The sequence below is a fragment of the Somniosus microcephalus genome, unplaced genomic scaffold (genome assembly GCF_052327205.1).
Source record: "Somniosus microcephalus isolate GS21.2 unplaced genomic scaffold, FLI_Smic_1.0 unresolved_chr1, whole genome shotgun sequence".
In the NCBI taxonomy this organism is placed as follows: Eukaryota; Metazoa; Chordata; class Chondrichthyes; order Squaliformes; family Somniosidae; genus Somniosus; species Somniosus microcephalus.
The window spans coordinates 24679962-24752050 of record NW_028225179.1 but is presented as its reverse complement, the minus strand read 5'-3'; the positions used below and the strand labels follow the sequence as shown (position 1 = coordinate 24752050).

The window sequence follows — 72089 nt, the reverse complement described above, 5'->3', positions numbered from 1 at the left end:
GGGTGGGCCCCAGGCCCCTTATTAAAACACTCAACATTATCCGATTCACACACACCTGGGGTGGGCCCCAGGCCCAATTATTAAAACACTCAACATTATCCGCTTCACACACACCCCGAGTGTGGCCCCAGGCCCCATTATTAAAACACTCAACATTATCCGCTTCACACACACCCGGGGTGGGCCTCAGGCCCCATTATTAAAACACTCATCATCATTCGCTTCACACACACCCGGGGTGGCCCCAGGCCCCATTATTAGAACACTCAACATTATCCGCTTCACACACAACCGGGGTGGCCCCAGGCCCCATTATTAAAACACTCAACATTATCCGCTTCACACACACCCGGGGTGGGCCCCAGGTCCCATTATTAAAACACTCAACATAATCCGCTTCACACACACCCGGGGTGGGCCTCAGGCCCCATAATTAAAACACTCAACATTATTCGCTTCACACACACCCGGGGTGGGCCTCAGGCCCCCTTATTAAAACACTCAACATTATCCGCTTCACACACACCCGGGGTGGGCCTCAGGCCCCATTATTAAAACACTCAATATTATCCACTTTACACACACCCAGGGTGGGCCCCAGGCCGCATTATTAAAACACTCAACATTATCCACTTCACAAACACCCCGAGTGTGGCCCCAGGCCCCATTTTTAAACACTCAACATTATCCGCTTCACATACACCCGGGGTGGGCCCCAGGCCCCATTATTAAAACACTCAACATTATCCGCTTCACACACACCCGGGGTGGGCCTCAGGCCCCATTATTAAAACACTCAACGTTATCCGCTTCACACACACCCGGGGTGGGCCTCAGGCCCCATTATTAAAACACTCAATATTATCCACTTCACACACACCCAGGGTGGGCCCCAGGCCGCATTATTAAAACACTCAACATTATCCACTTCACAAACACCCCGAGTGTGGCCCCAGGCCCCATTATTAAAACACTCAACATTATCCGCTTCACATACACCCGGGATGGGCCCCAGGCCCCATTATTAAAACACTCAACATCATCCGCTTCACACACACCCCGAGTGTTGCCCCAGGCCCCATTTTTAAACACTCAACATTATCCGCTTCACATACACCCGGGGTGGGCCCCAGGCCCCATTATTAAAATACTCAACATTATCCGCTTCACACACACCCGGGGTGGGCCTCAGGCCCCATTATAAAAACACTCAACATTATTCGCTTCACACACACCCGGGGTGTGGCCCCAGGCCCCATTATTAAAACACACAACATTATCCGCTTCACACACACCCAGGGTGGGCCCCAGGCCCCATTATTAAAATACTCAACATTATCCGCTTCACACACACCACGAGTGTGGCACCAGGCCCCATTTTTAAACATTCAACATTATCCGCTTCACACACACCCGGGGTGGGCCCCAGGCCCCATTATTAAAACACTCAACATTATCCGCTTCACATACACCCGGGGTGGCCCCAGGCCCCATTATTAAAACACACAACATTATCCGCTTCACATACACCCAGGTTGGGCCTCAGGCCCCATTATTATAACACACAACATTATCCGCTTCACACACCTGGGGTGGGCCCCAGGCCCCATTATTAAAACACTCAACATTATCGGCTTCACACACACCCAGGGTTGGCCTCAGGCCCCATTATTATAACACACAACATTATCCGCTTCACACACCTGGGGTGGGCCCCAGGCCCCATTATTAAAACACTCAACATTATCGGCTTCACACACACCCAGGGTGGGCCTCAGGCCCCATTATTAAAACACTCAACATTATCCGCTTCACACACACCCGGGGTGGGCCTCAGGCTCCATTATTAAAACACTCAACATTATCCGCTTCACACACACCCGGGGTGGGCCTCAGGCTCCATTATTAAAACACTCAACATAATCCACTTCACACACACCCGGGGTGGCCCCAGGCCCCATTATTAAAACACTCAACTCTATCCGCTTCACACACACCCGGGGTGGGCCTCAGGCTCCATTATTAAAACACTCAACATTATCCGCTTCACACACACCTGGGGTGGGCCCCAGGCCCCATTATTAAAACACTCAACTTTATCCGCTGCACACACACCCGGGGTGGGCCCCATTATTAAAACACTCAACATTATCCGTTTCACATACACCCGGGGACGGCCCCAGGCCCCATTATTAAAACACTCAACATTATTCGCTTCACACACACCCGGGGTGGGCCCCAAGCCCCATTATTAAAACACACAACATTATCCGCTTCACACACACCCTGGGTGGGCCCCAGGCCCCATTATTAAAACACTCAACATTATCCGCTTCACACACACCCGGGGTGGGCCCCAGGCCCCATTATTAAAACACTCAACATTATCCGCTTCACACACACTCAAAGTGTGGCCCCAGGTCCCATTATTAAAACACTCAACATTATCCGATTCACACACACCCGGGGTGGGCCTCATGCCCCATTATTAAAAAACTCAACATTATCCGCTTCACACACACCCGGAGTGGCCCCCAGGCCCCATTATTAAAAAACTCAACATTATCCACTTCACACACGCCCGGGGTGGGCCTCAGGCCCCATTATTAAAACACTCAACATTATCCGCTTCACACACACCCGGGGTGGGCCCCAGGCCCCATTATTAAAATAGTCAACATTATCCGCTTCACACACACCCCGAGTGTGGCACCAGGCCCCATTTTTAAACACTCAACATTATCCGCTTCACACACACCCGGGGTGGGCCCCAGGCCCCATTATTAAAACACTCAACATTATCCGCTTCACACACACCCGGGGTGGGCCCCAGGCCCCATTATTAAAACACTCAACATTATCCGCTACACACACACCCGGGGTGGGCCTCAGGCCCCATTATTAAAACACTCAACATTATCCGCTTCACATACACCCGGGGTGGGCCCCAGGCCCCTTATTAAAACATTCAATATTATCCGATTCACACACACCCAGGGTGGGCCTCAGGCCCCATTATTAAAACATTCAACATTATCCGATTCACACACACCTCGGGTGCGCCCCAGGCCCCATTATTAAAACACTCAACATTATCTGCTTCACACACACCCCGAGTGTGGCCTCAGGCCCCATTATTAAAACAGTCAACTTTATCCGCTTCACACACACCCGGGGTGGGCCTCAGCCCCATTATTAAAACACTCAACATTATCCGCTTCACACACACCCCGAGTGTGGCCTCAGGCCCCATTATTAAAACACTCAACATTATCGCCTTCACACACACCCGGGGTGGGCCTCAGGCCCCATTATTAAAACACTCAACATTATCCGCTTCACACACACCCGGGGTGGGCCTCAGGCCCCATTATTAAAACACTCAACATTATCGCCTTCACACACACCCGGGGTGGGCCTCAGGCCCCATTATTAAAACACTCAACATTATCCGCTTCACACACACCCCGAGTGTGGCCTCAGGCCCCATTATTAAAACAGTCAACATTATCCGCTTCACATACACCCGGGGTGGGCCCCAGGCCCCATTATTAAAACAGTCAACATTATCCGCTTCACACACACCCGGGGTGGGCCCCAGGCCCCATTATTTAAACATTCAACATTATCCGCTTCACACACACCCGGGGTGGGCCTCAGGCCCCATTATTAAAACACTCAACATTATCCACTTCACACACACCCGGGGTGGGCCTCAGGCCCCATTATTAAAACACTCAACGTTATCGGCTTCACACACACCCGGGGTGGGCCTCAGCCCCATTATTAAAACACTCAACATTATCCGATTCACATACACCTGGGGTGGGCCCCAGGCCCCATTATTAAAACACTCAACATTATCTGCTTCACACACACCCCGAGTGTGGCCTCAGGCCCCATTATTAAAACAGTCAACTTTATCCGCTGCACACACACCCGGGGTGGGCCCCAGGCCCCATTATTAAAACACTCAACATTATCTGCTTCACACACACCCCGAGTGTGGCCTCAGGCCCCATTATTAAAACAGTCAACATTATCCGCTTCACACACACCCGGGGTGGGCCCCATTATTAAAACACTCAACATTATCCGCTTCACACACACCCGGGGTGGGCCCCATTATTAAAACACTCAACATTATCCGCTTCACACACACCCGGGGTGGGCCTCAGCCCCATTATTAAAACACTCAACATTATCCGCTTAACACACACCCGGGGTGGGCCTCAGGCCCCATTATTAAAACACTCAACATTATCCGCTTCACACACACCCGGGGAGGGCCCCAGGCCCCATTATTAAAACACTCAACATTATCCGCTTCACACACACCCGGGGAGGGCCCCAGGCCCCATTATTAAAACACTCAACATTATCGGCTTCACACACACCCGGGGTGGCCCCAGGCCCCATTATTAAAACACTCAACATTATCCGCTTCACAAACACCCGGGGTGGGCCTCAGCCCCATTATTAAAACACTCAACATTATCCGCTTAACACACACCCGGGGTGGGCCTCAGGCCCCATTATTAAAACACTCAACATTATCCGCTTCACACACACCCGGGGAGGGCCCCAGGCCCCATTATCAAAACACTCAACATTATCCGCTTCACACACACCCGGGGTGGGCCCCAGGCCCCATTATTAAAACACTCAACATTATCGGCTTCACACACACCCGGGGTGGGCCTCAGCCCCATTATTAAAACACTCAACATTATCCGCTTCACACACACCCGGGGTGGGCCTCAGGCCCCATTATTAAAACACTCAACATTATCCGCTTCACACACACCCGGGGAGGGCCCCAGGCCCCATTATTAAAACACTCAACATTATCCGCTTCACACACACCCGGGGTGGGCCTCAGGCCCCATTATTAAAACACTCAACATTATCCGCTTCACACACACCCAGGGTGGGCCTCAGGCCCCCTTATTAAAACACTCAACATTATCCGCTTCACACACACCCGGGGTGGGCCTCAGGCCCCATTATTAAAACACTCAACATTATTCGCTTCACACACACCCGGGGTGTGGCCCCAGGCCCCATTATTAAAGCACACAACATTATCCGCATCACACACACCCAGGGTGGGCCCCAGGCCCCATTATTAAAATACTCAACATTATCCGCTTCACACACACCCCGAGTGTGGCACCAGGCCCCATTTTTAAACATTCAACATTATCCGCTTCACACACACCCGGGGTGGGCCCCAGGCCCCATTATTAAAACACTCAACATTATCCGCTTCACACACACCCCGAGTGTGGCCCCAGGCCCCTTATTAAAACACTCAACATTATCCGCATCACACACACCCAGGGTGGGCCCCAGGCCCCATTATTAAAATACTCAACATTATCCGCTTCACACACACCCCGAGTGTGGCCCCAGGCCCCATTTTTAAACACTCAACATTATCCGCTTCACATACACCCGGGGTGGGCCTCAGGCCCCATTATTAAAACACTCAACATTATTCGCTTCACACACACCCGGGGTGTGGCCCCAGGCCCCATTATTAAAATACTCAACATTATCCGCTTCACACACACCCCGAGTGTGGCACCAGGCCCCATTTTTAAACATTCAACATTATCCGCTTCACACACACCCGGGGTGGGCCTCAGGCCCCATTATTAAAACACTCAACATTATCCGCTTCACACACACCCGGGGTGGGCCCCAGGCCCCATTATGAAAACACTCAACATTATCCGCTTCACACACACCCGGGGTGGGCCCCAGGCCCCATTATTAAAACACTCAACATTATCCGCTTCACACACACCCGGGGTGGCCCCAGGCCCCATTATTAAAACACACAACATTATCCACTTCACACACACCCAGGGTGGGCCTCAGGCCCCATTATTATAACACACAACATTATCCGCTTCACACACACCCGGGGTGGCCCCAGGCCCCATTATTAAAACACTCAACATTATCCGCTTCACACACACCCGGGGTGGGCCACATTATTAAAACACTCAACATTATCCGTTTCACATACACCCGGGGATGGCCCCACGCCCCATTATTAAAACACTCAACATTATCCGCTTCACACACACCCGGGGTGGGCCTCAGGCCCCATTATTAAGACACTCAACATTATCCGCTTCACACACACCCGGGGTGGGCCTCAGGCCCCATTATTAAAACACTCGACATTATCCGCTTCACACACACCCGGGGTGGGCCCCAAGCCCCATTATTAAAACACACTACATTATCCGCTTCACACACACCCTGGGTGGGCCCCAGGCCCCATTATTAAAACACTCAACATTATCCGCTTCACACACACCCGGGGTGGGCCTCAGGCCCCATTATTAAAACACTCAACATTTTCCGCTTCACACACACCCGGGGTGGGCCTCAGGCCCCATTATTAAAACACTCAACATTATCCGCTTCACACACATCCGGGGTGGGCCTCAGGCCCCATTATTAAAACACTCAACATTATCCGCTTCACACACACCCCGAGTGTGGCCCCAGGCCCCATTATTAAAACACTCAACATTATCCGCTTCACACACACCCGGGGTGGGCCCCAGGCCCCATTATTAAAACACTCAACATTATCCGCTTCACACACACCCTGAGTGTGGCCCCAGGCCCCATTATTAAAACGCTCAACATTATCCGCTTCACACACACCCGGGGTGGGCCTCAGGCCCCATTATTAAAACACTCAACATTATCCGCTTCACACACACCCGGGGTGGGCCTCAGGCCCCATTATTAAAGCACTCAACATTATCCGCTTCACACACACCCAGGGTGGGCCCCAGGCACCATTATTAAAGCACTCAACATTATCCGCTTCACACACACCCGGGGTGGCCTCAGGCCCCATTATTAAAACACTCAACATTATCCGCTTCACACACACCCAGGGTGGGCCTCAGGCCCCATTATTAAAACACTCAACATTATCCGCTTCACACACACCCGGGGTGGGCCTCAGGCCCCATTATTAAAACACGCAACATTATCCGCTTCACACACACCCCGAGAGTGTCCCCAGGCCCCATTATTAAAACACTCAACATTATCCGCTTCACACACACTCCAAGTGTGGCCCCAGGCCCCATTATTAAAACACTCAAAATTATCCACTTCACAAACATCCGGGGTGGGCCTCTGGCCCCATTATTAAAAAACTCAACATTATCCGCTTCACACACACCCGGGGTGGGCCTCAGGCCCCATTATTAAAACACACAACATTATCCACTTCACACACACCCGGGGTGGCCCCAGGCCCGATTATTAAAACACTCAACATTATCCGCTTCACACATACCCCGAGTGTGGCCCCAGGCCCCATTATTAAAATACTCAACATTATCTGCTTCACACACACCCGGGGTGGGCCCCAGGCACCATTATTAAAACACTCAACATTATCCGCTTCACACACACCCGGGGTGTGGCCCCAGGCCCCATTATTAAAACACTCAACATTATCCGCTTCACACACACCCAGGGTGGGCCCCAGGCCCCATTTTAACATACTCAACATTATCCGCTTCACACACACCCCGAGTGTGGCACCAGGCCCCATTATTAAAACACTCAACATTATCCGCTTCACACACACCCGGGGTGGGCCCCAGGCCCCATTATTAAAACACGCAACATTATCCGCTTCACACACACCCCGAGAGTGTCCCCAGGCCACATTATTAAAACACTCAACATTATCCGCTTCACACACACTCCAAGTGTGGCCCCAGGCCCCACTATTAAAACACTCAAAATTATCCGCTTCACAAACATCCGGGGTGGGCCTGTGGCCCCATTATTAAAAAACTCAACATTATCCGCTTCACACACACCCAGGGTGGGCCTCAGGCCCCATTATTAAAACACACAACATTATCCGCTTCACACTAACCCGGGGTGGGCCTCAGGCCCCATTATTAAAACACTCAACATTATCCGCTTCACACACACCCCGAGTGTGACCCCAGGCCCCTTATTAAAACACTCAACATTATCCGATTCACACACCCCTGTGGTGGGCCCCAGGCCCCATTATTAAAACACTCAACATTATTCGCTTCACACACACCCGGGGTGGGCCTCAGGCCCCATTATTAAAACACTCAACATTATCCGCTTCACACACACCCGGGGTGGGCCCCAGGCCCCATTATTAAAACACTCAACATTATCCGCTTCACACACAACCAGGGTGGCCCCAGGCCCCATTATTAACACACTCAACATTATCCGCTTCACACACACCCGGGGTGGGCCCCAGGCCCCATTATTAAAACACTCAACATTATCCGCTTCACACACACCCGGGGTGGGCCTCAGGCCCCATTATTATAACACTCAACATTATCCGCTTCACACACACCCGGGGTGGGCCTCAGGCCCCATTATTAAAACACTCAACATTATCCGCTTCACACACACCCAGGGTGGGCCTCAGGCCCCGAATAAGAGCCTCCGGGCTGGGTGTTTGCCCCGAGCGGGGCGGCAGCGGCGGGGCTTTCTCCCGGTGACAGTCCCGGGCTAACGGCTGCCATCTTGAGAGGCTCAGGGGGCAGCAGGGCCCATGCGCGGCCCCCTTGGCCAGGAACCAGGAGGAGAGAATCTTGTCAATTTCTATCCTGGACTCACAGTGATGGCTTTTGTAAACTCCTTTTACAGGATGTGAGAAGGGCAGCATTTACACTCTGCAAACTCAGACCAACAACAACTTACCTTTATATAGCACCTTTGAAATGTCACAGTAGCGCAGTCAGACAATAATTGACACCATACTTTGTTTGTGGTCCAGTGCACTTACACAAAGTTCCTTCACAACTGTAACAATTTTATTACGGTTGCTGTGAAGGCTGTGCTCACTCTACTCGTACACCTGGTCTCCAAAGGAGGCAAAACCGGACTAATGCTGCCGAGCTCAGCTCTCCATGTCTCTCCAGTGGCTGAAGGGTCTGTAACGCTGTCAGGGGTGCCCCGGCCACAGGACTCAATATCCACCCCCTCCACCACTGGTGCACTGTGTCTGCAGTATGTACGGTCTACAAGATGACCATGGTCAGGCCGTGTGGAGTCAAGGGCTAGGCAACAGAATGGATGGAAAGATCACAACAAACTTCCCTTAACTCCAACCCTCTGATTTCTGTTTTGTAGCCATCTTTCCATCCATTCTGCTGCCTGGCCCTTCACTCCACACGGCCTGACCGTGGTATTCTTGTCGATCTTACATACTGTTTATGGATAGCAAGCTGGTCACAAAAGAGAAAACAGAGAGTAGGGGTTGGGAGCAGCTACTCAGACTGGCAAAAGGTGGGAAGTGGTGTTCCACAGGGATTGGTGCTGGGATCACTGTTGTTCATAAACGATTTGGACTCGGGAAACAGAAGAACAATTTCAAAGTTTGTCGATAACACCAAATTGGGAGGTAGAGTTAATATTGAGGAAGACAAAATGCAAGAAGACATTAATAAATTTCAGAATGGGCATGTAATTGGCAAATGAATTTCACTATAGATCAGTGTGAGGTGGTGTGTTAATGAATTTCACTGCAGATCAGTGTGAGGTGGTGTGTTAATGAATTTCACTAGAAGTCAGTTTGAGGTGGTGTGTTAATGAATTTCACTGTAGGTCAGTGTGAGGTGGCGTGTTGATGAATTTCACTGTAGGTCAGTGTGAGGTGGCGTGTTGATGAATTTCACTATAGATCAGTGTGAGGTGGTGTGTTGATGAATTTCACTATAGATCAGTGTGAGGTGGTGTGTTAATGAATTTCACTAGATCAGTTTGAGGGGGTGTGTTGATGAATTTCACTATAGATCAGTGTGAGGCGGTGTGTTAATGAATTTCACTATAAGTCAGTGTGAGGTGGTGTGTTTTGGTGGGAAGAATAAGGAGGCCACACTCTACTTGGACAAGGGGGTGAAATTGGGTTGTTTTGCGCCTCCCGCGATATTCAGTGTGAGGTTAGCGGCGGCGGTAACCGGTAGCACCCCGCGGCACTGCACCGCCGGCAATGACGTCATCGCCACACGCAGCACCCCGGCTGCAACCTTGGGTTGTGACCCCTGACCTATCAACAGACGATATGTCCAATGGTCAGGGGTCGTTCTTGCAGCTGCGGCGACGCCACTTAAAGAGCAGGTGTCAGGCGGCAACTTTTTATTTTGGCTGACTGCCAGCACCTGCCCCCTTCCCCATTCTTCAGGGTGCCGGCCACGATCGCTCAGCCCGGCGCTCCTCTTGATCCGACACCCCGCTCCCCGGTGGACCAGCAGGGCCCCGGTGTGCACAGTGCTAGGCCCCTCCCCTTTAATCAGGGAGGGAGGTCTGCTATGACACGGTGCTATGTGCCGACGGGCGTGGCGCTGTTACATGAAGCACTGTGAAATTCACTGGTAGCGCCTCAAGAGGGAGGGGAGCGCTTCCAGTAGCACCCCGCCTCCTGCTTGGGGCGCTACCACTGAATTTAATGCGCAGGGTCGCTAACTTTTTCAGGGGGCTAAAATTAGCCCCGGTGACGTTAGCGACCCAAAGGAGGCGCCACCGAATTTCTCCCTAAGAATCTAAATGGGCTGGAGGAGCAGAGGGATCCAGGGATACAGATACACAAATCACTAAAAGTAACAACACAGGTTAATAAGGCCATTAAAAAAAAAGCACTGGGCTACATTCCTAAAGGAGCCTTCTGTACCGTGCCTCGGAGCTCTGAACCATGGCAGAGAGCGGCTGGGACATGTTTCTCACACGCCTCGAGATTAACCCGCACGGCAACTTTGCTGTCAGTGAAGAGAGACGAGAAAGACCAAAGTGCCGTTTGCCCCTCTCAGTGTGGCCCTGAAGGACTGTGTCCAGGCTGGAGTTCTGTTCCCGCCGTACGATCCTCCCCCAGATTGTCCTTTCTGAGCTCCAGCCAGGTGATGCTAAACACTCAGGTGGGAAAGACAAAAATCTACAACAATGTGTTTAAAACAAAGTTGATTTATTTGACATAGATCCAGAATATTAAACTCCAGCCCAGTTCCTGGAGTTATTAACATCAGCAGAAACAATCCCCACCTGTCAGAATGAACATGGTTCAGTCCTGGATGTGATTAACAGCAGCAACAACAACAGAATCCGACCCCTGCAGTCACTTGTGAACTCGTTGGTGTGTCAGGAGGTGGGATGACTGAGTGAATCCCTTCCCACACTCAGGGCAGGTGAACGTCCTCTCCCCAGTGTGAACTCGCTGGTGTGTCAGCAGGTTGGATGACTGAGTGAATCCCTTCCCACACTCAGGGCAGGTGAACGGCCTCTCCCCAGTGTGAACACGCTGGTGTCTCAGCAGGTGGGATGACTGAGTGAATCCCTTCCCACACTCAGGGCAGGTGAACGGCCTCTCCCCACTGTGACTGCGCAGGTGCACAGTGAGGTCAGATGACTGCCTAAACCCAGTCCCGCAGTGAGAGCACCTGAACGGTCTCTCATCAGTGTGAACACGTTGATGGTGTATTAGTTCCCCGGAACCTTTAAAGCACTTCCCACAGTCCGAGCATTTAAAAGGTCTCTCATCAGTGTGAACTCGCTGGTGTGTCAGCAGGGTGGATGAGCGAGTGAATCCCTTCCCACACACGGAGCAGGTGAACGGTCTCTCCCCAGTGTGAATGCGCTGGTGGACAGTGAGGTCAGATGACTGCCTGAACCCAGTCGCACAGTGAGAGCACCTGAACGGTCTCTCATCAGTGTGAACACGTTGATGGTGTATTAGTTCCCCGGAACTTTTAAAGCACTTCCCACAGTCCGAGCAGTTAAAAGGTTTCTCATCAGTGTGAACTCGCTGGTGATTCAGCAGGTGGGATGAATGAGTGAATCCCTTCCCACACTCAGAGCAGGTGAACGGCCTCTCCCCAGAGTGAACTCGCTGGTGTGTCAGCAGGGTGGATGACTGAGTGAATCCCTTCCCACACTCAGAGCAGGTGAACGGCCTCTCCCCGGTGTGAACGGTGCTTTTTGCTTCCATATTCAAAGGCCGATGATATTCAGTTCCTGATGAATCGAGTGACTGTCAGATCTTGACGTGATGTGTGGTTTGAGTTTCCCGTCTGCAAATCCTTCCCTTCTAATACCCTGTAAAATGAATTTAAAACAGGGAGCGTGAGAGAGAACCCACTAAAGAGGCAGGTTGTGAAATTGAGCTCAATGAATCTGGTTATTTGTGGGGCCGGCACTAGAAAAAAGTGACCATGAAAGCTGCCGGATTGTCATAAAATCCCACTGGTTCACTAATGTCCCTCAGTGAAGGGAATCTGCCACCTGGTCTGGGCCTCTGGCCCCTATGGGAGGAGAGAGAGAGAGAGAGAGAGAGGTGGGAGTGGGAGGGGGCGAAGGAGATGGACTTTATACATCTGCAACTCGACCAGAACTTTGACAGAACCTCCAAAACCCGCAACCTCCAGCACCTAGAAGGACAAAGGCAGAAGGTGCATGGGAGCACCATCACCTCCAAGTTCCCCTCCCAGTCACACACCATCCTGACTTGGACATATATCGCCGTTGCTACATCATCACTGGGTGAAAATCCTGGAACTCCTTACACAACAGCATTGTGGGAGTACCTTCACCACACGGACTGCAGCAGTTCAAGAAGGTGACTCACCACCACCTTCTCAACGGGCAACTGGGGATTGGCAATATTTGCTGCTCTTGCGAGCGACGCCCACATCCCAAGAATGAATTAAAACAAATCTGTATATGTAAACTGGATTAAAAGCCTGTACAGAAATATTTGTTCCTAAAACAATACTCTTTTACATTGTAGGGACAGTGTCTAACAACCTAATCTCCCCTAGAATCCACCTCCCTTGACAGTCTCACATTGGAAATTGTTGGGTCCTCCTGGGCTCAGAAGTACTGGGGGTTAAACCCAGCAGCTTCTCCTCCATCTCCACTCCAGCTCAAACTGAAGCAACAAAAAGACCTACACAGGCGGCCAGGGACTGACTTCTGCATTCAGCGCCCGCCCTGATACAAGCCGGCTCTGGATTGGCGGCTCTGCTGTGTCGATCCAGTTGTGGTTTCTCCTGTCTGGGGGAGGCGCTGCACCCTGGGTTTCCTGGTGCTGGGACCCTGGCCGCACGTCCGCCGGGCCCAGCCGCTCTGATTCTGATTGAGTTTTTTGATGAGGTAACAGAGAGGGTTGATGAGGGCAATGCGGTTAACGTGGTGTACATGGATTTCCAAAAGGCGTTCAACAAAGTGCCACATAATAGGCTTGCCAGCAAAGTTGAAGCTCGTGGAATAAAAGGGACAGTGGCAGCATGGATACAAAATTGGCTAAGTGACAGAAAACAGAGAGTAGTGGTGAACGGTTGTTTTTTGGACTGGAGGAAGGTGCACAGTGGTGTTCCCCAGGGGTCGGTACTAGGACCACTGCTTTACTTGATATATATATATATTTTAATGACTTGGACTTGTGTGTACAGGGCACAGTTTCAAAATATGCAGATGACAAAAAACTTGGAAGTATAGTGAACAGTGAGGAGGATAGTGACAGACTTCAAGAGGACATAGACAGGCTGGTGGAATGGGCGGACACGTGGGAGATGAAATTTAATGCAGAAAAGTGCGAACTGATACATTTTGGTAGGAAGAACGAGGAGAGGCAATATAAACTAAAGGGTACAATTCTAAAATGTGTGCATGAACAGAGAGACCTGGGGGTATGTGTACACAAATCATTGAAGGTGGCAGGGCAGGTTGAGAAAGTGGTTAAAAAAGCTTACGGGAACCTGGGCTTTAGAGGCATAGAGTCCAAAAGCAAGGAGGTTATGATGAACCTTTATAAAACACTGGTTTGGCCACAACTGGTGAATTGTGTCCAATTCTGGGCACCGCACTTTATGAAGGATGTGAAGGCCTTAGAGAGGGTGCAGAAAAGATTTACAAGAATAGTTCCAGGGATAAGGGATGAGGGACTTCAGTTATGTGGATAGACTGGAGAAACTGGGGTGGTTCTCCTCAGAGCAGAGAAGGTTGAGAGGAGATTTGATAGAGGTGTTCAAAATCATGAGGGGACTGGACAGAGTAGAGAGAGAGAAACTGTTCCCATTGACAGAAGGGTCGAGAACCAGAGGACACAAATTTAAGGTGATTGGCAGAAGAACCAAAGGCGACATGAGGAAAAACTTTTTTATGCAGCGAGTGGTTAGGATCTGGAATGCACTGCCTGAAAGGGTGGTGGAGGCAGATTCAATCGCTGCTTTCAATTAGGAATTGGATAAGTACCTGAAGGAAAGAAATGTGCAGGGTTACGGGGAAAGGGCGGGGAGTGGGACTCGCTGAAGTGGTCTTGCAGAGAGCTGGCACGGGCTCGACGGGCCGAATGGCCTCCTTCTGTGCTGTAACCATTCTATGATTCTATAAAATATTAGAAAGTTTGTTCCACAGAAGCACGAGGTTTATCTGCTTTTATTGATGAATTTAAAAAGTCTCTATTAAAACCTGAGCCAGTGTGTTGTGAGACAAAGAGCCTTGTGTCCAATGGGGGAATAAAGGCCCACAGCCTCCCCGGGCCCCGGGCCCTGAACAAAGGACTGGAGAAACTCGCTGCCCCGCGGATCAGACAATCAGCCGCCGCTGGCCCCGCCCCTCAGGCTTCCCGATTGGTTGGAGGACCCGCCGCCGGCTCGCTCCTCCAGCGCCACCCACTGGGTGCCGCTAGTCCCGCCCCTCGGGCTCCCCGATTGATTGGAGGACCCGCCGCCGGCTCGCTCCTCTAGCCCCGCCAACTGGGTGCCGCTAGTCCCGCCCCTCGGGCTCCCCGATTGGTTGGAGGACCCGCCGCCGGCCCGCTCCTCCAGCCCCGCCCACTGGGTGCCGCTAGTCCCGCCCCACGGGCTCTCCGATTGGTTGGAGGACCCGCCGCCGGCTCGCTCCTGCAGCCCCGCCCCGCCCCGCTCGCTCCCTATTGGTGGGAAGCTGCCGTCAATCAGGCCGCGGGCCCGGGTGACGTGTCCCCGAGGATATCACGTGCACCGTCCAAGTGCCGCCGCTCGGTCCGGGGCCTCGCGGACTCTGAGGTTTTTCTATTTCTCTCGATTCTCTCCCGATCCACCCCGCGCCATTCTCCACCCAATCGGAGCGGAGAAAACTCACTTCCCGTCACCGATTACGACTCTGGAACCGACACCAAGGCCTTTCCCCGGAATGGCCCCGCGCCGACTCCGTCCGGCAGGATCCGAGTGCGCATGCGCAGCTCCGAGTGGGGGAGGGGGGTTGGTCTCCTCTGGGCATGCGCGGTCATTACTCTTGGTGACCGGGAGGGGTCGCTGTGCCGGACTCGGCCCAAACCGCCGCTGCCTGTGCGCATGCGCGGACTCTCGGCTGTCAATCAACCAACCGCCAGAAGAGGTCGCTGGTGAGACCAGTGAAGGAAGAAAGACTTGCATTTATATAGCGCCTTTCACCACCACCGGACGTCCTGCGCATGCGCACCTCCCTGGCGGCTGAGGCGAAACACCGACTCGCCCCCACCTGAGCCACGCACGCGTACCAGATGTTGCAGCTCCGCATGCACGCCCGATGTTCCAACCGCGGCGTTTTGTGTGCTGAGCATGGGTGTTGCGGACTGATCGGGACGGGCGATTGTAGAGCAGGAGGGAGAGCGCGGGGCCCATGAGCACATGCATGGGACTCAGAGTCAACAGAGCACTTTCTGCAGAGCCGGGGGCTTGTTGGTATTACAGCCGCCATTACTGCTGATCCTTTCAACCAACCTGTGCAGCAGCTGGGGCCTGAAAATCAGCTTCACTGCCCCTAGGTTCGGAAAGGGGAAAATTAAACAACAGTTTGCCTCTGATCCTTTTCTGATCTCAATTTACAGGGTTATAGAAGTGGAGCAGTTACAGGCGAGAAGCTCAGACCAAACATCACGTCAAGATCTGACAGAGTCGCTGGATTCATCAGGACCTGAATATCATCGGCCTTTGCACATGGAAGGAGAGAGCAGTGATCGCAGCGCAGACAAACCGCACACGTGTTCGGTGTGTGGACTCGGATTCAGCCGATCGCCTGACCTGGTGAGACACGTGCACCGTCACACCGAGGAGAAACCGGGTAAAGGTGGGGACGGCGGGAAGGGCTTCAGTTCCCCGTCTGCATTGAAAGTTCAACGGCGCTGTCACACCAGGGACAGTCTGTTCACCTGCTCCGTGTGTGGAAAGGGATTTGTTTGTTCATCCCACCTGCAAACACACCAGGGAGTTCACACTGGGGAGAGACCATTTCAATGTTCTGACTGTGGGAAGAGCTTTAAAAGCCCCAGGGAACTAAAGCAACACCAACTTGTCCACACTGATGAGAGACCATTTCAATGTTCTGACTGTGGTAAGAGCTTTAAAAGCGCTCAGTATCTGAAGGGACACCAGCTTGTTCACACTGATGAGAGACCATTTCAATGTTCTGACTGTGGTAAGAGCTTTAAAAGCCCCCGGGAGCTGAAGGGACACTGGCTCCTACACACTGGGGAGAGGCCGTTCATCTGCTCCGTGTGTGAGAAGGGATTCGCTCAGTCATCCTACCTGCTGGTACACCAGCGAGTTCACACTGACGAGAGGCCCTTTAAATGTCCTGACTGTGGGAAGAGCTTTAAAAGCTCCGGGGAGCTGAAGGGACACCAATACCTACACACTGGGGAGACGCTGTTCACCTGCTCCGTGTGTGGGAAGGGATTCGCTCGGACCTCCAACCTGCTGGTACATCAGCGAGTTCACACTGGGGAGAGACAGTTCACCTGCTCCGTGTGTGGGAAGGGATTCGCTCAGTCATCCAACCTGCTGACACATCAGCGAGTTCACACTGACGAGAGGCCCTTTAAATGTTCTGACTGTGGGAAGAGCTTTAAAAGCTCCGGGGTGCTGAAGGGACACCAATACCTACACAGTGGGGAGAGGCTGTTCACCTGCTCCGTGTGTGGGAAGGGATTCGCTCGGCCCTCCAACCTGCTGGTACACCAGCGAGTTCACACTGACGAGAGGCCTTTTAAATGTTCTGACTGTGGGAAGAGCTTTATAAGCTCCGGGGAGCTGAAGGTACACCAGCGAGTTCACACTGACGAGAGGCCCTTTAAATGTTCTGACTGTGGGAAGAGCTTTAAAAGCTCCCAGGAGCTCAAGAGACACCAACACCTACACACTGGGGAGAGACCGTTCACCTGCTCCGTGTGTGGGAAGGGATTCACTCAGTCATCCGACCTGCTGGTACATCAGCGAGTTCACACTGGGGAGTGACTGTTCACCTGCTCCGTGTGTGGGAAGGGATTCACTCAGTCATCCCGCCTGTTGGTACATCAGCGAGTTCACACTGGGGAGAGGCCGTTCACCTGCTCCGTGTGTGGGAAGGGATTCACTCAGTCATCCCGCCTGCTGGTACATCAGCGAGTTCACACTGGGGAGGGTCCGTTCACCTGCTCCGTGTGTGGGAAGGGATTCACACAGTCATCCAACCTGCTGACACACCAGCGACTTCACACTGATCATAGAATCTAACAGCACAGAAGGAGGTGATTCGGCCCATCGTGTCTGTGCCCATCGTGTCTTTGAAAGAGCTGTCCAATTTAGTCCCAAACCCCAGCTTTATCCCCAGAACTCTGCAAACTAGTCCCCTTCAAGGACTCGTCCAATTACTGTTTGAAAGTTCCTGTGGAACCTGATTCCAGCATCCCTTCAGATGGTGCGTTCCAGATCTGAACAACCCTCTGTATGAAAACAATTCTCCTCATTTCACCTATAGTTCTTTTAGTAACTATTTTAAATCTGTGACCTTTGGTTACCAACCCACTTGCCAGAGTGAACAGTTTCTCCCTACTTGCTCGATCAAAACCCCTCATCATTTTGAACACCTCTATTAGGTCTCCTCTTAACCTTCTCTGCTCTAAGGGGAACAATCCCAGCTTCTCCAGTCTCTCCACATAACTGAAGTCCCTCATCCCTGGTACCATCCTGGTCAACCTCCTCTGCACCCTCTCCAAGGCCTTGACATCCTTCCTAAAGTGTGGTGCCCAGAACTGTACACAAGACTCCAGCTGAGGCCAAAACCCTGCAGCTGTACAAAACCCTGGTTAGACCACACCTGGAGCACTGTGAGCAGTTCTGGGCACCACACCTTAGGAAGGATATATTGGCCTTGGAGGGAGTGCAGCGTAGGTTTACCAGAATGATACCTGGACTTCAAGGGTTAAGTTACGAGGAGGGATTACACAAATTAGGGTTGTATTCCCTGGAATTTAGAAAGTTAAGGGGCGGTCTGATCGAAGTTTTCAGGATATTAAGGGGAACAGATAGAGTAGATAGAGAGAAACTATTTCCGCTGGTTGGGGATTCTAGGACTGGGGGCATAGTCTAAAAATTAGAGCCAGACCTTTCAGGAGTGAAATTAGGAAACACTTCTACACACAAAGGGTGGTAGAAGTTTGGAACTCTCTTCCGCAAACAGCAATTGATGCTCGATCAATTGTTAATTTTCAATCTGAGATTGATAGGTTTTTGTTAACCAAAGGTATTAAGGGATTTGGGCCAAAGGCGGGTGTATGGAGTTAGGTCGCAGATCAGCCATGATCTCATTGAATGGCGGAACAGGCTCGAGGGGCTGAATGGCCTCCTTCTGTCCTATGTTACTAACTAGTGATTTGTAAAGGTTTAGTGTAACTTCCATGTTTTTGTATTCAATGGCACTATTTACAAAGCCAAGTATCCCATACGCTTTCTGAACCGCCTCACCAACTTGCCGTGGCACTTTCAAAGACTTGTGAATATGGACCCCAGGTCCCTCTGCTCTTGCACCCCCTCAAAATAGTCCCATTTAGATTATACGGCCTCTCCCTGTTGTTTCTCCCAAAGTGCATCACTTCACACTTATCCTCATTTAATTTCATCTGCCTTGTGTCTGCTCATTTCACAGTCTGTCTCTGTCCTTCTGAAGTCTGCTACTACTACACTCACAAAACTTGGCAACACAGTAAATAGTATCATCCGTAAACTTTGAAATTGTTCACCTATACCCAAGTCCAGGTCATTTATATATAACAAGAAAAGCAATGGTCCTAATTCTGACCCCTGGGGGAGCCCACTGCATACCTCCCTCCAGTCAGAAAAACATCCCTCAGCACTGCTCACTGCCTCCTCTCCCTTAGCCAATTATATAACTAAATTACCATCAGCCCTTTAATTCCCTCTGCTTCTATTTTCAGAGTAAGTCTCTTATGTGGTACTTTATCAAATGCCTTTTGAAAGTCCATATATACAACATCTGCTGCACTACCTTCATCAACCCTCTGTTACTTCATCAGAGAACTCAATCAGTTTAATCAGACACGATTTACCTTTAACAAATCCATACTGGCTGCCCCTTATTAATCCATGCTTCTCCAAGTGAGAATTAATTTTGTCCTTGACAATGGTCTCCAGTCGTTCACCCACCACTGTAGGGGTCGCAAAATCCCCTCAGCCCCCGAAGATCGGGAAATATTAATCCACATCGTAGACGAAGACTTGTGTGATTTAAATTGTCTCTGGGTTGGACAATGTTTTAAAACATACCCAGAACCGCAAAAGGCTGCGTTAAAAAGCTCGTAAGCTAGGCAGCACTTGGACACTGGAATCAAAGAACTTTGTGAAAATCGCACACTTCAAGATTGTACATTTTATTAAAATATGTACTCTTGAGTTTTGGACTGTTTCAATTGCCCAGGGCATAAAAATGGCTGAACAGACCTCATGGAAACAGAATTTTAAAAGGCAGCAGAAAAGGACAGACAGGCTGTTAGCATATGAAAAGCTCAGCGCTGCCCTGTAGTAAGTTTGAATGGAGCCCGAGCTGTCAGTCACCCTGTGGTATTGGGCGGATCCGGTAACCTACAAGCTGCTTGTTTACACTGGGGAGTAGCCCATTTGAATCAGCCAATCATCGGACAGCAAGCACAATGGGTTGTTTACACACATCCATTCACTGAAATTGACTCTACTACGTGATGTCTCCATGTATGAATGGAGGAAGTTAAAAGCCCTTCTCTTGTGTATTTGGACTTTTCGGCGCGAAATTGCGCATGGACCTTTTCGGCGTGAGAACAGCAGGGACTCCCAGGGTATAAAGATTAAGCCCAGGAAGTCCTCTGCCCCCTTTTTTGTCTCTTTTACTCTTTGGACTGCAGGTGAGCAAGGCTTCTGATCCACTAGCAAGACAATCTAGGGAGAAGTAAAGGGGTGGTAATTTAAGGGAAATGTTGCTTAGATTGTAAGGTTAACATTGTAGCTATTTATCCCTCATTTTTGCCATCTGCCTTCCCCTGTTAAGCAATTTTACCATGATTACTTTGATTGTGTGGTGTAGTTTCTTTAGTTTTAATAAAATTTGACTTCCTTGCATCCAGACTATTTGTCCGTTTTTAATATATCATTCATTATAAGTTCCTCCAGTCAGAACTGGAGTTTTTTTTTTAGCAATTTGAAACCGCTGATTGAAATTGGTCACAGTGCAGTGGCAAAGGCTGCCTGACCAGGTAAATTACCGTAAACCAGGTAAAGGATGCCCACCTACAAATTGGCGACCGCGGCAGGACTGGAGGAAGTTTTTGATAGGATAAGTGGTCTGGATCTGGAGAAAGCATCAGCTCTTGCTTTTCTTTCTTTCAGTCTGTGGGTAGCCCTGCAGAAGTTAGCGGCAGCGTGTAAGCTGACCTATTATAGTATAGGTGGCTGGGTTAAGAAGGGTGAGATGAGGGTGCAGGAAGAGGTTACAGAGGCCAAGAATCGGGAGTCAGAGTTTGAAAAATGCCAGGCGGAGGTAGAATGCCTCATAAGAGAGGTGAATGAGGCTAGAGATAGTGGGATGAGGGTGTGGGAACAAAATGCACGCCTCACACTAGAGGTCACAAAATGCCAGGCAGAGATAGAGCGCCTTGTGCAGGAACTCACAGAGGCTAGGGACAGTGAGATGAGGCTACAGGAGGAAAACGCACATCTCACCCAAGAAGCTAGTGAGGGCAAAAGCCACACAAGGCACAAGATAGAGTTCCTAAAGTGCCAAATTACAGAAGCAAAGAGTAACGAGATGAGACTGCGGGAAGAGAATGCCCGCCTCACCTCAGAAGTAACAGAGCAGGAGGAAAAGGTTAGGGAGGTAAAGGCAGCTTATAAGCTGGCCTGCGACCAAAGATTTAGTGGAGCAGATCATACCCCATGTAACAGACAGATAGAGAGTTTGGGTATGCAGTTATTAGGGATGAAAGGGATGGTATGTCACATAAGTCCGAAGGGAAGTCCGTCGGACAGTACCAGCAGCCCAAATCAAACCACCCCACAGGCAGCACACAGAACAGAGCTGGCTAGGGAATTAGAGATCCCAAGACCGCAGCCCACAGCTCCGAGTTTCCAGGAGCTCTGGCAGCAAGAAGGGGTGGACAATGGGGTGGTAGGAGAACGCAAGCAAGTCCCACTAGGCAGGCTGGGACCAGGACCAGTGTACCCCCTCCGACAACGGAGGTACGGTCCGCCCGTGAACGATAATGACCATGGGGCTGTTCAGCATACCTATCTGGTACCCTATGATACCCAACAGCTCAGAGGCCTGGTGAAACATATTCCCCTGCTCTCCGAAAAGGGAAACCCTCAATGCACTTCCAAGAGATAGAACAGGCAGCCTGTGTTAACGGCTGTGATGACGAAGAGAAAGCCAAAATGTTGCTTTTCTCTGTAGATAGTAAGCTCTATCAGACCCTTTCAGATGAGGCTAAGAGAGGGCAGAAGGGTTTTGAGGACCTAAAGGAGGAAACACTGGAGGCCATGGGTGCAAACGACGGCAGTCCGTTCGATCGCATAGGGAAAACTCTGCAGAAGGAAGGGGAGACCCCACAGGCATTTGCAGACAGGCTGTGGCCAGTCTACAACAGCGCGTGTACAGGGGGACAAGATAGGGCACACCTGAACCCGCAGCAGCGGACCCAATGGCTTTGTTGCCTGGTGTCCAATTGCCTGCCCCAGATAAAAGCAAAGGCTGATACTTGGTTTGACCATCGAGGCCCCCTAGCAACTGAAGAGACTGTAATCCGGCAGCTCACAGTAGCATATAGGAACGGTAGGAATAGTGGGACCCCCCAGCAAAAGGGTAAGGTCCACGAGGTTAAACGTGGGGCTCAATACAAGAAAGAGTGGCACCAGGAGGGGAGCCGTCCCTCCCAGAACAAGGTCACTTGTTACAGGTGCGGGGAGGATGGCCACTGGCGCAGGGATTGTGAAAAGCCTGGGAGAGATGATCAAGCCAGGACCCCCGAGGCCCAACTCAGAAGGCAGAGACAGAAACTTCTCCCGATACAGTTGAGTCCGTCATGGAGTCGATAAAATCTTTCCTCAGGGCCAATCAGGGAATGGTAGCAGCCATCAGTGGTGCTGCAGCCCCTTCGCCCACCTCTGCCTCCCCACAATGACTGGAGCCCACGCAGCCCGTCTGTCTGTGTAATCTCCGGTACGATGAATGGAAGAGACCGCTCGTACAGATGGAGGTAGAGAAGGTTACAGGGACTTATCTATTGGATACGGGGGCATCATGCACCGTGATCCATACGGATAATCCCACCACCTCACCTCTGTCTAACGGGGTTCCATACATACTATCGGGATTCACCGGTCAGGAGCAGGCGGGGGTAATTTATGGGCAGGCAGCAGACAGCATGGGGAAGCAGCATCGGAATAACCTGCTGCTGCTCGAGCCTAGCAAGAGCCACCAGTGGGAGATAGGAGACCTAGTGATGGTAAGAAACTGTGCCCAGGTGGGAAGTTTGGAGCCACTCTACATGGGACCCCATAGTATAGTTGATAGGGCAGCCCCATGGTCTGTGCAGTAAAACTACCCCGGTGCACAAAGTGGTTCCACGCCAACCAATGTAAATTGTATAAATCTGACCATACAAGTTCAAGTTCACAGGCTGTAAAGACAGGCGCTGTGGCTTGTTTCAAGGGAAAAGTTGTCCGGCCCACCAATTGGGACACTTCCCCGCCCCAGTGGGACCTAAGTTTTGGCCAAAGTTTAAATTTGAACCAGTTATTTAGTTCAGAAACAGAGAAACCGCAGCCTGAGAGTAGAAATCTGCAGGCTGCTGCGAGTTCATTCACAGAAAATCGCTTGGGGGGCTCCAGGGAGGAGCCGCCTTTTGAAGAGACTGCCTGCTCATGCGTAGTCGCCGGTCTGGAGACAGGAATTCCCCAGTCTTTTGAATGGCCTGTTCACACAGGTGCAGTTCCCCCTGCCCGTGACCACAGCGGCTCCTCTTCAGTTTTCTCGCGCAGGCGCAGTCGCCTGTTTAAAGGGACAAGCTTCCCAGCCCGCTTCTAGAGTGGTTCCCCCTATGGTGTGGGACTCTGGGAGGAAGGGATAGCAATTCCTCTTGCAGGGGACATATGGAAGGAGCTGGTAACATGTTTTGGACCTGGAGAGGAAGATTTTCAGCCACCAGCAGCGGGTTGTGAGGGGATACCTGCCCCCAGTACAGGAGTGGGTAGGGAAAAGGAGACAAACCCGGATTACTGGCAGGCTGCCAGGTATATTAAACAGTGCGGGCTGTTTGCATCAGGGGGAGAAGTTTCCCAGCCAGCTAGGGCTGTGACCCAGGCTCAGGGTCCGTCAGCCAAAGTTTCCCCCACAGAGACGCCCCTCAGAAGGTCTCAGCGGGTCCACAAGCCCAAGATAAGATGGTCAGCAGAGTACCCACCACAAAGAGCAATCTCCCGAGCCGGGGAGGAAACATCACAGAGGTCCCCAACTAGCAGCCATAAGCTGCCAGGGACCCGAAGCAGGAGGCAGTCCAGCTTTGCTGCAGGCAGCAGTAATCTGCGACAGTGACACCAGAGATTAACCTGGCCATCCGGAGATGGGCGGCATTTGTATTATAGCTTTGTGTTAAGTTACCAATGTTTATAGCTTGCTTTTAAGGTGTTTAAATTTTAAGTTTAGAATGTAACTAGTAGTTTTAAGTTTAAGTTCAAGGTTTAAGTTTATTAGTGTGCCAAATGCTTGTATTTTGGTCCGAAGTTGAGGGACCTGACCATGTCTCCACCTAAGACAGCAGGTCAGTGAGAGACCTGGCTGCATGTCCTTTTAAGTTCTTTTGCAGGAGAGTGGACAAAGGAGCAGCCCTGTTCGCCCAGCCCGAGCTGAGCATTGAATGAAGATATGGTTATGCAGAATGTTGGGGATCACCTCGCCACTGGACGAATCCAGGAGGAGACCCCGCAGCGACCTTCGGGAGAAACTGGACAGGGTCCGGAGGAACCTGCCTATTCATCCTACGTGGAAGAGATGGCCCCAGCTGGGTGGGGCACGGCCCCAACCCAGCACTATCCTGACCGAATTTCACTTGCGGGAGACCTCGCTATTGAGGAGTCATGGTGGGGAAGTGCAGGCGTCTTGTCAGATAGGGACGCGTTCCCCGGGAGTGGGTGGTGGTGGCCAGGGAAAGATTGTAAAGGGGAGGGGTAGACCTAAGAATCGCGTGGGTGCGTTCGGGGAAAGGAGGCGCTCACCCGGGGCCAACGGGTAAAGTTAGAGTGTAAGTGTGGCTGGGAAGGATGAGTGGGTGGCCGGATCTGGGATCCAAGTTTGAGTGTGGGGCCAGTGAGAGCCGCCACACAGGCACCCATCATTTTCTGCAGCCAGTCGAGGGAAGATGGGAGGGGGAGGGACTGGGAGTCACAATCCCATACTCCCTGGTCTCGGTCTGTGAAACATGAGGGTTACCCAGCCTCCACAAAGGGACAAGGGAACGGCTCGGGGCTGGCGGCTCAGACTGTTCTGTAAAATCAATTCTGTATGTTTTAAAAGTTTAAGACCATTAAAGGGGGGGTGGAAGGAACATTTACTGCCCAGGTGGGAGGAGCAATACCCACTCGAATTTCGTGACCCATCATTGGCACGTGATGGTTGGGGTTTATTTCAGCGTTTTGTTTCAAATGTTTAATGAAGATATTTGTATTTTGTTTTACAGTTCCAAGTGGTGCAGAGGCATAGGACCCTCCCCATGCTTGGGGTCATTTTGATTACATTGTATAGCCAAGATTGCAACATTTTGTAATATGTTATAATATAACAAGTGGTGCAGGGGTATGACACCCCTTATTGTAACATTTTGTAATTGATGTATCTGTAGATGCCTACTGTACCATGGTTTTTCTCGGATTTGAGGGGAATAGACGGGTCGGGGAATCAGTGATAGGTAGCTATAGGTAAATACAGGGGATGATTGTTTGTGGGTGGTCAGAAAATTTTGCTCACTTCTTCAAGAGGATACTACAAGCAAGTTGGAAGTATCCAACGGGGGAATGTAGGGGTCACAAAATCCCCGCAGCCCCCGAAGATTGGGAAATATTAATCCACATCGTGGACGAAGACTTGTGTGATTTAAATTGTCTCTGGGTTGGACAATGTTTTAAAACATACCCAGAACCGCAAAAGGCTGCGTTAAAAAGCTCGTAAGCTAGGCAGCACTTGGACACTGGAATCAAAGAACTTTGTGAAAATCGCACACTTTAAGATTGTACATTTTATTAAAAGATGTACTCTTGAGTTTTGGACTGTTTAAATTGCCCAGGGCATAAAAATGGCTGAACAGACCTCATGGAAACAGAATTATAAAAGGCAGCAGAAAAGGACAGACAGGCTGTTAGCATATGAAAAGCTCAGCACTGCCCTGTAGTAAGTTTGAATGGAGCCCAAGCTGTCAGTCACCCTGTGGTATTGGGCGGGTCCGGTAACCTACAAGCTGCTTGTTTACACTGGGGAATGGCCCATTTGAATCAGCCAATCATCGGACGGCAAGCACAATGGGTTGTTTACACACATCCATTCACTGAAATTGACTCTACTACGTGATGTCTCCATGTATGAATGGAGGAAGTTAAAAGCCCTTCTCTTGTGCATTTGGACTTCTCGGTGTGAAATTGCGCACGGACCTTTTCGGCGTGAAAACAGCAGGGCCTCCCAGGGTATAAAGATTAAGCCCAGGAAGTCCTCTGCCCCCTTTTTTGTCTCTTTTACTCTTTGGACTGCAGGTGAGCAAGGCTTCTGACCCACTAGCAAGACAATCTAGGGAGAAGTAAAGGGGTGGTAATTTAAGGGAAATGTTGCTAAGATTGTAAGGTTAACATTGTAGCCACTTATCCCTCGTTTTTGCTGTCTGCCTTCCCCTGTTAAGCAATTTTACCATGATTACTTTGATCGTGTGGTGTAGTTTCTTTAGTTTCAATAAAATTTGACTTTCTTGCATCCAGACCATTTGTCCGTTTTTAATATATCATTAATTATAAGTTCCTCCAGTCAGAACTGGAGGGGGGGGGGTTAGCGATTCGAAACCGTTGATTGGAATTGGCCACAGTGCAGTGGCAAAGGCTGCCTGACCAGGTAAATTACTGCAAACCAGGTAAAGGATGCTCACCTACACCACTGACATTAGACTGATTGGCCTGTAGTTACCAGGTTTATCCCTCTTCCCCTTTTTTTAAACAGGGTGTAACATTTGCAATCCTCCAGTCCTCTGGCACCACTCCCATATATCTGAGGGAGATTGAAAGATTGTGGTCGGAGCTTCTGCTATCTCCACCCTAGCTTCCCTCTGGAATCTAGGATGCATCCACCTGGACTGGATGACTTGCTAACTTTGAGTGATGACAACCTATTTAGCACCTCCTTTCTATCCAGTTTTATCCAATTTCTCTACTCCCCTCGCCTCTAATGCGACATTAACTTCATCCTCTTCTTTTGTGAAGACAGATGCTAAGTACTCATTCAGTACCTCAGCCAAGCCCTCTGCCTCCGTATGATGAGCTCTTATTTGGTCCCTAATCGGCCCCACCATTCCTTTAACTATCCTTTTACTATTCATACGTTTGTAAAAGATTTTTGGGTTCCCTTTTACATTACCCACTAATCATTTCTTGTACTCTCTCCCTTGTGCCAGCTGTGGCTCAGTGGGTAGCACACTTGCTCTCTGCGTCAGAAGGTAGTGGGTTTTAGTCCCACTCCAGGGACTTGAGCACATAAAGCAAGGTTAACACTCCAGTGCAGTGCTGAGGGAGTACTCCACTGTTTCTGATGAGACTTTAAACTGAGGCCCCGTCTGCTCTCTCAGGTGGATGTAAAAGATCCCATGGCACTCTTTTGAAGAAGAGTAGGGGAGTTATCCCCGGTGTCCTGGCCAGTATTTATCCCTCAACCAACATAACAAAAACAGATTACCTGGTTATTATCACAATGCTGTTTGTGGGAGCTTGCTGAGCACAAATTGGCTGCCGTGTTTCCCACATTACAACAATGACTCCACTTCAAACGTACTTCATTGGCTGTAAAGAGCTTTGAGATGTCTGGTGGTCGTGAAAGGCGCTATATCAATGCAAGTCTTTCTTTCATATATCCTTTTTCAATTTCCCCCCACTCTCTGTATTCTCCTGGTTTTTGACTGTATTCTGTACCTCACATTTGTCGTAAACCTCCTTTTTCTGTTTTATTCTAACGTCTACATCCTTTGTCATCCAGGGAGCTTGAGCTTTGGACGCCCCATCTTTCCTCCTTATGGGAATATGCTTGGTTTGTACCTGGTGTCAAATTTTGTTTTATAACGCTCCCGTGAAGCACGTTGGGACATTTTACTACATTAAATACGCTCTATAAATACAAATCGTTGTTATTGTCTGAAACTAACACATTCCACAGAGGAAAAATAACAGTATTTTTACTCCCAAATATTAAATATTTTGTTCCACGAGATTTATTTGCTTTTATTGATGAATTTAAAAAGTCTCTATTAAAACCTGAGTCAGTGTGTTGTGAGACAAAGAGCCTTGTGTCCAATGCGGGGAATAAAGGCCCACAGCCTCCCCGGGCCCTGAACAAGGGACTGGAGAAACTTGCTGCCCTGCGGATCAGACAATCAGCCGGCGCTAGTGCCGCCCCTCGGGCTCCTCGATTGGTTGGAGGACCCGCCGCCGGCTCGCTCCTCCAGCCCCGCCCCACTCACTCCCTATTGTTTGGAAGCTCCCGTCAATCACCCAGGCAGTGCGAGCTGAGCATGCGCGGACCTTGGCAGCTGCCGCTGACACATCAGGTGAGAGAGCTGAGGGAGCGGGTTAATGAACCCCAGGGGAGGCTGCGAGATTCTCAGCAGCTCAGCTCTGCTCGGTGCTGTGTGAACGGGCTGCTACACACCCCGGCTGCTCACGGGGAATGTCAGTGCGGAGGGCCCAGTACAGAAGACCCAGGGTGGAAGACCCAGAGGAGAGCGTCCTAGGCGGCGGGCCCAGCATGGAGGACCCCAGGCGGGGGGCCCAGCACGGAGGACCCCAGGCAGGAGGCCCAGCACGGAGGACCCCAGGCGGGGGGCCCAGCATGGAGGACCCCAGGCGGGGGGCCCAGGGCGGAGTGGCTGGTCAACAGAAGCGGAGTCGGGAGATGCTGTGGGTGAGCATGCTGCACGGTTTGTAAAGTTGAAGAACGGTCTCCGGCCCGATTGAGTTCCAGCGGCCCCGCCTGTGCATCGTCTGGTGGCAGCTGTGAGGCTTTGTTTCGGTGATGGGATCGGGTTTGTGCGCTGCCATTTTGGTGGAGGAAAGACAGACTGGTCCTATCTATAGTCTGGTGCTTGAACAGCCATAAGATGGGAAAAGAGAACGGGATACAAGTGAAAAAGGAAAATAAAAGACAAAACAAGGTGTATCGGCAAGGAATAACCAATGTCTTGATGGCTGGGTCCTGTGAGTGACAACAGCAAGAAGAAGGAAATTTGAGTACTCGTTTTCCTCTTTTACGGGAGTTGAGAAAGTGGTCGGCTTCTTTTCTGTGGAAAGGTTGAAGACTGTGGATAAGGATTATGACATTATATGGTTGGATAACATCAAGTGAAGACTAGGAGTTATTAGAGTGCCAATAGGACTGGCGTTGAACTGGTATTACTTGTTTTTTGAAGAAGTTTCGGGTTCTGGTTAAAAGTAGTTTACTTGAAGTCTTAAGTGATTTTTTGATATGGTTGTAGGACTTTGTATATTGTGGTGTTATTTAGTGTTAAAGCCTTCCTTAATCGAACGAACGAACGCTCTAGTGAACGCACGCATGCGGATACAAATATATGCACACACGCACGCACACACAATGGAACTTACGTTCGACCGAATGAAGGGCCCTCACTCCCCAGGATGAAGGCCCACTTGGTGAGCGTGAAGCCTGCCGGATGGATGAATGAACGCACGCAAGCATGCAGATAGAAATGGCACACATGTACACAGTCATGCACAATGGAACTTACACTTGAGCGAACGAACGGACGAATGGAGGAATGAATGATTGAACGATGCCAGTTGGACTGGTGTGTATGGATTCTTGGTTTATTAAATAGTTGTAGTTTGTACTGTAAATATTATTGATTTACCTGTAAAATTTATTGTTGTGTTTATATTGTTGACCACAATTGGTCAATGAATGTAATGGATTTACTATGTAACTGATGAGTTGTATAAGTACTGTTGTACTTGAATGTTAAAATTTTAAAAAGGACAACAGGTTATACCAAGCAAAAATAACGAGTTACTAGATTGCCAGTAGGACTGGGATGTATTGTTTTTTACTATGGGTACCTGTATTGTTGACATTGTTTTTGTCTGGAAAAATGTATTATTGTATTTGTACTGTTAATCTTAAAGCTGTTTTTTTTTAAGGCTTAGCCTTATTGTGGTTAATGAATGTAATGGATTTATCATGTAATTGATGAGTTGTAACAAGTACTACCAGATTTAAATAAAAGAGAAAAAATAAACCCCGGGATCCCTGATAGCCAGCCAGGAATCTTGTGCTCAATGGACAATTAATGGATATGAGGTGCCTCTTTCGAGAGAGACAAAGAGAGAGAGAAAGGGGGGTGGGAAGGAGGGAGGCCGCAGGGGCTGGGTCTCCACTCAAGATGGTGGGTGGGTGCTCGCAGGGGTGCACTCTGTGAAAAATAAGTCTCTTTTGATGGTCTTCTTGTGGGGGGAGTAGATGTCTTCACCTGGGAAAATAAAGCTGGAGATGCCCAGGCTCAGTCCACCACCAGGTCTTAATGATGTGATAATTAAATGATGACTTCACCTGGGCAGCTCCAGCTGTCCCAGGTCAAGCAATAGGGAGGGGTGTTTGCTGGTGGTGTGTGTGGCCTAGTTTTTACAAGAGCCACACACTCACACACACCCCTAGATGTTTTCTTCTCCTTCTTCTTTCCTCCTCCCCACTTAAATACAAAGGCCTAGAATTTCACTATCGCCGCACCAGGTGTTTAGCGCCCGAAATTTAGCGCTCGCCCGGATTCCCGTAGCGCCCGCCTGAAATTCAGTTGCAGCGCCCCAAGAGGGAGGCGGGCGCTATTGCAGGGTTTGGCCGCCTCACTTGGGGCGCTGAAAGTCAGTTTCAGGCGTCCAGCTGCCGCTGCGCCACCCGATGCGGTGCGGCAGGCTGGGGTACTGCAGGCCTCCTCCTTCTCTTAAGGAGGAGCTGCCTGCAGCCGTGAGATCACCGCTGGATTCCCCCGGCAAATGAGCCCGGCACCACGGAGAAGTGCCGGGCTCGCGGGGGTCAGACACCAATGCCGCGGGGGGGTGGTGTGGGAGTCCGGGGAGGAAGGAGCGGCCAAGCGGCCGCCGGTAAAGCGGACGGCCGCACCTCCACCTTTATGCCCCGGCCTCTCAGAGCTGCAAGGCCCCGTTTTACAAACGCTCCTTGCGCCCGCTACGGGTGAGGCGGCGGCAAGTGAATTTGGGCGTTGGGCCGGCATCGCGTTGAAACCGGGGCGCTGCGCACACCGATGACGTCATCGGTGCCGGCGCAGCGCTACCGGCTAATGCCACCATTTGCGCTACACTGAATTCCAGGCTACCAACAGCGCCGGCGCTAAAGACCTCTTTAGGCGCTAAGTGGGTGCTAACACCACTGAATTTCTAGGCCAAAGTCTTTATGAGAGTGCACCATGAAACACCCACCTGTAGAAGTTTTCCAACGGCTCTCCCTCCTTCTGAACAGATGTAGGATGTTCGTTTTTCTCACCTCTCTCCCTCTCCTGTAATGGAGACCAGTTGGGGAAACAGTGATGGAATGGCTTCCCTTTGTTGTTAGCTCTGATCTGGTCTCCTGGTCTCTCCTCTCCTCTGGCACCCCAATAGTAGCTGCAGCAGCAACAGATATGGTCTCTCCTCCTGGACACAGAGAGAGAGACCTCACCTGTCCTGTCCTGTCCTCTCCTCTCTCCTCTCTTCTGGCACAGCAGCAGCACAAGATTCCTGGCTGGCTATTAGGGATCCCAAGGTTCATTTTTTCTCTTTTATTTAAATCTGGTAGTACTTGTTACAACTCATCAATTACATAATAAATCCATTACATTCATTAACCACAATAAGGCTAAGCCTTAAAAAAACAGCTTTAAGATTAACAGTACGAATACAATAATAAATTTTTCCAGACAAAACCAATGTCAACAATACAGGTACCCGTAGTTAAAAACAATACATACCAGTCCTACTGGCAATCTAGTAACTCGTCATTTTTGCTTGGTATAACCTGTTGTCCTTTTTAAAATTTTAACATTCAAGTACAACAGTACTTACACAACTCATCAGCTACACAGTCAATCCATTACATTAATTGACCAATTATGGTCAACAATATAAATACAACAATAAATTTTACAGGTAAATCAATAATGTTTACAGTACAAACTGCAACTATTTAATAAACCAAGAATCCGTACACACCAGTCCAACTGGCATCGTTCAATCATTCATTCCTCCATTCGTCCGTTCGTTCGCTCAAGCGTAAGTTCCATTGTGCATGACTTTGTACATGTGTACCATTTCTATCTGCGTGCATGCGTGCGTTTGTTCATCTGTCTGGCAGGCTTCACGCTCACGAAGCGGGCCTTCATCCTGGGGAGGGCCCTTCATTCGATCGAACGTAAGTTCCATTGTGTATGTTTGCGTATCATTTGACTACCTGTGTGCATGCGTGCGTTCGTTTATCCGTCCGGCAGGCCTCACACTCACCGAGTGACTCCCGTCCTGGGAAGCGGGCCCTTCATTCAGTCGAATGGAAGTTCCATTGTGTATGTGTGCATATCATTTGTCTACCTGTGTGCATGCGTGTGTTCGTTCATCCGTCCGGCAGGCCTCACACTCACCGAGTGACTCCCGTCCTGGGGAGCGGGCCCTTCATTCGTTCGAACGTAAGTTCCATTGTGTATGCGTGCATGTGTGCATATATTTGTATCCGCATGCGTGCGTTCACTAGAGCATTCATTCATACGATTAAGGAAGGCTTTAACACTAAATAACACCACAATATACAAAGTCCTACAACCATATCAAAAAATCACTTAAGACTTCAAGTAAACTACTTTTAACCAGAACCCGAAGCTTCTTCAAAAAACAAGTAATACCAGTTCAACGCCAGTCCTATTGGCACTCTAATAACTCCTCGCCTTCACTTGATGTTATCCAACCATATAATGTCATAATCCTTATCCACAGTCTTCAACCTTTCCACAGAAAAGAAGCCGACCACTTTCTCAAATCCCGTAAAAGAGGAAAACGAGTACTCAAATTTCCTTCTTCTTGCTGTTGTCACTCACAGGACCCAGCCATCAAGACATTGGTTATTCCTTGCCGATATACCTTGTTTTGTCTTTTATTTTCCTTTTTTCCTTTCACTTGTATCCCGTTCTCTTTTCCCATCTTATGGCTGTTCAAGCACCAGACTATAGATAGGAACAGTCTGTCTTTCCTCCACCAAAATGGCAGCGCACAAACCCGATCCCATCACCGAAACAAAGCCTCACAGCTGCCACCAGACGAAGCACAGGCGGGGCCGCTGGAACTCATTCGGGCCGGAGACCATTCTTCAACTTTAGAAACCGTGCAGCATGCTCACCCACAGCATCTCCCGACTCCGCTTCTGTCGACCAGCCGCTCAGCCCTGGGCCCCCGCCTGGGGTCCTCCGCCCTGGGCCCCCCGCCTGGGGTCCTCCGTGCTGGGCCCCCCGCCTGGGGTCCTCCGTGCTGGGCCTCCCACCTGGGGTCCTCCGCCCTGGGCCCCCCGCCTGGGGCCCTCCATGCTGGGCCTCCCACCTGGGGTCCTCCGCCCTGGGCCTCTCGCCTGGGACACTCTCCTCTGGGTCCTCCGTACTGGGCCTCCTGCCTGGGGTCCTCCATGCTGGGCCTCCCGCCTAGGGTCCTCCGTGCTGGGCCCCCCACCTAGGGTCCTCCGTGCTGGGCCTGCCGCCTAGGACACTCTCCTCTGGTCCTTCCACCCTGGGCCTTCTACACTGGGCCCTCCGCACTGACATTCCCCGTGAGCAGCCGGGGTGTGGAGCAGCCCATTCACACAGCACCGAGCAGAGCTGAGCTGCTGAGAATCTTGCAGCCTCCCCTGGGGTTCATTAACCCGCTCCCTGAGCTCTCTCACCTGATGTGTCAGCGGCAGCTGCCAAGGTCCGCGCATGCTCAGCTCACACTGCCCGGGTGATTGACGGGAGCTTCCGACCAATAGGGAGTTAGCGGGGCAGGGCTGGAGGAATGAGCCAGCGGCGGGTCCTCCAAATAATCGGGGAGCCCGAGGGGCGGGACTAGCGGCACCCAGTGGGCGGGGCTGGAGGAGCGAGCCAGTGGCGGGCCCTCCAACCAATCGGGGAGCCTGAGGGGCGGGACTAGCGCCGGCTGATTGTCTTATCTGCAGAGCAGCGAGTTTCTCCAGTCCCTTGTTCAGGGCTCGGGGCCAGGGGAAGCTGTGGGCCTTTATTCCTCGCATTGGACACAAGTCTCTTTGTCTCACAACACACTGACTCAGGTTTTAGTAGAGACTTTTTAAATTCATCAATAAAAGCAGATAAATCTCGTGGAACAAAATATTTTATATTTGGGAGTAAAAAAACTGTTATTTTTCCTCTGTGGAATTTGTTAGTCTCAGACAATAACAACAACTTGTATTTATATAACGTATTTAAGGTAGTAAAATGTCCCAACATGCTTCACGGGAGTGTTATAAAACAAAATTTGACACCAGGTACAAACCAAGCATATTCCCATAAGGAGGAAAGATGGGGCGTCCAAAGCTCAAGCTCCCTGGATGACAACGGATATCGAGGTTAAAATAAAACAGAAAAAGGAGGTTTACGACAAATGTCAGGTACAGAATGCAGTCAAAAACCAGGAGAATACAGAGAGTGGGGGGAAATTGAAAAAGGCTATATGAAAGAAAGACTTGCATTGATATAGCGCCTTTCATGACCACCAGACATCTCAAAGCTCTTTACAGCCAATGAAGTACTTTTGAAGTGGAGTCATTGTTGTAATGTGGGAAACACGGCAGCCAATTTGTGCTCAGCAAGCTCCCACAAACAGCATTGTGATAATAACCAGGTAATCTGTTTTTGTTATGTTGGTTGAGGAATAAATATTGGCCAGGACACCGGGGATAACTCCCCTACTCTTCTTCAAAAGAGTGCCGTGGGATCTTTTACATCCACCTGAGAGAGCAGACGGGGCCTCAGTTTAAAGTCTCATCAGAAACAGTGCAGCACTCCCTCAGCACCGCACTGTCAGCCTAGCTTTGATGGGCTCAATTCCCTGGAGTGGGACTAGAACTCACAACCTTCTGACTCAAGAGAGCAAGTGTGCTACCCACTGAGCCACAGCTGGCACAAGGGAGAGAATACAAGAAAAGATTAGTGGGTAATGTAAAAGGGAACCCAAAAATCTTTTATAAACATATGAAAAGTAAAAGGTAGTTAAAGGAATGGTGGGGCCGATTAGTGACCAAATAGGAGCTCATCATACGGAGGCAGAGGGCTTGGCTGAGGTACTGAATGAGTACTTAGCATCTGCCTTCACAAAAGAAGAGGATGAAGTTAATGTCGCAGTAGAGGATGGGGGAGTAGAGAAATTGGATAAAAATGGATAGAAAGGAGGTGCTAAATAGGTTGTCATCACTCAAAGTTAACAAGTCACCCAGTCCAGGTGGATGCATCCTAGATTGCAGAGGGAAGCTAGGGTGGAGATAGCAGAAGCTCCGACCACAATCTTTCAATCTCCCTCAGATATATGGGAGTGGTGCCAGAGGACTGGAGGATTGCAAATGTTACATCCTGTTTAAAAAAAGGGGAAGAGGGATAAACCTGGTAACTACAGGCCAATCAGTCTAATGTCAGTGGTGTAGGTGGGCATCCTTTACCTGGTTTACGGTAATTTACCTGGTCAGGCAGCCTTTGCCACTGCACTGTGGCCAATTCCAATCAGCGGTTTCAAATCGCTAAACCCCCCCCCCCCTCCAGTTCTGACTGGAGGAACTTATAATTAATGATATATTAAAAATGGACAAATGGTCTGGATGCAAGAAAGTCAAATTTAATTGAAACTAAAGAAACTACACCACACGATCAAAGTAACCATGGTAAAATTGCTTAACGGGGAAGGCAGACGGCAAAAACGAGGGATAAATGGCTACAATGTTAACCGCACAATCTTAGCAACATTTCCCTTAAATTACCACCCCTTTACTTCTCCCTAGATTGTCTTGCTAGTGGGTCAGAAGCCTTGCTCACCTGCAGTCCAAAGAGTAAAAGAGACAAAAAAGGGGCAGAGTACTTCCTGGGCTTAATCTTTATACCCTGGGAGTCCCTGCTGTTTTCACGCCGAAAAGGTCCGTGCGCAATTTCGCGCCGAAAAGTCCGAATACACAAGAGAAGGGCTTTTAAGTTCCTCCATTCATACATGGAGACATCACGTAGTAGAGTCAACTTCAGTGAATGGATGTGTGTAAACAACCCATTGTGCTTGCTGTCCGATGATTGGCTGATTCAAACGAGCTACTCCCCAGTGTAGACAAGCAGCTTGTAGGTTACCGGACCCGCCCAATACCACAGGGTGACTGACAGCTCGGGCTCCATTCAAACTTACTACAGGGCAGCGCTGAGCTTTTCATATGCTAACAGCCTGTCTGTCCTTTTCTGCTGCCTTTTAAAATTCTGTTTCCATGAGGTCTTTCAGCCGTTTTTATGCCCTGGGCAATTTAAACAGTCCAAAACTCAAGAGTACATCTTTTAATAAAATGTACAATCTTAAAGTGTGCGATTTTCACAAAGTTCTTTGATTCCAGTGTCCAAGTGCTGCCTAGCTTACGAGCTTTTTAACGCAGCCTTTTGCGGTTCTGGGTATGTTTTAAAACATTGTCCAACCCAGAGACAATTTAAATCACACAAGTCTTCGTCCACGATGTGGATTAATATTTCCCAATCTTCGGGGGCTGAGGGGATTTTGTGACCCCTACATTCCTCCCTTGGATACTTACAACTTGCTTGTAGTATTCTCTTGAAGAAGTGAGCAAAATTTGCTGACCCCCCACAAACAATCATCCCCTGTATTTACCTGTAGCTACCTATCACTTATTCCCCGACCCGTCTATTCCCCTCAAATCCGAGAAAAACCATGGTACGGTAGGCATCTACAGATACATCAATTACAAAATGTTACAATAAGGGGTGTCATACCCCTGCACCACTTGGTACATTATAACATATTACAAAATGTTGCATTCTTAGTTATACAATGTAATCAAAATGATCCCAAGCACGGAGAGGGTCCTACGCCTCTGCACCACTTGCAACTGTAAAACAAAATACAAAAATCTTCATTAAACATTTGAAACAAAACGCTGAAATAAACCCCAACCATCACGTGCCAATGATGGGTCGCGAAATTCGAGTGGGTATTGCTCCTCCCACCCGGGCAGTAAATGTTCCTTCCACCCCCCCTTTAATGGTCTTAAACTTTTAAAACATACAGAATGGATTTTACAGAACAGTCTGATCCACCAGCCCCGAGCCGTTCCCTTGTCCCTTTGTGGAGGCGGGGTAACCCTCATGTTTCACAGACCGAGACCGGGGAGTATAGGATTGTGACTCCCAGTCCCTCTCCCTCCCGTCTTCCCTCGACTGGCTGCAGAAAATGATGGGTGCCTGTGTGGCGGCTCTCACTGGCCCCACACTCAAACTTGGATCCCAGATCCGGCCACCCACTCATCCTTCCCAGCCACACTTACACTCCAACTTTACCCATGGGCCCTGGGTGAGTTCCTCCCTTCCCCGAATGCACCCACGTGACTCTTGGGTCTACCCCTCCCCTTTACAATCTTTCCCGGGCCACCACCACCCACTCCCGGGGAATGCGTCCCTATCTGACAAGGCGCCCGCACTTCCCCACCATGACTCCTCAATAGCGAGGTCTCCCGCAAGTGAAATTCGGTCAGGATAGTGCTGGGTTGGGGCCATGCCCCACCCAGCTGGGGCCATCTCTTCCACGTAGGATGAATAGGCAGGTTCCTCCGGACCCTGTCCGGTTTCTCCCAAAGGTCACTGCGGGATCTCCTCCTGGATTCGTCCAGTGGCGAGGTGATCCCTAACATTCTGTATAACCACACCTTCATTCGATGCCCAGCTCGGGCTGAGCGAACAGGGCTGCTCCTTTGTCCACTCTCCTCCAAAAGAACTTAAAAGGACATGCAGCCAGTGTAGTGTATGTACTTTGAAGAAGGAACTATATTCTGCAGCCTTTATACTGCAGTACCAGTAGTGACCACCCCTGTATATAAGCCTTTGTAGTAACTTTGCATAGTTAGTTCCCATTTGTCTCCACTCAGTAAAGACCTGTTATAACCAACTCCTGCAGTCCGTGTCTCAATTACACACGGACATAATACTGGCGAGGAGCAGATCCGAACTTACCTACAGTCTGCACCACCTCATGGGGATCCATCCCTGAAGCGAAGTTGCCAGAGGTCGAGGCCAGAAGGAAGAAAGAGAAAAAAAACAAAGAGAAGAAACGGGCGTCGACCGTGGGCAACCGCCTCTGACAGGCTTGGTTATCCTGTCGATGGTGTTACAGCTAATCGGGCTGGTGGCAGGTAGTACACTGATCCTTCCTGGGCTGCGGCGGGCTAGAGCTCGATCGGGTGGCTTTTCAATGGGGCCGAGCAGCATTGTCGGGAAGAGGAGAGAGGGTGGAGCACACAGGGCGTGGCTGGTACTACGAAGCCGGGCAGCGTACAGACCCGAGAAGAGGGAGGAAAGTGTCCTGTGGGTTGCTCCAACAACGGGGAAGATAAAAGAAATTAGAAGTGCAGAAAGCCGCGAGGAGCTGCAGTTTGCCACGGGAACCGCGGAGAGCGGCGTTAGCAGCAGCGCGGGGGGGAAGTGCACGAAGACCATAGGGCGTCACCATCAAGGCATAACATGCCAGCAACAGCGCTAGCAGCGGCGGAGAAGACGGAAAGCGCGGGAGGCGCCATTTTGTTAAATCGGGGAAGAAGGCAAAGCGCGGGAGGCGCCTTCTTAGATTTCCAAGATGCCGAAGACTGGCAATATCACTGCCTTCGATAATGCAATAGAAGACTGGACCACGTATGTGGAAAGAGTCACAGTATATTGCGAGGCAAACGAAGTAGCCGATGAGAAAAAGGCATCGGTACTACTAAACTTAATGGGCGCAAGAACGTACGGCCTATTGCGGAACCTGATTACTCCAGCCAAAGTGATGGCGAAGAGTTTTAACGAAATTGTTGATACCCTACAGGAACACCTAAATCCTACACCGCTGCTGATAGCAGAAAGATTTAAATTCCACAGGAGAAATCAGCATAAAGATGAGAGCAATGCTGATTACCTTACGGAACTACGCAAGCTATCAAAGCACTGCCAGTTCGGAGCAGGACTGACAGATACTCTACGGGACAAATTTGTCTGTGGACTCCTCAGTGAAGGAACCCAGAAGAGGTTACTCTCAGAGAAAGAGCTGATGCTAGATAAGGCTTTCAGCGTGGCAGTATCGTACTGTGAGGACCGGGACTCGGTGAACCCAACTGCAGTAAGGCAAACTGAGGCAGAGGTTAGGTTGCAAAAACAAAGGTAAACTTTACTTGAAATAAACAAAATAACAACAGCACAGAATACAGGCTAGCAGGCCAGCAAGAGGTATCACAAGGCAGTGAAACTCAAGACTGAGCAATGAACATAAACTGAACACTGATGCATTATCAATTACTACAAAAGACTGGAAGTTGAGAGAGTAACAAACAGGCTTTTATTACCAAAGAACAGAGCATGCCTCTTGTGGTTGCCTGGTATCCAAAAGGGCCGGGGGCTGCCGAGCAGCCACCTTTATACCCAGCCATGAGGGTGGAGCCAGGGGCGGAGTCAGCTGAGGCATGCACAGACAAGTACAACAATATGCAAGAGTGAACAACAGTACTAACAACCGTGGTTTACCACATTCACCCCTTGTTTAGAATTGAGTCCGGCGGGGTGAAGTGCACTAAAAATTCGTGTACTGAAGTCTATCAGGAGGCCTTGTAAGCCGTCCTGAGCGTCGCAGCAGCGGCGGTGATGGTACAGCATCCAACGTTGAACCCGGTGTCTCGTTCAGAGGAGGTGTAGCCGGTGACGGGCCCTGGGGCTGCTGCATGCCGTCTACAGGGGTCAGAGCGCGGGTAATGGGAGGTAGCGATGGTGGTCTCTCAGAGGCACCCGAAGGTGCGAGGTCTCGTGCAGGGACTGTGTCCTGGGGGTAGGCATGAGTAGCGGTGGGTGGCGAAGAGGGTGTTTCAGGAGCACCCGCAGGCGCGAGGTCTCGAATGGAGACTGTGTCCTCCCGCCCGTCTGGGTACACCACGTAAGCATACTGTGGGTTGGCGTGGAGGAGGCTCACCCTCTCGACCAGGGGGTCCGCCTTATGGGTCCTCATGTGCTTCTGCAGTAGGACAGGTCCTGGAGAAGTCAGCCATGTTGGTAACGAAATCCCCGACGTGGACTTCCTGGGGAAGGAGAACAGTCTCTTGTGAGGAGTGGCATTGGTGGGTGTACAGAGCAGCGACCGAATGGAATGGAGTGCCGCAGGGAGGACCTCCTGCCAGCTGGAGGTCGGAAGGCCCTTAGATTTTAAGTTTAAAAGGACTGCCTTCCAGACTGTCGCATTATCCCTTTCCACCTGGCCGTTCCCCCGGGGGTTGTAGCTGGTGGTCCTGCTTGTAGCAATGCCTCTCGCGAGCAGGTACTGCCGAAGTTCGTCGCTCATAAAAGATGAGCCCCTGTCGCTATGGATATAGCTAGGGAAACCGAACAATGCGAAGAGGTCATTCAGACATTTAATGACCGTGGTACTGGTCATGTCCGAGCAAGGGATGGCAAACGGGAAACGGGAGTACTCATCAATTATATTGAGGAAGTACACATTGCAGTCAGAGGAGGGGAGGGGCCCTTTAAAATCGATGCTCAGCCGCTCGAAGGGGCGCGTGGCTTTGATCAGGCTCGCTCTGTCTGGCCTATAAAAATGCGGCTTGCACTCGGCACAGATCTGGCAGTTCCTGGTCATGGTCCTGACCTCCTCGATGGAGTAGGGCAGGTTACGGGTTTTGATAAAATGGAAGAACCTGGTGACCCCCGGGTGGCAGAGGTCATTGTGGAGGGTCTGTAGTCTATCAACCTGCGCGTTGGTGCACGTACCACGTGATAGGGCATCTGGGGGCTCATTGAGTTTCCCGGGCCGGTACAAGATATCGTAATTGTAGGTGGAGAGTTCGATTCTCCACCTTAATATCTTGTCATTCTTGATTTTGCCCCGCTGCTTATTATGAAACATAAAAGCCACTGAACGCTGGTCAGTGAGCAGGGTAAATCGTTTTCCGGCCAGGTAATGCCGCCAATGTCGCACGGCTTCCACAATGGCCTGGGTCTCCTTTTCGACAGAGGAGTGTCGAATCTCGGGGCCCTGGAGGGTCCTTGAGAAAAAGGCCACGGGTCTCCCCGCCTGGTTAAGGGTTGCAGCCAGGGCAAAGTCGGATGCATCGCTCTCCACTTGAAAAGGGAGGGACTCATCCACAGCGTGCATTGTGGCCTTCGCAATATCGCTTTTTATGAGAGTGAAGGCTGCACAGGCCTCTGCTGTCAGGGGGAAGGAGGTGGACTTGATGAGGGGTCCGGCTTTATCCACATAGTTGGGCACCCACTGAGCATAGTAAGAGAAAAACCCTAGGCATCTCTTCAGTGCTTTCTGGCAGTGGGGAAGGGGGAGCTCCATAAGAGGGTGCATTCTATCGGGGTCGGGGCCGATGACTCCGTTCTCCACTACGCAGCCAAGAATGGCGAGGCGCATGGTGCGAAACATACATTTGTATTTGTTGTATGTGAGATTCAGCCGCTGGGCCGTACGGAGGAATTTCTCTAGATTAACGTCGTGGTCCTGCTGGTCGTGGCCGCAGATGGTGACGTTATCTAGATATGGGAAAGTGGCCTGGAGCGCGTTCTGGTCAACCATCCGGTCCATCTCCTGTTGGAAGACAGAAACTCCATTGGTGACGCCGAAGGGAACTCTGAGAAAGTGATAGAGCCGACCGTCAGCTTCAAAAGCTGTGTACTGGCGGTCCTCAGCCCTGATGGGGAGCTGGTGGTATGCCGACTTCAGATCAATTGTTGAGAACACCCGGTATTGTGCTATCTAATTGACCATGTCAGATATGCGGGGGAGTGGGTATGCATCCAACTGGGTGTAGCGATTGATCGTCTGGCTGTAGTCAATAACTAGGTGCTGTTTTCCGCCAGTCTTCACCACCACCACTTGTGCTCGCCATGGGCTATTGCTGCTCTCGATAATCCCTTCCTTCAGGAGTCTCGCTACCTCGGATTTAATGAAACCCCTATCCCCGGCACTGTAACGCCTACTTTTGGTAGCGATGGGCTTACAGTCGCGGGTGAGGTTAGCAAACAAGGAGGGGTGGGAGACTTTAAGGGTGGAGAGGCTGCAAATGGCACGCGGCGGGCGATTTAAAAACTGCTGGCTGCAGACCGTGAGAGGGGGGAGGGGTCCACCGTACGCTAAAGTGACATTCTTAAGGTGGCACTGAAAATCCAACCCCAGTAGGACGGCAGCACAGAGATCGGGCAGGGCCAGAAGTTTAAAATTTTTGTATTCAGTACCCCGCACTGAAAGAGTCACCATACAGTAGCCACCGACATCCGCTGACTGGGCTTTGGAAGCCATAGAGATGCGATGATGCGTCGGCAGGACCGGGAGAGAGTAACTGCACACCGTGTCGGGGTGTATAAAACTCTCCGTGCTCCCGCTGTCAAAAAGGCAGGTAGTGGCGCGGCCGTTTACCATAATGTCCATCATGGACCTGGACAGTTGATGCATGAGAAATTGATCCAGCGTCACGGAAGCCAGTGTATGTTCAAGCGCGTCGATGCGGTCGTCCGATGAGGCGGTGGTGGAGTCCGGGTCCCCCGTAACCGAAGTCGGAGGCGTCCAAGATGGCGGACAAAATGGCGGCGCCCACGGTCCAGATCCTCACGCGGCTGGGGGAGCCCAAGATGGTGGACAAGATGGCTGCGTCCATGGTTCGCACGCGGCGCTGCTGGCGTTAATGGTCTTCCCTTTGCAGGCGCTAACGTAGTGACCTTTCTTCCCGCAGCCGGAGCAGGTAGCATTCTTCGCGGGGCAGCGTGCTCCAGGGTGTTTAGCTTGGCCACAAAAATAGCATTTTTGTGCCTTGGACATCGCTGCAGCAGTCGGAGGTGGCGGTTCCATGGCCCAAGATTGCGGCGTCCACGGCGCGGGGCGATTAGGGGAGAAAGCATCCATATTTCTGTGGGCCGCGTCGAGCGAGAGCGCGAGGGACACTGCCTTTGTCAGGTCTATTTCACCCTTCTCCAGCAGCCTCTGCCGGGAGTAGTCGGACCTTAGACCCGCAACGAAAGCGTCTCGTATCAGTCCCTCCGCATGTGCCGCACCCGATACTTCCTTGCAGTCGCAGCCACGTCCGAGTACCCGCAGTGCCCGTAGGAAGGCCTCCACCGATTCCCCGGGCTGCTGTCTGCAAGATCTTAAAAGGTGCCTGGCATAGACCGTGTTAACCGGGCGTGCATACTGCCCTTTCAGTAGGTCGATAGCCGCCGCGTAGGTCATCGCATCTTGGATTAAAGTATAGACTTGGTGGCTCACCTTCGAGGCCAGGATTTTCAGTTTATTTTCATCGAGAGTCATGGTCGAGGCTTCCAGATACGCCTCAAAGCAACGCAGCCATTGTGCGAATTTAGTCGATGAACCCGCTTCTTGGGGGTCTAGGTCCAGGCATGTTGGTCTGAGGGCTCACAGCAGCGCCTGCTGCTCAGCGTTTTGCGCCATCGGTTGATCAGCATTTGGAGCCAACATTTAACTTTGGTAATAAAATTGATGCACTATCAATTACTACAAAAGACTGGAAGTTGAGAGAGTAACAAACAGGCTTTTATTACCAAAGAACAGAGCATGCCTCTTGTGGTTGCCTGGTATCCAAAAGGGCCGGGGGCTGCTGAGCAGCCACCTTTATACCCAGCCATGAGGGTGGAGCCAGGGGCGGAGTCAGCTGAGGCATGCACAGACAAGTACAACAATATGCAAGAGTGAACAACAGTACTAACAACTGTGGTTTACCACAAACACCACTTAAATAGTAGGCATATAACAATGCACAGGTGAGTACAATTATGAATAAAGAAGGACACAATTAAGAGAGTTCATGGGGCCCTCTGGTGGCGAGGCGAGGCAGAATCTGGGTCATTCCTGATAGGACCGCCCCCCCTAGGAACGGCCCCTGACGTTCCCCCAGAAGGTCCATGGAGATGGCGAAGAAAGTTCCGCACTAAATCGCGATCCAGGATGTCCCGGTCCGGGACCCAGGAGCGTTCCTCCGGACCATATCCCTCCCAGTCCACCAGGAACTGGAGGCCCCCGCGAACCCGGCGAGAGTCCATCAGGCGACGGACCGTGTAAGCAGGCTGGCCGTCGATGATGCGGGGAGCAGGAGGAGGCCTCGTGGCGGGCGCCAAGGAACTGATGGCCACTGGCCGAAGCCAGGAGACATGGACAGTAGGATGAATCCGCATGGAGCGGGGCAGCTGGAGACGGTAGGACACCGGGTTGACCTTCCTCAACACCGTGAAGGGACCGATGTAACGGGGTGCCAGCTTGCGGGACTCCACTCACAGCGGGAGATCCTGCTTAGAAAGCCAGACCCTCTGACCAGGACGGAATGAAGGAGCCGGTCTGCGCCGCTTGATGGCCTGGATCTGTCGTTGCCGAGAAGCTCGTTGTAAGACCAGCCGCGCTCTCCTCCAGGTCTGCCGACAACGCTGGACAAACTTCTCCGCAGAAGGAACCCCCACCTCGAGCTCCTGCTCCTGGAACAGTGGAGGTTGAAAACCGAACTGGCACTCGAACGGCGACATTCCTGTGGGGGAGCAGCGCAAGGTGTTGTGCGCGTACTCAGCCCAGACGATGTGACGACTCCAGGTCGCAGGGTTGGCAGATACGAGACACCTCAGGGTCATCTCCAGGTCTTGGTTGATCCGTTCTGTTTGACCGTTAGACTGAGGGTGGAAACCCGTGGAAAGGCTGACAGTAGCTCCAATGAGCTTGTAGAAGGCTCTCCAAAACCGGGAGGCAAATTGTGGACCACGGTCAGAGACGATGTCAAGAGGCAAACCAAACAACCTGAAAACATGCTGGACCATGAGCTCGGCTGCCTCTTGGGCTGAGGGAAGCTTGGGCAAGGGCAGAAAGCGACAGGCTTTGGAGAAGCGATCTACGATGACCAGAATGACAGTGTTGCCTTGAGATGGTGGAAGGCCTGTGATGAAATCCACAGAGAGGTGTGACCAGGGGCGAGTGGGAATGGGGAGAGGATGCAGCAAACCCTGGGGGCGAGATCGAGGGTTCTTGTTTCGTGCACAAATGGCACAAGCTGCCACGAACGCCTTTATGTCCTTCTCCATGGTGGGCCACCAGAACCTTCTGCGAAGAAACTCCAGCATCCTGGATGTGCCTGGATGACCGGTGAGTCACGACGAATGCCCCCACTGCAGGACTTGTGAGCGAGTTGTGTTGGGGACAAAAAGGCGACCGGGTGGGCCATTGCCAGGGTCTGCCTCCCTCTGTTGTGCCTTTCTGACCAGCGTCTTGATCCCCCAGTGAACCGGTGCTACAATTCGAGAAGTAGAAAGAATAGGTTCTGGTTGTCTCTCCCGCTCGGGTGGATCAAATTGCCTGGAGAGAGCATCAGGCTTGAGATTCTTGGATCCTGGACGATATGACAGGACAAAGTCAAAATGATTAAAAAACAGTGCCCAGCGAGCTTGACAAGAGTTAAGTCGTTTGGCCTCCTGGATATAGGCCAGATTCTTATGGTCTGTCCAGACAATGAATGGGTGTTTAGACCCCTCCAACCAATGTCTCCACTCCTCCAGTGCCAACTTAACTGCTAGTAATTCCCTGTTTCCAATATCATAGTTGCGTTCAGCAGGAGTGAGTCGGCGAGAAAAAAAGGCGCAAGGGTGCAGTTTGTTGTCGTTAGACCACAGGGACAAAACGGCGCCCACTCCTATATCCGAGGCATCCACCTCGACAATGAAGGGGAGTGAGGGATCCAGAATCACGAGGACAGGAGCAGACGTGAAGCGCCGCTTGAGATCCTCGAAAGCCTGCGCAGCCTCAGCGGACCAACTGAACTGGGTAGAAGCGGTCTTGGTGAGGGCGTTGAGAGGGGCAGCAATGGTGCCAAAGTTCCTGATGAATCTCCGATAGAAATTAGCAAACCCCAAGAAATGTTGCACCTGTTTGAGAGAGGTGGGTGGTGGCCAATCTCGGACAGCTTGGGTCTTGCCAGGATCCATTTGGATGTTGCCGCTGGAGATGATGAAGCCCAGAAATGAAACCGTGGAAACATGAAACTCACACTTCTCAGCCTTGACAAACAAGAGGTTGTTAAGCAGATGTTGCAGGACTTGCCTTACATGCTGGATATGATCGTGAAGAGTTTTGGAGAAAATGAGAATGTCATCCAGGTAGACAAAGACAAAGTGATTCAGCATGTCTCGGAGGACGTCGTTGATGAGCGCCTGGAACACAGCAGGGGCGTTGGTCAATCCAAAGGGCATAACCAGGTTCTCATAGTGCCCAGTAGGTGTGTTGAATGCCGTCTTCCACTCGTCCCCTTCGCGGACGCGGATGAGGTTGTAGGCGTTGCGGAGATCCAATTTTGTGAAGACTGTGGCTCCCTGTAGTAGCTCGAAGGCCGTCGACATAAGCGGAAGAGGATAACGGTTTTTTATAGTAATCCGGTTAAGGCCATGGTAGTCGATGCAGGGGCGGAGACCTCCATCTTTCTTACTCACGAAGAAAAAACCGGCAGCAGCAGGAGAGGTGGACGGACGGATGAAGCCAGTGGCGAGGGCATCACGGATGTACTCCTCCATGGCGGCGGTCTCTGGAGCAGAAAGGGAGAAGATCCTACCCATAGGTGGGCATGTCCCAGGCAGGAGGTCAACGGCACAGTCATATGGCCTATGAGGGGGAAGTGATGTGGCTCGAACCTTACTGAAGACCTCTTTTAGATCCTCATACTCGGGAGGCACTCGGGACAATTCAGAGTGCGATGGGGACTCCTGGGGCTGGGAAGGAGACTTGGAGCGAAGACAGGTTGTATGGCAGGCGGAGCCCCATTCTGTAAGCCGGCCAGTGGCCCAATCCAAGCGAGGATTATGGCAGGCCAACCAAGGGTACCCCAGAACCAATGGAAACTCAGGAGAGTGGATAAGGGAGAATTGGATGGTCTCGAAATGTTGTCCTTCCACGCCCAAACACAGGGGGGCAGTATGATGGTGAATGGTTCCAGAGCCCAGGGCTCTTCCATCCAGGGCAACAACAGTGAGGGGGTGATCAGGATGGGTCAGGGGAATCTTGAGCTGTTTAGCTAACCCCAGATCCATGAAGTTATCATCAGACCCCGAATCCAGCAGGGCCTTAAGATCATGTTGTTGATTGCCCCAGAAAAGGGAGGATGCCAGCAGGACCCTAGAAACAGTGGGGCCGGGAGGGATGGCTACGCTCATCTCAGGTCCCTCCGTCCTGGACGAGCCCTGGCTTTTCCCACCAACTCTGGACAAGAAGAGCGAAAGTGGCCCGATTCCCCACAATAGAGGCAAGACCCCTCTCTCATTCGGCGATCACGTTCAGGCTGCGAGAGACGGGTTACTCCCAACTGCATGGGCTCCTCTGGATCAGTCAAAGATGGGCTCGGGATGGCTCGGAGGTTCTCGGATGGCTTCGAAGCAGGAAAGGCTCTGGTCTCTGGAAGCGGGGTGAAAAAGGAGTGGCGTTCTCTTCGCCTCTCACGGAGACGATTATCCACCCGAATGGAGATATCAAAAAGAGACTCCAAATCACTCACCGGATCTCTGGAAGCCAGTTTGTCCTTGATTTCATCCGTGAGACCGTGGCGAAAAGTGGCAATGAGCGCCTCCGAATTCCATTGGCTTTCTGCAGCGAGAGTGCGAAACTCAATAGCGCAGTCCGCAATGCTACGAGCCCCCTGGCGAAGCCGAAGCAGTTTGTTAGATGCCTCTCTCCCACTAACAGGATGATCAAAGACCCTTCTCATTTCCTCCGAGAAAAGTTGGTAGTTTGAACATGCCGGAGTTTGCTGTTCCCAGACGGCCGTAGCCCAGGTAAGTGCTTTGCCAGTGAGTAGCGAAATGATGTAGGCCACTCGGGAACAGTCACTGGGAAATAATGAACCTTGCAGTTGGAAAGCCAGGGAACACTGGGTTAGAAAACCTCGACATCCTCTTGGGTTACCGTCGTAGCGCTCGGGTGCAGGTAATCGGGGTTCTTTCAGAGGGGGAGGCGAAACCGAAGGAGCGGGTAATGGTGCTGGAGCAGCTTGGATCACCTGACTCTGGTTCTGGCTCTGATGGAAAGCAATGATGAGGGCCTCCAGCTGTTTCTGGCTTCGGGAGAATGCCGTGGCGAGGCACCGCAGTTCGTCCAAGATCAGTTGTAGCTGCTCAGAAATTTATCTTAGCCATTGGTCCTTCTCTGCTGGGTCCATGTTTTGGCTCAGTCTTGCTGTGAGGACCGGAACTCGGTGAACCCAACTGCAGTAAGGCAAACTGAGGCAGAGGTTATGTTGCAAAAACAAAGGTAAACTTTACTTGAAATAAACAAAATAACAACAGCACAGAATACAGGCTAGCAGGCCAGCAAGAGGTATCACAAGGCAGTGAAACTCAAGACTGAGCAATGAACATAAACTGAACACCATTTAAATAGTAGGCATATAACAATGCACAGGTGAGTACAATTATGAATAAAGAAGGACACAATTAAGAGAGTTCATGGGGCCCTCTGGTGGCGAGGCGAGGCAGAATCTGGGTCATTCCTGACACGTACGAAGCAGCAGCAAGGGGAGCTGCGGAAATACAGCAAAAGCCACAGGAATACGGCACCCACGAAATGACACGGGGATTTGAAAAATGTTATCGCTGCGGCAGAACAACCCATGACCAGAAGGACTGCTGGTCCAAGGACAAAATATGCAGGCAATGCGGAAAGATGGGACACATTGCACGAATTTGCAGGTCTGGGAAGAAGACTAATGTTGTATCCGTGTGTTAATGGAGACACGGAATGCAGGAGTTGGTTTAACAGGTGTTTACTGAACAAAGTCTGGAGGTGAACTAAAAGATACAAGATGCTATACAGGCTTATATACCCGAGTGGTCACTACCAGTATTACAGTACACAGGGGCTCTTAAAGGTACATACACTACAATTCCACCCCTTTTAGATAATTAGTACATAACATTTTAAGTAATCATTAATTAACATGTTTACAAGAACAATAATCTACACATTTGCTGCAGTTAATCAATTATAAGTCAGTCTCTCTGGAGGCTTCCTGACTCGGTCCGGATAACGCCTTGGTGGTGTAGTAGTTTTCGGTGGTGTAGTAGGTTCTTTTGGCAAGGTCGATTCGGCTTGACTGCCAGTGTCGGGTTCATCTGGTTCCAGTATCACCGGATCGGAGGTAGATATTATGGTTATCTCTGCTTCATCATTAGGCGTATAGAGTTGTCCCTTTTCGGATGACTCTATGATCTGGTCAGTATGGTGCCTTATTATGCTTTCTCCAATGTCCACGGTATACATCAGCGGTCCTAGTCGTGTGCAAATAGTTCCAGGCTGCCATTTCTCGGTACGGTAGTCCCGGGACAAAACTTGTTGACCTATCTGGAAGGTTCTAGTTGGCCTTTCATTCATGCCTTGAAATTGTCGGTTCTCTACGTCCCTTCTGATGTTTGGCTTGATCAAATCCAGCTGGCATCTTAGTGTTCTATTGAAAAACATCATGGCGGGGGTTTGGTTTGTAACCACGTGTTGCATTCCTGTGCGCAAACAAGAAGTTATCTACCGTATGTTGTAGATTTATGTCTTCATTACCCATGGCCTTTATGGCCTTCTTGAAGGTCTGGACAAACCTTTCAGCTAATCCATTGGTGGCGGGATGGTATGGGGCGGATGTGTAGTGCTTAACCCCATTGTTTTTTAAGAACTTCCTGAATTCTTCGGACACAAATTGTGGTCCATTATCAGAACAGATCTGTTCAGGCAGCCCATTCCTGGCAAATATGGTCCTTAATACTGTGATGGTTTTTTCCGTGGTGGTGGAGGACATTTTTATTACCTCCGGCCACTTGGAGTGTGCATCAACCGTGATTAAGAACATTGAGTCCATAAATGGACCAGCAAAGTCGATATGTACCCTTTGCCATGGAGATGAGGGCCACTCCCATGGATGTAGAGGGGCTTGTGGTGGGGCGTTTTGGACCTTCTGGCATCCTCGACAGCTCTTGGTCATATCTTCGATGTCTCCATCGATACCTGGCCACCACACAAATGCTCTGGCTAGGTTCTTCATTTTCACTCCACCCAGATGCCCCTCGTGAAGCTCCTTTAGCACTTTATCCTGGAGTTTGGGTGGAATCACCACTCTGGATCCACACATCAAGGTTCCTCGGCACACTGACAGCTGTTCTCTTCTTTGCGAGAATGCTGGCAACAGTGGTTCGCCATGTGCTGGCCATCCCTTCACCGTTAAATCGTAGACTCGTGAGAGAGTCGGGTCATTTCTCATTTCCTTTTCAATGGTAGAATTTGTTACTGGTAGACATTCCACTATGGTTCAGTGGAACATCTCCACTGGGTCCACTGTAGGTGCCTCTTCTACCGTTGGCAACGGTAGGCGCGATAAACCGTCAGCATTCCCATGCTGTTTTGATCCTTTGTATTCTATGTCTATTGGTGTGCCCCTAGGAAAAGGGACCACCTCTGTAGCCTTTGCGCTGTCATAATGGGAACGCCCTTTTTAGGGTTGAATATGGAGACGAGGGGTTGATGGTCAGTCAACAAGATAAATTCTTGTCCGTGTAGGTAATGGTGGAATTTCTTCACTCCCCACACCAGGCTGAGTGCTTCCCTGTCGATCTGGGCATAGTTACGCTCAGCTGAGTTCAATGAGCGTGACGCAAAAGCTATCGGCCGCTCCGAGCCATCAGGGAATCTATGCGATAATACCGCTCCTACGCCATAAGGGGATGCATCGCATGCCAGTCTGATTGGCAGTGATGGGTTGTAATGAGCCAACACTTCCTTGGACGTGATCAAGCCTTTGCGATTATGGAAGGCACATTTACAGTCTTCGCTCCATTTCCAAATTACTCCCGTTTGTAGCAGTGCGTTAAGAGGGTGCAGAACAGTTGACAAGTTTTGTAAAAATTGATGATAGTAATTTATCAATCCCAGGAACGACGTTAATTGTGAGACATTTTCAGGTGCTGGGGCTTTTATGACTGCTTCAGTTTTTTCAGGTGACTTATGCAACCCTTCTTTGTTAATTATATGGCCACAATATGATAATTGTTTCTGGAAAAATTCGCACTTGGGGCGATTTGCTCGTAGGCCCCGTTCTCTCAGCCTAGTGAGCACCTGCTCCAAATTGGCACGGTGCTCATTGTCATTTTCTCCTGTTACAAGGATGTCGTCTAGGTAGCATTGAGTCCCTGGAATCCCTTGCAGGACTTGCTCCATAGCTCTTTGCCAGATAGCTGGAGCTGATGCTACTCAGAAAACCAGTCGATTGTACAGGTACAGGCCTTTGTGTGTGTTTATCGTGAGATACTTTTTCGAGGCCTCCTCAACCTCCATCTGTAGATATGCCTGTGCCAAGTCAATTTTGGTGAAACATTTCCCTCCGGATAGTGAGGCAAAAATAACTTCTATCCTCGGAAGAGGATACTGTACCGTGTGAAGGACCGGGTTTACAGTCACCTTGAAGTTCCCACAGATGCGAATTTTTCTCTGTTCTTCAGATTTATCATTATTCAACATTTTCTTCATGACCGGGACGATGGGTGTTGCCCACTCGCTCCAATCTACCTTGGATAACACGCCTGCCTTTTCCAAATTCTCCAGCTCTGCCTCGACTGCTGGACGAATTGCGTATGGCACCGACCTTGCCTTAAAAAACTTGGGAACTGCCGCATCTTCTACTTTTATTGAGGCGGTGACGCCTTTCAAGGTTCCTAGTTCCTGTAGAAGCACTTCTTTGGCATTGGCCAAGATGTCTTTTAATCGTTCAGGTGACGTCATCATCATTTTTTTTCTTACTGGTCACCGTCAGTGCCTGAATGGAGTGCCAGTCTAAATGTATCTTCCTGGTCCATTCACGTCCCAACAGCGGTGGACCACCATCTTGCAGAACGTATAAATACAACTTCTGTATTTCCTTGCCGTTGTATACAACAGGCACCCATATTTTCCCTCTGGGGTATACTTTCTGCCCCATATATGTCTTCAAGATAATGGATGTGTCTTTCAAAGGTATATGCGGAAATAGCCGCTATCGTGAGGGTAACCCAAATGGTCTGGTAATCTTCTTTGGCAATTACATTATGTAATTTGAGACAGCTTAGTCTCTTGTTTCTGGAGTCGCTATCACTCTTCTGGTCTTCGGAGCTACTGTCCATCATCATTTGTACCTTTCTGTACTTTTCCTTATTGATTTTTTTTCTGTCAGTGGATTTTTTGTTTCCAGATCTGCATACACGTGCAATGTGTCCCATCTTTCTGCATTGCCTGCATGCTTTGTCCTTGAACCAGCAGTCCCTCTGGTCATGGGTGGATCAGCCACAGCGATAATATCTCTCGAAACCTCGTGTCATTTCATGGGTGCCGAAGTCCTGTGGCTTAAAGGCTTAAAAGGGAGCAGTCAGAGGCACCGAGGCCCACAGCCCCGAGAACGGAGAAGCAGCGGACCTGCGCGGGAGCAGCCCGAGGCGGCTGAGTATAAGAGGGAGCAGTCAGAGGCACACCAATCCAGGTTCCAGGAGAGAGGTAAAAAGTAATCCAAGTGTGACGTCACCAGGGAGCAGGTAAGTGATTGGTTGGTGAGTATTTCTCTCTTTTCAATACAAGCTTGAATTCTGTGGTGTTAAATTTCTGTGGTGTAGTGGGGATAGTTGGTAAATAAAGCGCCCTAGAGTATACCTGTAACTGGGGTATTGAATAAATTTTGAAATTAATTAAAGGAGTAAGTCATGGCAGGAGAGTTCAGACCCGTGTTCTGCTCCTCTTGCTCCATGTGGGAAGTCAGGGATGCTGCCAGTGTCCCTGACGACCATGTGTGCGGGAAATGCATCCAGCTGCAGCTACTTGTAGGCTGCATTGCGGCGCTCGAGCTGCGGGTGGATGAATTTTGGAGCATGCGCGATGCTGAGAGGCTCGTGGATAGCACGTTTAGCGAGTTGTTCATGCCTCAGGGTAGGGCAGCACAGGGGGTGACCATCAGGTGGAGCAACAAAGGCAGGCAGGTAGTGCAGGGAACCCCTGCGGACATCCCCCTTTCAAACAAGTATACCGCTTTGGATACTGTTGAGGGGGATGACTCACCAGGGGAAGGCAGCAGCAGCCGACTTCCTGGCACTGGGGGTGCTCCTGCTGCCCAGGAAGGGGGGAAAAAGAATGGGAGAGCAATAGTGATAGGGGATTCTATAGTAAGGGGAACAGATAGGCGTTTCTGTGGCCGTAGACGTGAATCCAGGATGGTTTGTTGCCTCCCTGGTGCCAGAGTCAAGGATGTCACTGAGCGGCTGCAGGGCATTCTGGAGGGGGAGGGTGAACAGCCAGTGGTCGTGGTCCACATTGGTACCAACGACATAGGTAAAAAGAGGGATGAGGTCCTGCAGCAAGAATTTAGGGAGCTAGGTGAAGGATTAAAGAGCAGGACCTCAAGGGTTGTAATCTCTGGATTACTCCCGGTGCCACGTGCTAGTGAGTATAGGAATAGGAAGATAGAACAGATGAATGCGTGGCTAAAGGGATGGTGCAGGGGGGAGGGCTTTAGTTTCCTGGATCACTGGGTCTGCTTCTGGGAAAGGTGGGACTTGTACAAGTCGGACGGTTTACACCTGAACCAGAGGGGAACCAATATCCTTGCGGGGAGGTTTGCTCGCACTGCTGGGGGGGGGGTTTAAACTAACTTGGCAGGGGGATGGGGTACAGAGTGGAGCTATAGTAGGGGGTGATTTACAGCCAAATACAGAGGGAAAAACAAGTCAGCTGGGAAGGCAGAGCAAATATGTGAAGGCAAAAGAGAATATGGCAGGGCTGGAAGGCATTTATTTTAATGCAAGGAGTCTTGCAAATAAGGTGGATGAACTGAAGTTGTTGTTGAACACATGGGAGTACGATATTGTTGCTATCACGGAGACATGGTTGAGGGAGGGTCAGGACTGGCAGCTCAATATTCCGGGGTATAGAATCTTCAGGCGAGACAGAGGGGGGTGTAAAAGGGGAGGGGGTGTTGCAATATTAATTAAGGAGTCAATTACTGCTGTAAGGAGGGATGATATATTAGCGGGTTCCTCTAATGAGGCCATATGGGTAGAACTTAAAAACAAAAAGGGGGCAAGCACTTTGCTGGGAGTGTACTATAGGCCCCAAACAGTCAGGGGGAGATAGAGGAACAGATATGTAGGCAAATCTCAGAAAAGTGCGAAAATAATAGGGTAATAATAGTGGGGGATTTCAACTTCCCCAATATAAATTGGAATAGTCAGAGTGTGAAAGGCTTAGAGGGTGCAGAATTCTTAAAGTGCATCCAGGAGAGCTTTTTGAGCCAACATGTAGAAAGTCCTACAAGAGAGGGGGTGGTACTGGACCTAATTCTGGGGAATGTAGCCGGGCAAGTGGTGGAAGTGTCAGTAGGAGAGCATTTTGGCGACAGTGACCATAATTTGGTGAGATTTAAGGTGGTCATGGAAAAAGACAAAGATGGCCCGGAAATAAGGGTTCTAAATTGGGGGAGGGCCGATTTTAATAAGATAAGGCAGGATCTGGCCAAAGTGGACTGGGAGCAGCTACTTATAGGAAAATCCACATCAAAACAGTGGGAGACTTTCAGAAGGGAAATAGAGAGAGTACAACGCCAACATGTTCCTGTAAAGGTCAAGGGTGGGACCAACAAGCAAAGGGAACCTTGGATGACAAGGGATATACAAAAATGCATTAGAAATAAAAGGGGGGCTTTTGGCAGTTACAAAAGACTAAAGACGGAAGAAGCCCTAGAGGAGTATAAAAAGTGCAGGGGCATACTTAAAAAAGAAATTAGGAGGGCGAGGAGGGGCCATGAAATAACACTGGCGAGCAAAATAAAGGAAAATCCTAAGATGTTTTATAAGTATATTAAGGGCAAGAGGATAACCAGGGAAAGGTTGGTTTTTTTTTTCTTCGACCTTCGTCTGAGGAATCAATCTCCTTGAGGTGCTGCCGAATTGCGGTTAAGTCCGTTTCCAATTCGTCGCCACTGTTGTATCCGTGTGTTAATGGAGACACGGAATGCAGGAGTTGGTTTAACAGGTGTTTAATGAACAAAGTCTGGAGGTGAACTAAAAGATACGGGACGCTATACAGGCTTATATACCCGAGTGGTCACTACCGGTATTACAGTACACAGGGGCTCTTAAAGGTACATACACTACAACTAACGACAACAAAAAAGCTACTAAGGAACAGTACAGGAAAGTACAAAAGCTGACAGACAGTAGTTCCGAAGACCAGATGAGCGATAGTGAATCCGGGAACAAGAGACTAAGCTGTCTCAAACTTCACAACGTAATCGCAAAAGAGGATCACCGAACCATTTGGGTCACCCTCACGATAGCAGGGTCCCAAGTCAAAATGGAATTGGATACAGGATCAGCTCTGACCGTCATGAATCGACAAGACTATGAGCGGCTATTCTCACACATACCCTTGAAAGAGACATCCATTGTCTTGAAGACGTATACGGGGCAGAAAGTACACCCCAGAGGGAAAATAAGGGTGCCTGTCGAATACAACGGCAAGGAAATACAGAAATTGTATCTGTACATACTGCAAGGTGGTGGACCACCGTTATTGGGACATGAATGGATCAGAAAGATAAATTTAGACTGGCACTCCATTCAGGCACTGACGGTGGCTGGTAAAAAGGATGACGACGGCACACCTGGATGATTGTCAAAAATCTTGGCTAACGCCAAAGAGGTATTTCAACAGGAACTGGGAACTCTTAAAGGCGTAACCGCCTCGATAAAAATAGAAGAGAATACAATTCCCAAGTTTTTCAAAGCAAGACCGGTACCATATGCAATTCGCCCAGCCGTCGAGGCAGAGCTGGAGAAACTGGAGAATGCAGGCGTGTTATCTAAGGTAGACTGGAGCGAGTGGGCGACATCCATCGTTCCTGTCATGAAGAAAACGTTAAACAATAAGTCTGAGGAGCCAAGGAAGGTTTGCATCTGTGGGGACTTCAAGGTGATGGTGAACCCAGTCCTTCACACAGTACAATATCCTCTCCTGAGGATAGAAGATATTTTCGCCTCACTATCGGGAGGGAAGCGTTTTACAAAAATTGACCTAGCACAAGCATATTTGCAGATGGAGGTTGAAGAATCCTCTAGGAAGTATCTCACGATAAACACTCACAAAGGTCTTTACCAGTATAATCGACTGGTATTCGGAGTAGCATCAGCTCCGGCGATATGGCAAAGAGTGATGGAACAAGTCCTGCAAGGGATTCCGGGGACTCAGTGTTACTTGGACGACATCCTAGTGACAGGTGAAGATGACAGTGAACACCTTGCCAACCTAGAGCAGGTGCTCACTAGACTAAGAGAACATGGGCTACGAGCCAATCGCCCCAAGTGCGAGTTTTTTAAGATATCGTATTGTGCCCACGTGATTGATGAAGAGGGGTTACATAAGTCCCCTGACAAAATTGAAGCGGTAGTTAAGGCTCCAGCGATTGAAAATGTGTCGCAACTGAGGTCATTCCTCGGATTGGTGAATTACTACCATAAGTTTTTGCCGAATTTGTCCACAATTCTGCACCCACTGAACGCCCTACTACAAACTGGAGTAGCATGGAAATGGAGCGATGAATGTAAGTGGGCCTTTCAGAAGAGTAAAGACCTAATCACTTCAAGAGAAGTATTGGCTCACTACAACCCATCACTACCGATAAGACTGGCGTGTGATGCATCTCCCTACGGCATTGGAGCGGTACTGTCACATAAATTCCTTGATGGTTCAGAGAGGCCGATAGCTTTTGCGTCACGCTCGTTAACTTCAGCCGAGCGTAACTACACCCAGATTGACAGAGAGGCCCTCAGCCTGGTGTGGGGGGTGAAGAAGTTCAATCACTACCTGCACGGTCAGAAATTTACTCTACTAACCGCTCATCAAACTCTTGTCTCCATTTTCAACCCTCAGAAGGGCATCCCGATAATGACAGCACAATGGCTACAGAGGTGGTCCCTTTTCCTTGGGGCACACCAATATGACATCGAGTACAAAGGAACTAAACAGCATGGGAATGCTGATGGGTTGTTGCGCCTACCATTGCCGATGGTGGAAGAAGCACCTGCAGTGGATCCAGTGGAGATATTCCACTCGACCTTAGTCGAATGTCTACCTGTGACGAATGCAAACATAGAAAAGGAAACACGAAATGACCCGACACTCTCCTGGGTCTATGATTTAACGGTGAATGGATGGCCAGCACATGGCGAACCACTGCTGCCAGCATTCTCGCCGAGAAGAGAACAGCTGTCAGTGTGCAGAGGAACCTTGATGTGTGGATCCAGAGTAGTAATTCCACCCAAATTGAAGGATAGAGTGCTCAATGAGCTTCATGAGGGTCATCTGGGAGGGGTAAAAATGAAGAACTTAGCCAGAGCATTTGTGTGGTGGCCGGGAATCGATAGAGAAATCGAAGAGATGACCAAGAGCTGTACAGGATGACAGAAGGTCCAAAACGCCCCACCACAAGCCCCTCTACATCCATGGGAGTGGCCCTCATCTCCATGGCAAAGGGTGCACATTGATTTTGCTGGTCCATTTATGGACTCGATGTTTTTAATTGCGGTGGATGCACATTCAAAGTGGCCAGAGGTAATAAAAATGTCCTCAACAACCACAGAAAAAACTATAACAGTCTTACGAACCATATTCGCCAGAAATGGGCTGCCTGAACAGATTTGCTCCGACAACGGACCACAGTTTGTGTCTTAAGAGTTCCGGAGGTTCTTAAAGAACAATGGTGTTAAGCATTACATATCCGCCCCATATCATCCAGCCACCAATGGATTGGCTGAGAGGTTCGTTCAAACATTCAAGAAGGCTATCAAGGCAATGTGTAATGAAGACATACCCCTACAACACAAGGTAGATAACTTATTGTTTGCCTACCGGAATGCGACACATGCGGTTACCAACCAAACTCCAGCCATGATGTTCTTCAATCGAAGACTACGATGCCGCTTGGATTTGGTTAAGCCAAACATCAGAAGAGATGTGGAGAACAGGCAGTTTCAGAATATGAATGAAAGGCCGACCAGGAGTTTTAAGATAGGTCAACCAGTTTTGGCCCGGGACTACCGCACAGAGAAATGGCAGCCAGGAATGATCTGCACATGGCAAGGACCTCTAATGTATACCGTGGACATTGGAGAGAGCATTGTAAGATGCCATGCTGACCAGATTCTAGAGTCACTGGAAAACATCAATTCCACACCACGATCCGATACACCTGGTGATGAAACCGAAGTACCAATTGCATCTACCTCAGAATCGGGAATATTGGAAGCAGACGAACCCAACAACGACGTTGATTCCGAATAAACTCTGCCAGAAGAACCTGATACCCCAAAGAGGCGTTATCCAGACAGAATCAGGAAGCCTCCTCAAAGACTGAACTTATAATTGCTTAACTTCAGCTAATGTATATGACAACTGTAATTGTAAATATGTTATTTAATTATTAATCGAATGTTATGTACTGTTTAGCTAAAAGGGGAGGAATTGTAGTGTATGTACTTTGCAGAAGGAACTATATTCTGCAGCCCCTGTATACTGCAGTACCAGTAGTGACCACCCCTGTATATAAGCCAGTGTCGTGTATGTACTTTGCAGAAGGAACTATATTCTGCAGCCTGTATACTGCAGTACCAGTAGTGACCACCCCTGTATATAAGCCTGTGTAGTAACTTTGCATAGTTAGTTCCCGTTTGTCTCTACTCAGTAAAGACCTGTTATAACCAACTCCTGCAGTCCGTGTCTCAATTACACACGGACGTAATAGCCAGGTCTCTCACTGACCTGCTGTCTTAGGTGGAGACATGGTCAGGTCCCTCGCCCTCAGACCAAAATACAGGCATTTGGCACACTTATAAACTTAAACTCAAAACTATTAGTTACATTCTAAACTTAAAATTTAAACACCTTAAAAGCAAGCTATAAACATTGGTAACTTAACACAAAGCTATAATACAAATGCCGCCCATCTCTGGACGGCCAGGTTAATCTCTGGTGTCACCGTTGCAGATTACTGCTGCCTGCAGCAAAGCTGGACTGCCTGTTGCTTCCGGTCCCTGGCAGCTTATGGCTGCTAATTGGGGACCTCTGTGATCTGTTTCCTCCCGGGTTCGGGAGATTGCTCTTTGTGGCGGGTACTCTGGTGACCATCTTATCTTGGGCTTGTGGACCCACTGAGACCTTCTGAGGGGCATCTCTGTGGGGGAAACTTTGGCTGATGGACCCTGAGCCTGGGTCACAGCCCTAGCTGGCTGGGAACCTTCTCCCCCTGATGCAAACAGCCCGCACTGTTTAATATACCTGGCAGCCTGCCAGTAATCCGGGTTTGTCTCCTTTTCCCTACCCACTCCTGTACTGGGGGCAGGTATCCCCTCACCACCCGCTGCTGGTGGCTGAAAATCTTCCTCTCCAGGTCCAAAACCTGGTACCAGCTCCTTCCATATGTCCCCTGCAAGAGGAATTGCTATCCCTTCCTCCCAGAGTCCCACACCATAGGGGGAACCACTCTAGAAGCGGGCTGGGAAGCTTGTTCCTTTAAACAGGCGACTGCGCCTGCGCGAGAAAACTGAAGAGGAGCCGCTGTGGTCACGGGCTGGGGAACTGCACCTGTGTGAACAGGCCATTCAAAAGACTGGGGAATTCCTGTCTCCAGACCTGCGACTACGCATGAGCAGGCAGTCTCTTCAAAAGGCGGCTCCTCCCTGGAGCCCCCCAAGCGATTTTCTGTGAATGAACTCGCAGCAGCCTGCAGATTTCTACTCTCAGGCTGCGGTTTCTCTGTTTCTGAACTAAATAACTGGTTCAAATTTAAACTTTGGCCAAAACTTAGGTCCCACTGGGGCGGGGAAGTGTCCCAATTGGTGGGCCGGACAACTTTTCCCTTGAAACAAGCCACAGCACCTGTCTTTACAGCCTGTGAACTTGAACTTGTATGGTCAGATTAATACAATTTACATTGGTTGGCTTGGAACCACTTTGTGCACCGGGGTAGTTTTACTGCATAGACCATGGGGCTGGCCCTATCAACTATACTATAGGGTCCCATGTAGAGTGGCTCTAAACTTCCCACCTGGGAATAGTTTCTTACCATCACTAGGTCTCCTATCTCCCACTGGTGGCTCTTGCTAGGCTCAAGCAGCAGCCGGTTATTCCGATGCTGCTTCCCCATGCTGTCTGCTGCCCGCCCATAAATTACCCCCGCCTGTTCCTGACCGGTGAATCCCGATAGTATGTATGGAACCCCGTTAGACAGAGGTGAGGTGGTGGGATTATCCGTATGGATCATGGTGCATGATGCCCCCGTATCCAATAGATAAGTCCCTGTAACCTTCTCTACCTCCATCTGTACGAGCGGTCTCTTCCATTCATCGTACCGGAGATTACACAGACGGACAGGCTGCACGGGCTCCAGTCATTGTGGGGAGGCAGAGGTGGGCGAGTGGGCTGCAGCACCACTGATTGCTGCTACCTTTCCCTGATTGGCCCTGAGGAAAGATTTTATCGACTCCATGATGGACTCGACTGTATCGGGAGAAGTTTCTGTCTCTGCCTTCTGAGTTGGGCCTCGGGGGTCCTGGCTTTATCATCTCTCCCAGGCTTTTCACAATCCCTGCGCCAGTGGCCATCCTCCCCGCACCTGTAACAAGTGACCTTGTTCTGGGAGGGACGGCTCCCCTCCTGGCGCCATTCTTTCTTGTTTTGAGCCCCAGGTTTAACCTCGTGGACCTTACCCTTTTGCTGGGGGGTCCCACTATTCCTACCGTTCCTATATGCTACCATGAGCTGCCGGATTGCAGTCTCTTCGGTTGCTAGGGGGTCTCGGTGGTCAAACCAAGTATCAGCCTTTGCTTTTATCTGGGGCAGGCAATTGGACACCAGGCAACGAAACCATTGGGTCCGCTGCCGCTGGTTCAGGTGTGCCTTATCTTGTCCCCCTGTACACGTGCTGTTGTAGACTGGCCACAGCCTGTCTGCAAATGCCTGTGGGGTCTCCCCTTCCTTCTGCAGAGCTTTCCCTATGCGATCGAACGGACTGCCGTCGTTCGCACCCATGGCTTCCAGTGTTTCCTCCTTTAGGTCCTCAAAACCCTTCTGCCCTCTCTTAGCCTCATCTGAAAGGGTCTGATAGAGCTTACTATCTACAGAGAAAAGCAACATTTTGGCTTTCTCTTCGTCATCACAGCCGTTAACACAGGCTGCCTGCTCTATCTCTTGGAAGTGCACTGAGGGGCCTCCCTTTTTGGAGAGCAGGGGAATATGTTTCACTAGGCCTCTGAGCTGTTGGGTATCATAGGGTACCAGATAGGTATGCTGTACAGCCCCTGGGTCATTATCGTTCACGGGCAGACCGTACCTCCGTTGTCGGAGGGGGTGCACTGGTCCTGGTCCCTGCCTGCCTAGTGGGACTTGCTGGCGTTCTCCTACCACCCCATTGTCCACCCCTTCTTGCTGCCAGAGCTCCTCAAAACTCGGAGCTGTGGGCTGCGGTCTTGGGATCTCTAATTCCCTAGCCAGCTGTGTTCTGGGTGCTGCCCGTGGGGCGGTTTGATTTCGGCTGCTGGTACTGTCCGACGGACTTCCCTTCGGACTTATGAGACATACCATCCCTTTAGTCCTTAATAACTCCATACCCAAATTCTCTATCTGTCTGTTACATGGGGTATGATCTGCTCCACTAAATCTTTGGTCGCAGGCCAGCTTATAAGCTGCCTTCACCTCCCTAACCTTTTCATCCTGCTCTGTTACTTCTGAGGTGAGGCGGGCATTCTCTTCCCGCCGACTCACCTCATTACTCTTTGCTTCTGTAATTTGGCACTTTAGGAATTCTATCTTGTGCCTCGTGTGGCTTTTGCCCTTGCTAGCTTCTTGGGTGAGATGTGCGTTTTCCTCCTGTAGCCTCATCTCACTGTCCCTAGCCTCTGTGACTCCCTGCACAAGACACTCTATCTCTGCCTGGCATTTTGTGACCTCTAGTGTGAGGCGTGCATTTTCTTCCCACACCCTCATCCCACTATCTCTGGCCTCATTCACCTTTCTTATGAGGCGTTCTACCTCCGCCTGGCATTTTTCAAACTCTGACTCCCGATTCTTGCCCTCTGTAACCTCTTCCCGCAGCCTCATCTCACCCTTCTTAACCCAGCCACCTATAGTATAATAGGTCAGCTTACATGCTGCCACTAACTTCTGCAGGGCTACCCACAGACTGAAAGCAAGAAAAGCAAGAGCTGATGCTTTCTCCAGATCCAGACCAATTATCCTATCAAAAACTGCCTCCAGTCCTGCCGCGGTCGCCAATTTGTAGGTGGGCATCCTTTACCTGGTTTACGGTAATTTACCTGGTCAGGCAGCCTTTGCCACTGCACTGTGACCAATTTCAATCAGCGGTTTCGAATCGCTAAAACCCCCCCCTCCAGTTCTGACTGGAGGAACTTATAATTAATGATATATTAAAAACAGACAAATGGTCTGGATGCAAGAAAGTCAAATTTTATTAAAACTAAAGAAACTACACCACACGATCAAGGTAATCACGGTAAAATTGCTTAACAGGGGAAGGCAGATGGCAAAAACGAGGGATAAATGGCTACAATGTTAACCGTACAATCTTAGCAACATTTCCCTTAAATTACCACCCCTTTACTTCTCCCTAGATTGTCTTGCTAGTGGGTCAGAAGCCTTGCTCACCTGCAGTCCAAAGAGTAAAAGAGACAAAAAAGGGGGCAGAGGACTTCCTGGGCTTAATCTTTATACCCTGGGAGTCCCTGCTGTTTTCGCGCCGAAAAGTCCGAATACACAAGAGAAGGGCTTTTAACTTCCTCCATTCATACATGGAGACATCACGTAGTAGAATCAATTTCAGTGAATGGATGTGTGTTAACAACCCATTGTGCTTGCCGTCCGATGATTGGCTGATTCAAATGGGCCACTCCCCAGTGTAAACAAGCAGCTTGTAGGTTACCGGACCCACCCAATACCCCAGGGTGACTGACAGCTCGGGCTCCATTCAAACTTACTACAGGGCAGCGCTGAGCTTTTCATATGCTAACAGCCTGTCTGTCCTTTTCTGCTGCCTTTTAAAATTCTGTTTCCATGAGGTCTGTTCAGCCATTTTTATGCCCTGGGCAATTTAAACAGTCCAAAACTCAAGAGTACATCTTTTAATAAAATGTACAATCTTAAAGTGTGTGATTTTCACAACGTTCTTTCATTCCAGTGTCCAAGTGCTGCCTAGCTTACGAGCTTTTTAACGCAGCCTTTTGCGGTTCTGGGTATGTTTTAAAACATTGTCCAACCCAGAGACAATTTAAGTCACACAAGTCTTCGTCCACGATGTGGATTAATATTTCCCGATCTTCGGGGGCTGAGGGGATTTTGCGACCCCTACAGTGGTGGGTGAACGAGTAGAGACCATTGTCAAGGACAAAATTAATTCTCACTTGGAGAAGCATGGATTAATAAGGGGCAGCCAGTATGGATTTGTTAAAGGTAAATCGTGTCTGATTAACCTGATTGAGTTCTCTGATGAAGTAACAGAGGGTTGATGAAGGTAGTGCAGCAGATGTTGTATATATGGACTTTGAAAAGGCATTTGATAAAATACCACATAAGAGACTTACTCTGAAAATAGAAGCAGAGGGAATTAAAGGGCTGATGGTAATTTGGGTATATAATTGGCTAAGGGAGAGGAGGCAGTGAGCAGTGTTGAGGGATGTTTTTCTGACTGGAGGGAAGTATGCAGTGGGCTCCCCCAGGGGTCGGAATTAGGACCATTGCTTTTCTTGTTAGATATAAATGACCTGGACTTGGGAATAGGTGAACAATTTCAAAGTTTACGGATGATACTATTTACTGTGTTGCCAAGTTTTGTGAGTGTAGTAGTAGCAGACTTCAGAAGGACAGAGACAGACTGTGAAATGAGCAGACACAAGGCAGATGAAATTAAATGAGGATAAGTGTGAAGTGATGCACTTTGGGAGAAACAACAGGGAGAGGCCCTATAATCTAAATGGGACTATTTTGAGGGGGTGCAAGAGCAGAGGGACCTGGGGGTCCATATTCACAAGTCTTTGAAAGTGCCACGGCAAGTTGGTGAGGTGGTTCAGAAAGCGTATGGGATACTTGGCTTTGTAAACAGTGCCATTGAATACAAAAACAAGGAAGTTACACTAAACTTTTACAAATCACTAGTTAGGAACATAGGACAGGAGGAGGCCATTCAGCCCCTCGAGCCTGTTCCGCCATTCAATGAGATAAATGGTTCATTCTCAGACTGGCAATCAGTAACTAGTTGTGTTCCGCAGGGGTCAGTGCTGGGTCCCCAACTCTTTACAATCTATATTAACGATTTGGAGGAGGGGACCGAGTGTAACATATCAAAGTTTGCAGATGATACTAAAATGGGAGGGAAAGTAGTGAGTGAGGAGGACATAAAAAACCAGCAAGGGGACATAGACAGGCTAAGTAAGTGGGCAGAGATTTGGCAGATGGAATACAATACTGGAAAGTGTGAGGTTATGCACTTTGGCAGGAAAAATCGTAGAGCAATTTAATATCTTAATGGCAAGAAACTGGAAAGTACTGAAATACAAAGGGATCTGGGGGTCCTGGTGCACGAAACTCAAAAGGTTAGTATGCAGGTGCAGCAAGTGATTAAGAAGGCCAATGGAATGTTGGCTTTCATTGCTAGGAGGATAGAATATAAAAATAGGGAGGTATTGCTTCAGTTGTACAAGGTATTGGTGAGACCGCACCTGGAATACTGCGTACAGTTTTGGTCTCCATACTTAAGAAAAGACATACTTGCTCTCGAGTCAGTACAAAGAAGGTTCACTCGGTTAATCCTGGGGATGAGGGGATGGACATATGAGGAGAGGTTGAGTAGATTGGGACTCTACTCATTGGAGTTCAGAAGAATGAGAGGCGATCTTATTGAAACATATAAGATTGTGAAGGGGTTGGATCGGGCGGATACGGGGAGGATGTTCTCGATGATGGGTGAAACGAGAACTAGGGAGCATAGTCTTAGAATAAGGGGCTGCTCTTTCAAAACTGAGATGAGGAGGAACTACTTCACTCAGAGGGTGGTAGGTCCATGGAATATTCTGCCCCAAAAGCTGTAGAAGCTACATCATTACATAAATTTAAAACAGAAATAGACAGTTTCCTAGAAGTAAAGGGAATTAAGGGTTACGGGGAGCGGGCAGGAATTTGGACATGAGTCTGGGTTCGGATCGGTCGTGGCCCTGTGGGTAGCGGAGCGGGCCCAGGGGCCGTGTAGCCTGATCCTGCTCCTATTTTGTGTGTCTAATTCCGTTAGATTCAGGAGATGGTTCTGTGATAGTGGATTGGCGGTTAGGATCAGATCAGCCATGATCTTATTGAATGGCGGGGCAGGCTAGAGGGGCCGATTGGCCTACTCCTGCTCCTATTTCTTATGTTCTTATGTTCTTATGAGATCATGGCTGATCTGCGACCTAACTCTATACACCCACCTTTGGCCCATATCCCTTAATACCTTTGGTTAACAAAAACCTATCAATCTCAGATTTAAAATTAACAATTAATCGAGCATCAATTGCTGTTTGTGGAAGAGAGTTCCAAACTTCTACCACCCTTTGTGTGTAGAAGTGTTTCCTAATTTCACTCCTGAAAGGTCTGTCTCTAATTTTTAGACTCTGCCCCCTAGTCCTAGAATCCCCAACCAGCGGAAATAGTTTCTCTATCTACCCTATCTGTTCCCCTTAATATCCTGAAAACTTCGATCAGATCACCCCTTAACTTTCTAAATTCCAGGGAATACAACCCTAATTTGTGTAATCCCTCCTCGTAACTTAACCCTTGAAGTCCAGGTATCATTCTGGTAAACCTACGCTGCACTCCCTTCTAGGCCAATATATCCTTCCTAAGGTGTGATGCCCAGAACTGCTCACAGTGCTCCAGGTGTGGTCTAACCTGGGTTTTGTACAGCTGCAGGGTTTTGGCCTCAGCTGGAGTCTTGTGTACAGTTCTGGGCACCACACTTTAGGAAGGATGTCAAGGCCTTGGAGAGGATGCAGAGGAGGTTGACCAGGATGGTACCAGGGATGAGGGACTTCAGTTATGTGGAGAGACTGGAGAAGCTGGGATTGTTCCCTTAGAGCAGAGAAGATTAAGAGGAGACCTAATAGATGTGTTCAAAATGATGAGGGGATTTGATCGAGCAAGTAGGGAGAAACTGTTCACTCTGGCAAGTGGGTCGGTAACCAAAGGTCACAGATTTAAAATAGTTGCTAAAAGAACTAGAGGGGAAATGAGGGGAATTTTTTTCATAGAGGGTTGTTAAGATCTGGAACGCACCATCTGAAAGGATGCTGGAATCAGGTTCCACAGGAACTTTCAAACAGTAATTGGACGAGTCCTTAAAGAGGACTAGTTTGCAGAGTTCTGGGGATAAAGCTGGGGTGTGGGACTAAATTGGACAGCTCTTTCAAAGACACGATGGGCCGAATCACCTCCTTCTGTGCTGTTAGATTCTATGATCAGTGTGAAGTCGCTGGTGTCTCTTCAACTCCCCGGAGCTTTTAAAGCTCTTCCCACAGTCAGAACATTTAAAGGGCCTCTCGTCAGTGTGAACTCGCTGATGTGTCAGCAGGTTGGATGACTGAGTGAATCCCTTCCCACACACGGAGCAGGTGAACGGTCTCTCCCCAGTGTGAACTCGCCGATGTGCCAGCAGGTTGGATGAATCAGCGAATCCCTTCCCACACACAGAGCAGCTGAACGGCCTCTCCCCAGTGTGTAGGTGTTGGTGTTTCTTGAGATCCCCGGAGCTTTTAAAACTCTTCCCACACTCAGAACATTGCAAGAGTCTCTCCCCAGTGTGAACTCGCTGGTGTCCCTTCAGCTCCCCAGAGCTTTTAAAACTCTTCCCACAGTCAGAACATTTAAAGGGCCTCTCGTCAGTGTGAACTCGCTGATGTATCAGCAGGTTGGATGACTGAGTGAATCCCTTCCCACACACACAGCAAGTGAACTGTCTCTCCCCAGTGTGAACTCGCTGATGTGTCAGCAGGTTGGATGACTGAGTGAATCCCTCCCCACACACGGAGCAGGTTAACGGCCTCTCCCCAGTGTGTAGGTGTTGGTGTTTCTTGAGCTCCCCGGAGCTTTAAAAACTCTTCCCACACTCAGAACATAGCAAGAGTCTCTCCCCAGTGTGAACTCGCTGGTGTCCCTTCAGCTCCCCAGAGCTTTTAAAGCTCTTCCCACAGTCAGAACATTGAAAGGGTCTCTCGTCAGTGTGAACTCGCTGGTGCACCAGCACGCTGGAGGGCCGAGCGATTCCCTTCCCACACACGGAGCAGGTGAACGGCCTCTCCCCAGTGTGTAGGTGTTGGTGTATCTTCAAATACCTGGAGCTTTTAAAGCTCATCCCACAGTCAGAACATTTAAAGGGTCTCTCGTCAGTGTGAACTCGCTGATGTACCAGCAGGTAGGATGAATCAGTGAATCCCTTCCCACACACAGAGCAGGTGAACGACGTCTCCCCAGTGTGAACTCGCTGATGCACCAGCACGTGGGATGAATTAGTGAATCCCTTCCCACACACGGAGCAGGTGAATGGCCTCTCCCCAGTGTGTAGGAGCCAGTGTCTATTCAGCTCCTGGGGGCTTTTAAAGCTCTTCCCACAGTCAGAACATTTAAAGGGTCTCTCGTCAGTGTGAATAAGTTGGTGTCGCTTTAGTTCCCCAGGGCTTTTAAAGCTCTTCCCAAAGTTAGGACACTGAAATGGTCTCTCATCAGTGTGAACAAGCTGGTGTCCCTTCATTTCCCTGGGGCTTTTAAAGCTCGTCCCACAGTCAGAACATTGAAATGGTCTCTCATCAGTGTGAACAAGCTGGTGTCCCTTCAGATACCGAGCGCTTTTAAAGCTCTTCCCACAGTCAGAACATTGAAATGGTCTCTCATCAGTGTGGACAAGTTGGTGTAGCTTTAGTTCCCCGGGGCTTTTAAAGCTCTTCCCACAGTCAGAACATTGAAATGGTCTCTCCTCAGTGTGATCTCCCTGGTGTGCTTGCAGGTGGGATGAACAAACAAATCCCTTTCCACACACGGAGCAGGTGAACAGACTGTCCCTGGTGTGACTGCGCCATTGAACTTCCAATGCTGACGGGGAACTGAAGCCCTTCCCGCCATCCCCGCCTTTTCCCGGTTTCTCCCCGGTGTGACGGTGCACGTGTCTCACCAGGTCAGGCGATCGGCTGAATCCACGTCCACACACTGAACACCTGTGCGGTTCGTCTGCGTTGCAATCGCTGCTCTCTCCTTCCATGTGCAAAGGCCGATGATATTCAGGTCCTGATGAATCCAGCGACTCTGTCAGACCTTGACGTGCTGTTTGGTCTGAGCTTCCCGCCTGTAACTGCTCCACTTCTATAACCCTGTAAATTGAGATCAGAAAAGGATCAGAGGCAAACTGTTGTTCAATTTTTCCCTTTCCGAACCGAGGGGCAGTGAAGCCAATTTTCAGGCCCCAGCTGCTGCACAAGTTGGTTGAAAGGATCAGCAGTAATGGCGGCTGTAATACCCACAAGGCCCCGGCTCTGCAGAAAGTGCTCTGTTGATTCTGAGTCCCGCGCATGTGCTCATGGCCCCCGCGCGCTCCCTCCTGCTCTACAATCGCCCGCCCCGATCGGCCCACAACACGCATGCTCAGCACACAAAACCCCGCGGTTGGAACATCGGGCGTGCATGCGGAGCCACAACATCTGGTACACGTGAGCGGCTCAGGTGGGGGCAAGTCGGTGTTCCGCCTCAGCCGCCAGGGAGGTGCGCATGCGCAAGAGGACCCAACATTCTTCCCATCAGCAATCACTCCCTCGTTTCTTTAATAAAAACAGAAAATGCTGGAAATACTCAGCAGGTCAGGCAGCACCTGTGGAGAGAGAAACAGATTTAACGTTTCAGGTCGATGACCATTCATCAGAACTGCTTGCTCTTTAGTGTCAGCCAGTGGCTCAGTGGGCAGCACTCGCACCTCTGAGTCAGAAAGTTGTGGGTTCATAGTCCCACTCCAGAGACTTGAGCACAAAAATCCAGGCTGACACTCCAGTGCAGTGCTGAGGGAGTGCTGCACTGTCGGAGGTGCCGTCTTTCGGATGAGATGTTAAATTGAGGCCCTGTTTGCTCTCTCAGGTGGATGTAAAAATCCCATGGCATTATTTCAGGAAAGAAAGACTTGCATTTATATAGTGCCACCAGATATCCTAAAGTGCTTTACAGCCAATGAAGTACTACAATGAAGTAGTTACTGTTGTAATGTGGGAAAGAGCAGGGGAATTATCCCCAGTGTCTGAGCCAATGTTTATCCCTCAATCAACATAAAAAATGATAGATTATCTGGTCATTATCACAGTGCTGTTTGTGGGAGCTTGCTGTGCGCTAACTGACTGCCGTATTTCCTACATTACAACAGTGACTACACTGCAAAAGTACTTCATTGGCTGTAAAGCACTTTGGGATGTCAGGTGCTGGTGAAAGGCACTATATAAATGCAAGTCTTTCTTCCTTCACTGGTCTCACCAGCGACCTCTTCTGGCAGGTGGTTGATGACAGCCAAGAGTCCACGCATGCGCACAGGGAGCGGCGGTTTGGGCCGAGTCCGGCACAGTCACCCCTCCCGGTCACCAAGGTTAATGACCGCGCATCCCCAGAGGAGACCAACCCCGCTCCCCCACTCGGAGCTGCGCCTGCGCACTCGGATCCTGCCGGACGGAGTCGGCGTGGGGCCATTCCGGGGAAAGGCCTTGGTGTCGGTTCCAGAGTCCCGATCGGTGATGCAAAGTGAGTTTTCTCCGCTCCGATTGGGTGGAGAATGGCGCGGGGTGGATCGGGAGAGAATCGAGAGAAATAGAAAAACCTCAGAGTCCGCGAGGCCCCGGACCGAGCGGCGGCACTTGGACGGTGCACGTGATCTCCTCGGGGACACGTCACCCGGGCCCGCGGCCTGATTGACGGCAGCTTCCCACCAATAGGGAGCGAGCGGGGCGGGGCTGGAGGAGCGAGCCGGCGGCGGGTCCTCCAACCAATCGGGCAGCCCGAGGGGCGGGACTAGCAGCACCCAGTGGGCGGGGCTGGAGGAGCGAGCCGGCGGCGGGTCCTCCAACCAATCGGGGAGCCCGAGTGGCGGGACTAGTGCCGGCTGATTGTCTGATCCGCAGGGCAGCGAGTTTCTCCAGTCCCTTGTTCAGGGCCCGGGGCCCGGGGAGGCTGTGGGCCTTTATTCCCCGCATTGGACACAAGGCTCTTTGTCTCAGGCATAGGGTGACGTCACACTGAAACTTTCCGCCCTCCTTTACAAAGATGGCTGCCATTAACCTGGGCCTGTAAGGGGAAGAAATCCCCGCAACTGCAAACATGGGATCTTCAAGTTATTATTCGGGGGCTTGCCTCCTGCACGAGTTGTTTATGAAGCCTCCCCACCCACCCATCACGCTCCCGGCTTCAGCTCCTCTCCATCTCCAGTAACGCACTGCGCATGCTCAATATACCGGTCCCTCCTGCGCCTGCACGCTGGGCTCTTGTAGTCTGGGTGTGGCATGTGGTCCACCGCGGGGAATGCTGGGTAAAAGACCAGATTAGTGAATGGAACATGATTTACTGTGATCAGATTGAGGACTGAACCATGTTCATTCTAGTAGTCATGGTTTGTTTCTGCTGATCTTAATAACTCCTGTATCTGCGCTGGAGATTAATATTCTGTTTAAATAGTGAATAAATAAAGCTCGAGGAACAGCACCTCATCTTTCGATTCAGCACTTTACAGCCTTCTGGACTCAACATTGAGTTCAACAATTTCAGACTTTAACCCTTACTCCCATTTTACATGCTGTATGATTTTGCCATCCCCATTTGCAACATTTTCCAAGACTCGGTTTCACAGCCACATTTCTTTCCTCAGCACCTGTCTCCGGTTCCAACTTATTCCACGTGGATTCCAACTGAACTTCCACCCTTCGTGTTTCAGATCCACCCAGGATAACTTTCCTGCCTCTTACCTTAGCAATATCTGTTACATCTCCAGCTTTTTCCAGTTCTGATGAAGGGTCCCAGACCTGAAACATTAACGCTGTTTCTCTCTCCATGGATCCTGCCTGGCCTGCTGAGTATTTCCAGCATTTTCTGTTGTTATTTCAGTGAATAAATAAGCTTTGTTTCAAACACACAGTGTGTCAAATATTTGATTTCTCCATGATAAGAGAAGACGAATTGATGTTCTGTTCCAGACTGTTTAATTTTCGGGCCTTTTCTTACTCGAGATTATTTCCGTTCTCATCTCGTTCGCCTTCTACCACATCAAACCCCAAGCTTGCTCCGTTTGAGTACACAACTTGTGGGTGTCATAGACTGAACTGTAGTGTCTCACTTACACTCAACTGCCATCAACTGGTCCAGGCAGCGGGCGGTCGAGGGGGTCGTTCGGCCCGACTGCCTGCCTCTCTTCCGGTGGCCCTGGAGATGGAGCACATGGTGTCCGCCGGCAGGCTCGAGGCCTTCCGCGACCAGTGGGCGCTGCGGGGACTGGAGTGTATCATCACCCCGGCCAACACAATTTTAATTTAATTTGTTAACTTTCATTTAATGGTTTTTTAAGTTACAGTTTATTTGTTTATGGTCCCTACAAAAGAGTAAACTCATCTGCACACCGCAGGGACTGGAGTGCTTATCACCACAGGTAATGAAATGTTAATTGAATTATTAAGTTTCCTTTAATGTTTTAAGTTAAGCTACAGTTTATTTGTTAACACAAAAGAGCACACTCAACTGCAATTCCTTTGAACCATAACTTTATAGAACTACTTGCATAAGTTTTGAAATCTGTTATTATCCGTATCATTTAACCCTTTGTGGATTCGATTTAGTAAAACTCCTCCACACGGACTGCACGTGATAACCTTTGAAAGGTTCTGATCTTTGTAGTAGTAATTTCTGAGCTTGATGCTCTAGTTGATTTAATCTCTTGTTACTAACATACATTGCACTATTTCTTTCATCGAGATAATTATTTCAAATACTTCCATTATCAGGTCTTTATTTCCTCCATTGATCCCTGTCAATGGTCCTTTGTTAGGGGCTGGGGTTACGGTGTAGGCTTAGGGGTTAGTGGTTGTGGCTCTTGGTTATTGGTTAGGATTGGGGTTACTGGTTGCGGCCAGTGGTTATTGG

General features: G+C 50.0%; 1 protein-coding gene and 1 long non-coding RNA gene across 2 annotated transcripts; both read right to left on the bottom strand.

The window, feature by feature from the left end:
• Nucleotides 1-10994: 10994 nt before the first annotated feature.
• LOC147094294 (uncharacterized) lies at nt 10995-15297 on the bottom strand. The gene is made up of 2 exons (XM_085973921.1): nt 15166-15297; nt 10995-12138 (listed from the first exon to the last, which is right to left on the bottom strand). Exon 2 carries the CDS (start codon nt 12029-12031, stop codon nt 11162-11164), a length of 870 nt encoding a protein of 289 aa, XP_085830047.1. The 5' UTR covers nt 12032-12138; nt 15166-15297; the 3' UTR covers nt 10995-11161.
• Nucleotides 15298-35434: 20137 nt separating this feature from the next.
• Nucleotides 35435-68319, bottom strand: LOC147094293 (uncharacterized). Its single transcript, XR_015074737.1, has 2 exons — nt 68110-68319; nt 35435-36714 (listed from the first exon to the last, which is right to left on the bottom strand). It is a non-coding gene; the product is annotated as an uncharacterized LOC147094293 (long non-coding RNA).
• Nucleotides 68320-72089: the final 3770 nt, after the last annotated feature.

Coding starts and splice junctions, on each gene's coding strand:
- LOC147094294 (XM_085973921.1), bottom strand. CDS start 12,031: ATGGAAGCAAAAAGCACCGTTCACACCGGGGAGAGGCCGTTCACCTGC.